This window comes from Scardinius erythrophthalmus, assembly GCF_964197995.2.
Source record: "Scardinius erythrophthalmus genome assembly, chromosome: 2".
Lineage (NCBI taxonomy): Eukaryota > Metazoa > Chordata > Actinopteri > Cypriniformes > Leuciscidae > Scardinius > Scardinius erythrophthalmus.
In genome coordinates, this window is record NC_138222.1 from 67,851,372 (window position 1) to 67,923,460 (window position 72,089).

Consider the following 72,089-nt stretch of genomic DNA (forward strand, 5'->3'; position numbering starts at 1 on the left):
TATGGAGATCGGAGCATAGGTGGCGCTATAACTGTTAAAAAGCTTTAAAACCATATATATCCCATGGCAAATTGCCTGTATTGGCTGTAAATGGTCTTTTCCATCTATTATGTCAGTGGTTACATGCTTGCTAAATAAATCTTAATAACTTTTGATGCTTTTGTGCTTAAATGCCTTAAAGGCCTTAACTGCTTGAACCCCGATAAATGCTGCTTGCAGCTTTAATTTTAAATTGCATTTATATTTGCATTTATGTCAAACCCAAACATCAAAATGACATTTATTAATATGTATTCGTGTCAAAATGTCATATAAACATCAGTGGCGGATTTAGCAAATCGGGGGCCCAAGGCAAAGGTAGGCTATGGGCCCCTCCACATCCAATCTTTAAAAGAGAACGAAAAAACATATGTACCGACTGAATGGTGGATAGGCAGGTAAAGCTAATCTACAGGGAAGTAAAGGTTAGAGAGGAGAAAAAAACGTCCCCTTTAAACCCTGCATACACTTCTTTACTCCTAAACAGAAACATGTTACAATGTTTATATGGTACAATTTCTGGTAAGCTATGTTTTTTTTGCTTGACAAATTTAACCATTTCGATTCAATTCTTGTGATTTGATTCAATATTGACTCATTTGGATGAATATTAGGTAACGTTTCACAAGATAGCCGTTACTTTTTCTCAAGAAAAAAAGCCCTATCAGCTGGTATAATTTACGGTTAACATTTAGTAATATAGTAGCCTACACATATTTAGCCAAACACTCTCTATAGCTCTTTTTTCTAGCCAATTAAATGGCTTTCCTGAGGTAAATGTTATGTGACGATTGTTCTCCAGCTGTTTTACCTCTTTCTGTGGTTGAAAAACACTTATTGATCGATATTATGAATGAGGAATATACATTTCGGTAGGCCTAAGTTATACTTTATCTTTCAACATTGTTAATTCGTGTTTATTTACTATTAGCTAGAGATGATCAGTTCACATGCAGCTAGGAATCTGTCACGTCACATTAAAACGGCAAAACAGGATTTATTGTTTGAATTTCGTAATAGAATTGACAGAATCTGAGAGCTGAGATTTTTTAAAATATCATGATTCATAAACTGCTCAGTTTTGTCTGTCGATCTCCGTGTCCTCTTTGCTTCACGATTTTTCTGTGCGTTGAACGTTGTTGTTCCTGATATCTATCCCAGCGTTCCCAAATACTTATCAGCGTCTTTTCACTTTTTTCTTTTATTTGAGACGCTTGGGTAACTTCGAAACTTAAAGTTTTCGCGTTTAGACTCGTCTTGCTCTGTTTGTGTATTTCCCAGTCCACCTGTTACTGCGTGTTGTTTATCTTTCGCGCCGCGCACCTTTACAGACTTTTTGGTTTCCTCCCGCTTCCTCCTTTTTTCAGCACCGCTTGGGTAGCTAGCTTCGCTTCATTTTTACTCTGTCTAGTGTCTACTGCTCTGTACACTCTGTCTGTCAATCTGTACACTCTGTCAATAACTTCTTTTCCTCCGTCAGTGTTTTGGCACAGCCTTGTCACTTTCGCAGATGCGTAGTAAGTGAGATAATGGAATAGTCCAATTTAGTGAGGCGGGGGCCCCCTCCTATCTGCGACACTAATGATTTGATGCCAATTTTCGCAAATGGAGTTGTAGAAATATATCATTTGAAAAAGAATAATAAAAAATAAAAAAACTTAAGCATAAGTTAATAGGGCATTTTGGGGGCCCCTAGGTAGCTCGGGGCCCAAGGCAATTGCCGACCTTTGCCTAATGGTAAAGTCCGCCCCTGATAAACATCTTTTCCTATTCAATTTTGCTTGGAAACGCTTCCAAGACGCTTGCGTGTCGCGTGAAAAATAGGCTCTAATATCGGTTCTATTTCTAACATGCACGCGTTTTCCGTGCGCCTCACGCAGGCAGTGTGCAAACTCTATCCTGTTAACATAAGAGCCGAAATAAAAACGGAAACGCCACGCAGCTGAGACGCTTATGCCACTCATCCAGTGTGTCACCGGCCTAAATGTCGAAAGGATAAACAAAAACACCTACGTTTGCTCCAAGGTAAGACATGTTAGCTAGCTAGCTAACTCAGCACAGCATTGCTTGGAAATAATGATGGTTCTTTGGTCATAAGGCATATATTTGAACGTAAAACAAGATGATTAAAGGCAAGACAGAGGCTCACTGACATACTTTAAAATATATTTCAGTATTTTGTAAATCGATGTCTACCCCTGAGTACCCCAGTCCGATCGCGGCTCTCCCAGTGTTTGTTCTAAGGAGGGAACATCACAGGGCTTGCCGGAGATCTCCAAGGAAAAGGTTGGTATGCAAACTTAATCAGTTCATTAACAGTAGTCACTTATGTGCTGTCATACCTGTTTACTATCGTGTAGACTTTATTTGGGTGAGATTTATTACAGAACACAGCATGCTCTCATGCTTTATACAAAGTGCATTTTATTTGTTTCTTGTAAGAAACATAGGATCAAAACCCCCAACAAAACGTCTCAGGTTACGACTGTAACCTATGTTCCCTGAGAACAGGGAACGAGACACTACGACACTCCCTACCGGTCATCACCCAAGCTAATGAACCAAGAAACCGCCAGAACATAGTTAATGGGGGGTATATCTGGGCCAGCTCAAAGGCTTAGGACCACAGCTTCCAAAAGAAGGGGTCCCTTCTAGGGAGTGTGGCTAGGGGGCCCAGGGGACTCCCAGCCAGTCACTATTCAGGGGAGCGTGCCACCTGAAATACCACCAGGCAGGCCTGACCTGGTGTCACTACATAAGACACTAGAGTCTGGCCACTTCCTGTCTGTCTGAAGACAGAGCCTCTGGACACTTGCCTTAAGAAGGCATCCAACCCGAGGGACTGCAGAACAGGCAGTGAACCACTCAGCCCGGATCTCAGAGACGGGACATCCTGGAGAGTATGACTCAGCATAGTGCTTTACAACCCTTGCCAGCGAGGGGAGTCTCTCTACTCGATCCATGGATCTACCCAGTGTTTGTGTTTCAAAACACTGAGGAGGCCTGTGAGGGCCTAAAGGGAGCTACCTCCAGGAAGGCCTGGTAGGACCTCTAACCTGGCGACCACAACATGGGGGAGCTTGTATTCAACCACAATATGTGGGAGCTTACCTTCAGGAAGGCCGGTGAGGCCTCTGACCTGGCAACCACAACATGTGGGAGCTCATATCAGGAAGGCCGGTGAGGCCTCTAACCTGGCGACCACATCATGTGGGAGCTCATATCAGGAAGGCCGGTGAGGCCTCTAACCTGGCGACCACAGGATGTGGGAGCTCACTTTCAGAAAGGGAATAAAGCGTACAGCGCACAACCCTTACCATAAAAAATGGAAATAGAAAGTACATGAAAGAAAGTGCATGTACTTAGCCATTCTGAACCCAAGAAGGCCTGATGAGGCCTCTAACCTGGCGACCACAACATGTGGGAGCTCATACTCGGGAAGGCCGGTGAGGCCTGTAACACGGTGACCACAGTGTGTGGGAGCTCATCAGAATGTGGAAGTTAGCTAGAGAAAAACATCTGTCGTAATAAAGTGACGACAGGACGTAAGACCAGGGTCTGAGCCACATAGGAAGGGACAGAAGCGATACGCGCATGACCCTTACCATAGAAAATGGATTTAGAAAATACACAAGACATAAGTCGTGTGACTTACCATAAGCATGGTTTAAAAAAGGTACGGAACGTATGTACCAAAAAGGAATGAAGTAAAGGTTTGCTCATACTTCATCACTCTAAAAACACAGTATGTGTGAGCCCACATTCGGGAAGGCCGGATGAGGCCTGTAACCTGACATGTAAAAGCTCAAACCCAGGAAGGCCTGGTGAGGCCTGTAACCAGGGAACCACCGTACGTGGGAACCTATAATCAGGAAAGCCAGAAGAAGCCTGCAACCTGATAGACACAATACGTGGGAGTTCTCATTCAGTAAGGCCTGGTGAGGCCTGCCACCTGACATGAAAGAACTCATAACCAGGAAGGCCGCAGAGGCCTAAAGCCTGGTGACCACTAATTGTGGAAGGTTAAAACTCAGGAAGGCCGGTGAGGCCTGTGACCTAACGACCACCGCACGTGGGAGCTCAAATTCAAGAAGGCCTGGTGAGGCCTATAACTTGATAATCACAGTAAGTGGAAGCTCACAGCATGTAGGAGCTCACATTCAGGAAGGCCGGCGAGGCCTGTAACCGGACATGTGAAGGCTCCTATCCAAGAAGGCCTGGTGAGGCCTATAACCTGGCGACTACAGTATGTGGGAGCTCATATACAACCACAGTATGTGGGAGCTCATACTCAGGAAGGCCTGGTGAGGCCTCTGACCTGATAACCACAGAATGTGGGAGCTCATAACCAGGAAGGCCAGATGAGGCCTGTAACCTGATGACCACAGTATGTAGGAGCTCACATTCAGGAAGGCCGATGAGGCCTGTAACCTGACATGTGGAGGCTCGTAACCAGGAAGGCCTGATGAGGCCTATAACCTGGCAACTACAGTATGTGGGAGCTCATATTCAACCACAGTATGTGGGAGCTCATACTCAGGAAGGCCTAGTGAGGCCTGTGACCTGACAACCACAGCATGTGGGAGCTCATATTCAACCAAAATATGTGGAAGCTCTCATTCAGGAAGGCCTGGTGAGGCCTCTGACCTGATAACCATAGAATGTGGAGGCTCATATTCAAGAAGGCCTGGTGAGGCCTAAAACTTGATAACCACAGAATGTGGGAGCTCATATTCAACCACAGTATGTGAGAGCTATACTCAGGAAGGCCTAGTGAGGCCTATGACCTGATAACCACAGTATGTGGGAGCTCATATTCAAGAAGGCCTGGTGAGGCCTATAACTTGATACCCACAGTAAGTGGGAGCTCATATTCAACCAAAATATGTGGAAGCTCTCATTCAGGAAGGCCTGGTGAGGCCTCTGACCTGATAACCATAGAATGTGGAGGCTCATATTCAAGAAGGCCTGGTGAGGCCTAAAACTTGATAACCACAGAATGTGGGAGCTCATATTCAACCACAGTATGTGAGAGCTATACTCAGGAAGGCCTAGTGAGGCCTATGACCTGATAACCACAGTATGTGGGAGCTCATATTCAAGAAGGCCTGGTGAGGCCTAAAACTTGATAACCACAGAATGTGGGAGCTCATATTCAACCACAGTATGTGGGAGCTCATAATCAAGAAGGCCTGGTAAGGCCTATAACTTGATAACCACAGTAAGTGGAAGCTCACAGTATGTAGGAGCTCACATTCAGGAAGGCCGGCGAGGCCCGAAACCTGAAATGTGAAAACTCCTAACCAAGAAGGCCTGTGAGGCCTATAACCTGGCGACTACAGTATGTGGGAGCTCATGTACAACCACAGTATGAGGGAGCTCACATTCAGGAAGGCCGGCGAGGCCCGAAACCTGACATGTGAAAAACTCCTAACCAAGAAGGCCTGGTGAGGCCTATAACCTGGCGACTACAGTATGTGGGAGCTCATAACCAGGAAGGCCGGATGAGGCCTGTAACCTGATGACCACAGTATGTGGGAGCTCATATTCAGGAAGGCCGGGTGAGGCCTGCAACCTGACATGTAGAAGCCCATCACCAGGAAGGCCGGTGAGGCCTGTAACCTGGCGCCACAGTATGTGGGAGCTCATAACCAGGAAGGCCTGGCGAGGCCTGTAACGTGGCGACCACCGTGTATGGGAGCTCATATTCAGGAAGGCCTAGTAAGGCCTGTAACCTGATATCCCAGTATGTGGGAGCTCATAACCAGGAAGGCCGGATGAGGCCTGTAACCTGGCGACCACAGTATGTGGGAGCTCATAACCAGGAAGGCCTGATGAGGCCTGTAACCTGATTACCACAGTATGTGGGAGCTCACATTCAGGAAGGCCGGTGAGGCCTGTAACCTGACATGTGGAAGCTCATAACCAGGAAGGCCTGGTGAGGCCTCTGACCTGATAACCACAGTATGTGGGAGCTCATATTCAACCACAGTATGTGGGAGCTCATATTCAACCACAGTATGTGGGAGCTCATATTCAACCACAGTATGTGGGAGCTCATACTCAGGAAGGCCTGGTGAGGCCTATGACCTGATAACCACAGTATGTGGGAGCTCATATTCAAGAAGGCTTGGTGAAGCCTATAACTTGATAACCACAGAATGTGGGAGCTCATATCACAGTATGTGGGAGCTCATATTCAAGAAGGCTTGGTGAAGCCTATAACTTGATAACCACAGAATGTGGGAGCTCATATTCAACCACAGTATGTGGGAGCTCATATTCAAGAAGGCCTGGTGAGGCCTATAACTTGATAACCACAGAATGTGGGAGCTCATATTCAACCACAGTATGTGGGAGCTCATTTTCAGGAAGGCCTAGTGAGGCCTATGACCTGATAACTACATTATATGGGAGCTATATTCAAGAAGGCCTGGTGAGGCCTATAACTTGATAACCACAGAATGTGGGAGCTCATATTCAACCACAGTATGTGGGAGCTCATTTTCAGGAAGGCCTAGTGAGGCCTATGACCTGATAACCACATTATATGGGAGCTATATTCAAGAATGCCTGGAGCGGCCTATAACTTGATAACCACAGTATGTGGGAGCTCATATTCAGGAAGGCCTAGTGAGGCCTATGACCTGATAACCATAATATGTGGGAGCTCATTTAACCATAGTATGTGGAAGCTCATATTCAGGAAGGCCTAGTGAGGCCTATAACCTGATAACCACATTACTCCTTGACAGTCAATTACTGGGAGCTCACCTCAGGGAGGCCCAAGCACTGTCCGGTTGCAAAATGGGGACTGTCTGGTCAAGGAGGCCTGTTAAGACCTACTACCTGACCATCAAAAAAAATCTTTAGATTTACTCCCCAGACTCTAAAACAGGAGATGTGGTCTGAAAAGAAACAGAAATATGTTAATTTCACATTTTACAAAAAGACCAGAATTACACCTGCTCTTTTTGTTCACTGCTCATTTTTCAATTAAAATGCAGCCAAAAACACTGGATAACGCGATCTGGATGATAGGCTGAATTACTAAATATCTAACTTCTTAAAAGTCAGATAATATTCCATCATTTTAATTCATAGAATTAAATGCAGCCATACTCACCAGACAATACTGTTTTAACATTTATACGTTCTCGTAATCTACACACTGCCTCGGCAAGCGCGAGAAAAGAGCCGTTAAAAAATATATGGCTTTCATCCCTCGAGAAGAAAGTCAACAGGTGCGAGGTTGAAACATCCGACAGCGCACAGATTTTTTCTTTCTCACGCGCGCCGAGATATTTCTTGATGAACACTGCCAGCACCCTTAGGAACTGACTGTGAACGCCTCGTACCCAAACAGTATTGTTTCACAGATCGCACGCACCACAGCTCAGATGCTGAACCCTCCTCCCTCGAGAAAAGGGTCCGCGAAAGCGGAGCATTTTTAAATGAAAAACGCTCACAGTTTGCACAAGAGGCTCTCTCGAGAGAGCCTCCCGCGCGCTTCAGCGATATTCTCAATACAGACAAACAGTCCCTGAAGACGAAAAGATGTTGTCATGTATGCAAGGCTTCCCTTTATACATCCAGGTTGCGCGTTAATCAATCAAGCTGATGATTCACGGGCTGTCGCCGGTCAACATAATTGACGTGAGTTGATATTTATTTCAGACACCTGTCACGCCTCAGGCGTTCCCCATAGCGTCATTCTGACGTAGTGTAGAGTTCCCTTTCGAAAGGGAACAACAGTGTGATAAAGTGTTATTCTATGGGGGTATCAAAAGTTAAGTTATTAGAAGGGTTTGTTAAACTTTAATGATTTCATGAAGACAACTAAACAATTGTTAAACTGATTGTTTACTGAATCATGTGTGACAGGAAGCCAGCACCTCAAACTCCACCAAGGACACATTTCACAGTACCTCACAACAGAGTGACTCTACCTATGGTAAGTTTAAACCACTATTTTTTTTTTTATCTGTTTTTAGTTACTGATCTAAGTTGATAGGGCTCCCTGAAGTGATCCCAATTACGTCGTCACGTCAACGTTATGTCGAATGTGAGCGACTGAAAGGGAATTGTCGCTCTGTGTAACTGGCCAGTACACTCGCAATCTTCGGAGCGTGTGTCCCCCTTCCTTTCACATAATGGTATGATCCTAGTCTGTCCTCCCATGTGATTGGCCGCATGGCCCATCCAAATAAAGTCCCGCCCCAAATATTCATATATCTGGTTCATAGTAGTAGTGTAGTTCCATGTGGCAATTGTAGTAGAAGCACAGTAAAAACAACACTTACCATGATTTTACCACAGTACCCTTAGTTTTACTGTGATGAGTGTAGTAAAAGGACAGTAGCCTCAAAATGTACCATGCTTTTCCCATAGTATTAGTAGTTTTCATGCAATATTTGTTGTAAATAATATAACCACAACACTTACCATGCTTTTAATGCCTTTAAATGTAAAATCCAAAAATTGGAAAGTAAATAGTACTTTTTTCCTATATGTAATCCTATATATTATATATTATGATATTTAATTTTCTCTTTGTTCAGCTGAAAAGACCAAAAGGGCCTTTCAGACTCAGTCAGCCCATTACTGTTTGAGGAGAAGTAAATGGAGGAGACTGACAGCTGCAAAGGCAAATATTTGCAGTGGTATGTGTGTGTTGGTTTTAACCCATTATCAAACATTAAGCATTTGTTGTTACTTAAACTTATTCTTACATAGCCCAATCAGTATTAACATGGTAACACTTTACAATAAGGTTCATCATTAGTTAACTACATTAATTAACATTAACTAATAATGAACTGGACTAATACAGCATTTGTTAATCTTTGTTAATGTAAATTTCAAAATTTACTAATACTTTATTAAAATCGTGCAAACATAAGTTAATGCACTGTGAACTAACATGTACAAACAATGAACAGCTGTATTTTTATTAAGTAACGTTAACAGAGATGAATAAATACTGTAACAAATGTATTGCTCATAGTTAGTTCATGTTAGTTTATACATTATCTAATGTTTAATAAATCAACCTTATTGTAAAGTATTACCAATAACATAGTCTCAAAGTTTGTAATCGTAAATCAGTGAAACATTTATTTGTAAATCAGTTGTGCCCTTTCTTGGAAAGTAGTCGGATGTACCACACACTGTCAGAAAGTTTATATTAATTACATTGTATTCTTTAAAATGATTACAAATTGGACCCTGTCTGTTCATGGTCCAGTGATACATGATGTCTCTCCACACCTCATAACCTACCTCTGTTTGCAAGAGTGGAAAATAGTCCAGTCATTTTAAGCCAAAATGGGGGTCAACCTTGAACAAATTGCAACAGAAGCAAACTCAACTGGTTTTGTATCCTCAATATGTCCTGAGTAAGGAAAAAAAAGCCTAGAAGAATCCCAGTAGGGGAAAGTTCCGAAAAAGACCCAAGTATAGCCTATTCATACGCCTATTCATTCTTTCTCTTACATGAATAGGGTAACATTTTTAACCATCATGAAATGTACTGAGTTGATTACTTACATCAAGACAAACAAAAAATGTATTACAAGTTTTTTTAAATTGTTTGTTAACATGGACAAACGGTGCATAATCTAATTATGTATGTGCTAATTTGCATAAATACCACAACAGATCTAAACATTGGGTATAGCCGGGTGAAAATGTCTTGTTGACACATAACAGTAAAATACTTAATGTTAAGGTCTGAGTGGAACCCATTTAGGCTACCCATGAGCATTAATACAGAGAATCAGGAAGATGTACTTTAGAAACCAGCCTTTATTCACTATTATTGCAGAGATGGGGTTTGGGGCTGGGTCTGTGGGACTGTTTCTGGGGATTCACTTTTTATTTTGCCTACCTTTTGTCTTCTGTATTCTCCTTACCATTGTCTCCTGTTCTTGCCTCAGTCTCGTCCCCCAGAAACAGTCCCACAGACCCAGCCCCAAACCCCATCTCTTAAAAATTAATATAGGATGGTTTCTAAAATCACTCTAAATCACTTCACAGCAGCGCTCAAAGGATCTGTGCTTATGTTGTTTTAGTTTGGTAATTTAAGAAATTAATAGTAAATAATAATAAAGCAAGATACCCTGTTGAAATATGTGAGATGTGTGGTTTATATAAACTGCAAAGGTAAAGTATAAATTAAAATGATTGTGACCAATGTGAAGGGGGAGGAGAATTTATTCGTGCGTCACGTTTAGTTGATAAAACTCTTCCACATAGGAGACACCTGTGTATCCTCGCTCATAACTCCTCTGGAAGCTCCTCACGGTGCAATTAAGAGAATTGAGATGTCCTAAGATGGCGGAGCTCGATCGGTTTCCGGGTCATAGGATGGATGGAGGACGTAGGAGAGAGGAGACGGGGAGGGATACTGAGAACCACCCAATGTCTTCTGAGCAGAAATGAGTTCAGAGGTCAGAGGTCTCATCTGCTCTTGAGCATCATCTGGTGGTCAGGGAATTGCGGAACAACGGTATTGATATTTTTAAAATGATATGCTATATTTATATAGCAAATTAAGTGTCCTGGAAAAAATACTTCATGCACTCTACTATAACATATCTTGTTATATTTTTATTGAAAATACAGCATTAGTTGCAAACTTGTAACTTTTTCTTCCACAAAGCAGAAGCGCTGTTTGGCTCACTGTGTATTTATTTGGCACGAATATAATGAAGATCTCAATTTGAACATGTACATAGCTCTAAATATTACAATATAAAGTAAATAATTACAAATACAACTAGTAAAACAGAAAACACTAGGGATAGACTGATCAATTAGCAGTGAATAATCCAACGAAATAATAGGTTAAGAATATGTCATACAAAGAACATGTCAATAATATCAGTCAGATACTGTATTTAAAGGTATATCAAACATGAACAAGGTTAAATCCATTTTTCAAATACTTTCTTTACTATTATTAACATTTAAACATATTGGATGCAATAGACTACAAGGACAGACAAAATAAAATAAACAAACTGACTGTTAACGCAAATGAAATAGCAATATAGAATAAACAAAAATGCAGACACTTCTGTCTCTCCTAACAGACCAATAAACTGGAAAAAAACTAAACATTTTAGTTTTGATTTTTAAAATAATAATAATTTTATTTTACTGAAAAAAAAAATAAAAAAAAATAATCCAATTAAAATTCCACACGGAAAAAAAATCAGAAACACAAGAAAAAAATGATCAAATAAATGTTCAAAAATTATCAATGTTTTCCATCTTCATTCACATTTTTTATCATCATCTCTGTGTCTTTGCCAGGCCTGAAAGGTTGTTTTGTCTACAGTACCGTACTGTCTACGGCATCTTTAATTTTTCCCACAGTCTTCTTAAACTGATCAGCTGCTGCTTTTGTCTGAAGAATAAATTTCAGTGTTTCTGATGAGATTTCTTCTTTTCTCTTGTCTGCTGGTTGATTCATTTCAGAGAGCTCTACTGAATCTTGAACAATACTGTAAACATCAAGAGCAAGAAACACAGCAGAGAGTGCGCCAGCGAACGCTGATGCCGTACGGAAAAATGTGGTCGTCTCTGCAGTCGCACGCACAGCTCTGGCAGCCGATGCAGGCCCACGCACAGCTTTGACAGCCTTCACATACACACGGATTTCTTTGGCAGCCTCTGCACATAGTTTTCCAAGTATAGCCAGATCAGCTACTCCTACAATCTTTATTACCTCCTCAGATCCATCTCTTGCTGATCTCTCTTTTTTCTTCTGCTTTTTTAATGTCTGCTCCACCAATTTAATGTCCTCTGTGATGTTATCAATTTTACGCAGAAGCTTTAACATTGGCTTGATTGTGTTCTGTAACTCACTGATGATATTCTCAATCTTCTCACGGAGGGTTTTCTGCCTGACCTTGTTAGTGAAGTTTGATGCTCCACTTGTTACTCCTCCAGCTACTCCAGCAACAGCACCAACACCAGTAAGAGCTAAAGAAGCACCTAATGTGAACGGGGCGAAGCACGCTCCTGCTATGGCTGCGATTCCTCCAGCGGCTCCAACTGATGATCCGACCAAACTGACCATTATAGAGTTCTTGTGCACGGACTCAAGTTCATCAACGGCGTCATCCAGCTCCTTTATTTTATCATCGAGAGTTTGATGATTTCTGTCCAATTCTGAGTTCAGTTCTTCAATGCTGCTTTTCAAATCATCATTCATAAGTTCCCTGAAATATCAAACGTTTTATCACGATTAGAGTATTTGAAATTAGTTTTGAGTGCTCTATGGTTTTATTGGCCTCAAAAAGAGAATTAATTATGTTAACTAATCGCTATATAAGAACTAGTACAAGTGTTTAACCACTAACTATGAAATATTGCAGTCCTTCTAATAACATCAATAAACAGATCAAATCAAATCTTAGAGCAAGACAAACTTACCATTTAAGAATGCCTTCTGTTTGATTCCCATCACCTGCATTACCAAACATTTATGAAAATAAATAATGGGCAATATAAGTAACTTTGAAATTTGTCAATATTTCCAATTGCAATTCATTGTTATCTTATACAGGGCTCCAGACCGTGCCTAGAATAGTCTTTTTGGCTCTCTAGAAACTTTTTTGCACTTTATTTTAATTAGGGTGTTTACTTTAATTTTACAGTTTTTGTTTGGCAGCCGTAGCTGGCGCTCACTGACCGCTTTTTATGATTTTGTACAGTGTAACAAGACATGACAAAGTTTATAGGATTCCTTGAGGAGGAGGCCGAACTACAGGTGTAAACATATGCCAGGATATCATGTTCCTTATAAAGAAACTGCATTTTAAATCTTATTTATCTCTTGGTGCGGTTTAAGTTTGACTGAAAGTGAAAGCATTTGGAGGTGTTTTCAAGCAGCACAATATTGTGTATGCTGGCGCTGGGAAACTTCCCGCTAAAAATGTTAAAAGAATGTTTTAGAATATAATGTTGTAACAATGTTATCACTATATCCATGGCTCTCGTCATAATAATTTATCTCTCAGAAACACAATTTGGAGATACGTCTTAAAAAATTATACCACATATATAACTTCATAGAGGCTATTATAAATAACATTAATTATGAATTTCAGTTATTACTACATTATTTGTGAAGTAAGATTGTGGTTTCTGGTGGTGATGTGATGATTTATGCTGCTGACACAAAACTGATGTTGCTCAAATTCATTATGAAATTTACTCACAACTGAATGAAGGAGGTATTCCAATGCTTTTATTGCTGTCATCGCTGCAGTCAGAGAGTGCGCTGCTAAGATGCATCGTTGGGAAACATTCCTAATAAACACATATTCACATATAAAATATTATAAAATACTCTCCAGGTTGCAGAGGTCACACTCGGTTCAACTCCACTCCGTTCGGCCATTTTTGTAGTTTGATAGCAGAGATACGATTATCTAGCGGCACAGAAACTTTTTATTCACACGTTATTAACAAAATGTCAACAATGGAAGACTTGTCCATCCAGCCTTACATGTTCGAGCCAGAGTCGGAGCCGAAGCGAGATGAAAATGAAGACGACGAACCTGCAGAACAACGTCTTCATATGGATGTATCGCAATGGTGTGTTACTGTATTTACACATGAAACTTTGGTCTTCCGACCTTTTACCACCGTGTCGATTTATTTTGATTAATATGTGCGAGGGAGAGAGAGCAAGACAGCGTCTAGTTTGGAGACGGTGAAGTCTTGTTTACACGTTCGCCTGGCTCTGAAGAGAGAGAGTGAGCGCGCGCGCGACCGGGTCTCTCTCTCTCTGCTCGTTCTTTCAGTTAAACATGCGTCCTGACACAAGCGCGGCAGTTCATCTACATTAGACGGTGTAATGAAGCGTGTGGGTTACTACATCCAACAACCGAACATTTTAACTTACCCTCTCGTAACTTCTGCATCTTTTAGCTTGGACTACAAAATTGCAGCGAGAAATAATAATGGCGGATCGCTCGAAGTGTTGGGCCGGGAGTCAATATCCTTATTTGGCAGTTCCACTGCAAATACTGTGACGTATTAGTTCACAAAACGTCATAGATAACAGAAAATCTGAACAGGTTGAAAAATATGACCAAAACAGAATATAAAGATATCAACGAAGCACCTGAAGAGAATAATTTCAACTTTTCTGTACTTCTAAACACTAACAACAAAATGCATTTAAAGGCTAAAAAAGTGCATTTAGCATGATATGTCCCCTTTAAGATAATCTTATGAATGAAGGATGATTTTGTCCTTAACATCTATATATGAAGAGTTCAGATGCAAAAACCTCTAAGTGCCATCTGAAATTTCCTCCTAGAATGATCATTTTTATGAAGCTTGTATATATAAGTTCAGTAATTTCACTTAAATGGCAACGGAAATTACCTATTAATTGCCATTTAAGTGAAATTACTGAACTTAAAAATACGAGCTTGATAAAAATGATCATTTTTAATTTTCAGATGGCATTTAGAGGTTTTTGCATCTGAACTCTTAAAATATAGGTGACATTAAGGCATAGGTTCTCAAAGTGCGGCCCGTAGAAACATTTCTGGCGGCCCGCGATAACATCTGATAACATGATGTTGAGATGTACTGATGTTATCCGTATGAAAGGTGCATTTCTCTCTAAAAGCGCATCTGCTTAACAGCGGAGATGGAGATATGTTTTTACCCGACATTTAGTAAACAATAGTTTATTAATAAATAATTAAAATGCCTCGCTGTTTTTTCAGACACATTTATTATCATTATTCTATAACTCACCTTTCTGTGGGCTGTAGTTCCAGAGACACAGGCTAGCCTATATTCAGCACTGTGGGAAAAATATCAATTCCAGGTTCTAATTTGGCCTTAGAAAACCAGTAAAATTGACATGTTTTCCATATTAATTTGTGAATATTTTAAAAACAAAAATCTAAAAATTCGTCGATATTTACTTTTTTTGCGCAGCAGTTGGTGTAGCCAGTTCAAATTAAAATTTTGGTGTTCAACTTTGCTTTTAAAAAGACAACAACCGTTCATTTTTCAATTACGGGTTAAAAAGATCGATAATAATAGCGCAAAACATTTGCGCAAATCTGTAATAATGTAAACGCGACTGACAGGCAATTACAGATATGAATGATGATGACTTGTTTGGTAAGCTTCTATTTTAAAAGTCTCTCTCTCTCTCTCTCTCTCTCTCTCTCTCTCTCTCTCTCTCTCTCTCTCTCTCTCTCTCTCTCTCTCTCTCTCTCTCTCTCTCTCTCTCTCTCTCTCTCTCTCTCTCTCTCTCTCTCTCTCTCTCTCTCTCTCTCTCTCTCTCTCTCTCTCTCTCTCTCTCTCTCCCCCTGTCCCTCCCTGTCCCTCCCTGTCCCTCCCTGTCCCTCCCTGTCCCTGTCCCTGTCAGGTTTTCCTGTGGTGCTTTGGTAGCTGGAATTGCCCCTGAATAAGGCCTATGCCTAGGCCTATGCCCCTCAATAAATGTAAACTGTAGAGATGCAACCTGGTCATTAAAATAATTTCAAAATGGGATTTTCTTTTCAGTATTTTCTTTTTCTTCCCCACCCCTTTGGCGGCCCTCAGTTCAATGTTGGGTTCCTAAATTGGCCCTCACCTATCAAAACTTTGAGAACCCCTGCATTAAGGGGTGCTGAAACACTGTCATATTAACCAATTAATGAGCTACAGGGGTGAGATGCTATTATTTCTAATTCCAAAAAAAATAAAAAAAATAAAATAAAATAAAGGTTGGGAAAAAAAACAGCCTTCCCAGACGATATGGGAGAGAAACAAGAACTACATCTGACTTCAGCCACAGCCTTAGATGAAATCAACTAAAGATAAAAGAAGACATTAAATCTGTGAAGATCTCAGCAGAGGAGGATTGAACAACTCCACTAACAGCATTACCAGCTTCACTTATTACTAACCAGACTGACTTTATTACTGTCAGACGTCTACAGAAGTTCTTATGATAATTAGCAGAGCGTTAGACTATTTTATAGACGTTTATAGCAGTAAAATAATCGTAATGACACCACACAATTGAGGATTCTTTGGGCAAAAAGTATGTGAAAAAAGTGTTTGTGATATTGGCCCACATTTATCATTCTTGCGTAGAAACGGGCGTACAGTATATGTTGGCGTAAGATTATGCTTACACTCCTCTCATCGCCTGATTTATGAAGCTGTGCGTACCTTTGAAATTCTGGTCTACGCAATACCTGCCCTTGATAAATGCCGCGGCTGAAATCGATCGTCAGTAGAATAACACGCCCCTATATATTCAAGTCTCCGCTCCCCCCACGCCCTCATTTTACGCACGGACACACGGAAGACGGCAAAGAAGAGAAACTTGGATGAGCAAATGACCTATCACAATGCATTATTTTACAGCACGTGTTTTGAAACAATTAGCATTTAATTTCGTATAACGTCACATGTATTGGGGTGTACAATAGTAATTATGTTGTGATGTGGAGTACCATTCATTCGCATTAATAATTGCATGACAATTTGTAATATTCTTCTTATTATTATGATTTTTATTATTAATGACGCTTATTGTTATTTAGAAGAAGAATGTCGTTATTATTATTATTATTATTATTATTATTATTTAAAATAAGAAGAATGTCATTTTTATTATTTTGTCAATCTGAATTATTTTTTGGTCATTGAAAGCCTTTAATTTCTGAACCCAGTCCGTGCGCACCTGCCGGGCCTAAACCTGGCCTAACCATCGTTTCAAAGAATAGTACAACGGCGAGCGCGTCGAGTATAGAGTATAATAAACAGAGTATAATATAAACGCCTCGTCCGTTTGGGGAGGTGCGCGCGCCTTCTGCGGAGACTCGCGCTGCGGAGCCAGGCGAAAGTATAAACAAGGCTTGAAACGTCAGGTAAAGCGCACAGGCTCGCAACTGAAGGAATACATATGCCTACAAATCAAATGCTTTGGTAAAGTCACACAAATTAAACATTGAAGCATGTTGCACAAAAATAAACACTGAAGTTTATAATTACTATGTTGTTGTTTTTTTACAGTGGGTCATAACATATCATATATCTTTTAGTTTGTCAGTGCGTTTTGTGGTGTTAGGAATTGTTTTTCTGCGCATTCCCGCACTCAAAACGTGCGTACATGTACACCACCTCCTGAGCTGGCGTAGGATTTTAGTGTGCCGTACGCCAACATCCATACTGATAAATCTCAAAGTCACCGTGGTTTTGGGTGTACGCTGGAAATTTGGTGTACGCACTTTTGATAAATGAGGGCCATTGTGAGCTAGCAGTCAGGGCCGTCGCTAGTGGGGTGAAAGGTGGTGACAATTATAGGGGCCCCCACTGCCCAGGGGGCCCCACAAAATCCAGCAGTTATACTATATAGGCCCCTGTTGTGTGAATAATTCTAATATTTATATTAGTTGTATGCCTGAGATTTAAATAAAAACCACGAAAACATGCAATTTGGTTAAATATTTTTTCAAAATATTCTCTTACCTCCCTATAAATGGTTTAGTCCGGTTTAGTATTTATTAATTATTCAGTCAGTGACAAACATCAGATCGACCCTATGGATCGACCCAATAAAATTGTAAGTCCCACCCCAGCTCGTGAACAGAACCAATCAGAGTTGAGGCGGCAGTGCCTGAAGTTAACGATGAACTTGGTGGAAGAGCAGGAGATTGACTGAAAATGTCGGGGAAAAGAAAACATAACTTAGGGCACCAGAAATGCTATGAAAAGAATGAGAGGGAGGCCAGGAGAGTTGTTGTATCCCAGTCGATCAAGACGTTCTTTGAAGACAGGTTGTATTGTTATTTCGCTGGAAATAAGAAAACTACCGTCTACAGCCTGTCGGGTAGGCTACCGGTACTCACTCTTCATTATCTATGCGCACCACATCGACCGAACGATTACGTGTTCAAAATCCCTGTCTTTTTACACTATTGTAAACAGAGTTAAAAATTGACACGAGTCACGACGCATTGCATTATGCACCTAACCTGCCGGCTCATGATGTATTTATTAGCCTACATCAATAAAACACGAATGCACTTGAATGAATAAATTTTAGCTTTATTTAATAATATTATCTTTATTAAAAAAATAAAAATAAATGAGGTTATTTTTTAAATTTGACTGCATTCTTGTCATTCTTGTATAAATGTTTACTTTTTGATTTATGAATTAGACTGTTTCCCTGATGGGGGAAAAAACATTATTTTGCTGTTACTTTTTTTATATTGGTTTTATTATTATTTAACAATTTCTTTTAATTAGTTGTAATTTTTATATAAATTTAACTTTTAAAATAAAGGTTTTACAACAACATCACCTTCTTCTGTTATACTGTATGTGGGCCTCCATGCTCATCTATTGTACAGTATATGATATTGGTGGAGGGTGGTGGGGGCCCACATCAATATTTTTTTCAGGGGGCCCCGAATCCTCTAGCTACGGCCCTGCTAGCAGTAACTGCAAGCGCTCTGAGTTCATTTAAAGTTTGTAATTTCAATGGTTTTGCTCAATATAGTGAAGTTTCAGCTATTAAGTATTTGAATGCAGTGTAAAGTTTAATTGTATATTAAAGAATACCCTTGTTCTCTTACGAGAGTCCTCTCGTACTGCGTTTTATCAAAACGCTACGGGAAAAGTCTCTTTTCACGAAACACTGAAGCAAAAAATTATCCTTTAATTTTCATATATGTAAAACGCGTTGCGGCAGCAGCAGACAGCTATGGCGAGACGGCTTGCTCGCTCATTGGCTGCTCTGCGGCAACTGCTTAAGCCTATCGAGCGAGGCCTGGGATGACATCAGGCCAATGAGGGCGCTTCGCGCCCTCCTCGCCACTTCCCGCCGAAACGGGCGTGGCTTACCTCTATAAAAGGAGCTCGAGAAGGCTGACTCACTTGATTTTAATCTCTTCAGCGAAGCGCACGCATCGCTGGATCACGGAAGCAGCGTCGTTGAAGCAAGCACATCAGCGGGACGAGCCCTCGAAGCCGCTGGCCAACGCCGCCTTCTACAGCCGTACCTGCTGCGCTTTCCGACGCCTATATCCTTTTCATATTATTGCTTTTCTGTGTGTGTGTGTGTGTGTTCTTCGCAACACTCACCCCTAAGAGAGCTGCGTCTTTTTCAAGATGCCTTCCTGCGGCTCGTGCCGAGCCCCACTCACCGAGGGAGACAAGCACGTCATCTGTGTTTCCTGCCTTGGTGAGGACCATGCAGCGCTCGCGCTCGCTGACGGCGGATGCCCTCACTGCGAGCTTTTGCCGATGGTGACTCTGAGGACTCGCCTGGCATCCTTTTCCAAGCCTGCATTCACCGCCGCGATGCCGCGCCGTAAAAAGCGCCGCTCGCAGCGGGTCCCGGAACCCGCTCCAGCCCGACCAAGCTCGCCGGTTCGCCCGCCAGCTTCACCGGCCTCTCTCGAATCACTTCCTGATGCTCAGCGCCCGCAGTCTGCCGCCGCTTCATCAGAGGAAGTCGGTTCAGAGGCCGCGTCGGGGGAGAAGGATTCCTGCTCTCTGCTAGCTTCAGGCAGCGAGGATTGGGCGAGCTTTGAGGATCTCGCGCCTCCTGCCCGCAAGCCCTCAACGAGAGCCAACATTGAGACGGAGCTCATGCGGGTACTCGCACTGGCCGCGGCGAGCCTCGGCCTCGAGTGGTCTGCACCGGAGCCCCCCTCTCGAACCCGGCTGGATGGTAGTTTCCTCCCTGGTGAGCACACTTCTCCGGAATCTAAGCCCGCTCCTTTTCTTCCTGAGTTACACGAAGAAGTTGCGAAGGCTTGGAACGCGCCCTACTCTGCACGGACGCGCTCATCTGTGTCACCCGCATTTTCCTCTCTGGATAATGCCAGTGACCGAGGCTACCTCTCTCTTCCGCCGGTGGAACAGGCGATAGCGACCCACCTTTGCCCGCCCTCTGCTGGACGGCGGACTAAACCGGTGTTGCCTTCCAGAGCCTGCCGCATGACGTCGACGCTGCTCGCGCGAATCTTCTCCGCCGCTGGGCAGGCCGCGTCATCGCTACACACCATGGCTACGCTGCAGATTTACCAGGGTGATCTCCTCCGTAAGCTGGACGAGATGGGACCTGACGCTATCTGCATCGCGGATTTAAGGAGCGCTTCAGATCTCACGCTCCGAGCTACTAAAGCCGCCGCACAAGCCATGGGACGGTGTATGGCTTCCGCCACTGTCGCTGAGAGGCACTTATGGCTGACGCTCACGGAGATGGCCGATTCCGAGCGCACTGCGTTTCTCGATGCCCCGCTGTCTTCCACCGGCCTTTTTGGTTCTTCTCTCTCCGAGTTCGTGGAGAGATTTACCGAGGCCCAGAAAGCGTCTCAAGCCTTCAAGCACTTCCTACCGAAGCGCTCCGGTTCTGCAGCGGTTCGTGACAAACGGACCCCGCGGAGCTCTCAGCCTCAGCCCCCGCCTTCGGCCGCCTCTTCGCAGCAGCCACAACAGCGCAGCTCGAGGCCCCGCTCTCGGTCCAGCGCCCGGCGCCCCTCTTCGCGCGGGCCGCGATCGAGGGTTGTGGTAAAACCGGAAGTGCCGAAGAAGTCCTAGCAAGCCTGGGAAAGCGCAGGTGTGTGAGTCCCGTTGCGGCCGGCCTCCCACCCAAGCGCCCGGCTGTTTCAGTCCCAAGGTTTGCGACTGTTCCAGTGTTTTCTGCAGAGAGCAAGCCTGCACTGCCGCCCGCTTGCCTGCACACAAAAGCCGTTCTCACGGCTACCCAGATAAATCTCGAAAAGAGTGTATTTTCTGGTGTCCCGGCCACGGCCGATGGTGCTATAAATGTAGTCTCGATGCCCACTCCTCAGTGCCCATCACTACACATAAGCACAGCCCCACACGTAGGGCCCGCGCACATAAAATCGACTCAGGTCGGTTGCGCTTCCAGCATAGTGAGAGTGCCCACTTCCCAGTGCCCACGAACACTATGTCTAACACATCACAGGCTCTCTGTAAAAACGAGAACTGTGAGCGCGCGCTCTGCTCAGGCAGACGCCGCGCCCAAAGCAGTAAATGTGCCCGCTCCCAGCCCACATCTACTCGCTCACATGGGTCCTATGAGACTTTCTCAGTCCTCCCTCACTCAGCTAAGCACTGTAGTAAGGTCGAGGACGAGCGTCTCGCCCGCTGTATTAAGCGCGCGCCCCGCCTCAAATGCCACAGGCATAACGCCTATGTTTGTATCCCCCGAAGCACCTCTGTCGCACGGCGATCAGAGTGCGCTCCGTATCCAGCCCCTAGCCAGCCATGCAGAAGCATGGGCAGCGCTCCCAGGGGTTTCGGACTGGGTGCTAGGCATTATAAAGAGAGGCTTCTCGCTACAGTTTTGTCGACGCCCTCCCCGCTTCATAGCGCGCGTCGAAACTACGGTCTCGTTGGAAGTAGCTCACCTACTTCGAGCCGAAATATCAAAACTGATAAGCAAAGGGGCGATAGAGCGCGTTCCCCCAGCTCTAAGCGAAGGGGGGCTATACAGCAGATACTTTCTAGTCCCCAAAAAGGACGGCGGTATGAGACCCATACTGGATCTAAGACGGTTGAACAGAGTATTGGTGAAACGCAGTTTCAAAATGCTCACAACCAGCAAAATTCTCGCGCATGTTCGCCGAGAAGACTGGTTCATGTCAATAGATCTGAAGGACGCGTATTTTCAAATACAAATAGCGTCACACCACAGGCGATACTTGAGATTCGCCTTCGAAGGTCAGACATACCAGTATACAGTCCTGCCATTCGGCTTGTCCCTAGCACCCCGTACATTTACGAAATGCATGGACGCAGCGCTCGCTCCTCTCAGACTCAGAGGCATGCGAGTGCTGAACTATTTGGACGACTGGTTGATCCTAGCTCAATCACGATCACAGCTCGTGGAGCACAGAACCATTTTACTCGATCACCTCGAGAATCTTGGTATCACAGTCAACTGGACAGAGAGTTCATTGAACCCCAGTCAAACGATTTTGTTTCTGGGCGTCGTTCTGGACTCACAGTCTATGACAGCGCGGCTGTCACCACAGCGCGTGTTGATCATTCAGCGCGCGGCGAGGTCTTTCCGCCGCGGCGCTGTCACCCCGCTCAGGAAGTTTCAAAAGATGCTGGGTCTCATGGCTTCAGCATCGTCAGTTCTCCGGCTGGGCTTGCTCCGCATGCGCCCGCTGCAGTTCTGGTTGAAAACGCGGGTACCGCGCAGAGCGTGGGCGACCGGTCGATTACGCCTCAAGGTCGATCAGAGCTGTGTTTCAGCCCTGGCGCCTTGGACGGCGGACGACTGGTACCAATCAGGTGTAAGCCTGGGGACTTCCTCGAGAGTGAGGATGGTGTCGACAGACGCATCCACCTCGGGATGGGGAGCTCTGCTCGAGGGCAGACCGTTCTTCGGCCTGTGGTCGGAACGAGAAAAGCTCCTACACATAAACTGCCTAGAAATGCTGGCAGTGCACAACGCGATGACACGTTTTTGTCCCCGCATCAAGGACGAACACGTCATAGTCCGTTCGGACAACATGGCTGTGGTGTCCTACATAAATCGCCAGGGCGGTCTGAAATCCATATCCCTGTACAGGCTGGCGAAACGCCTCCTACTATGGGCTCAGCACAACTTACGCTCGCTGAGAGCAGTGCATGTACCTGGGCTTCAGAATGTGGGCCCAGACAGACTGTCCAGGAACAATGTTCCCCCGGGCGAATGGTCTCTACACCCACAAACAGTCCGGCTGTTGTGGGAGAGATTCGGCAGAGCGGAGGTGGACCTTTTCGCGTCCCGCGAAAACGCGCACTGCCCCGCGTTCTTTTCAAAGACCGACAGCGCGCTGTCCCGGAGGTGGCCGCGCTGCCCGTTATACGCTTTTCCCCCCGTCTCCCTCCTGCCACAGGTGCTGGAACGGGTCAGGGAAACGAAATGCCCAGTCCTGCTTGTAGCTCCGTTCTGGGAGAACCAAACATGGTTCCCAGTTCTGATGCAGTTGGCAGATATCGCTCCATGGCCGCTGCCGTTGAGGAGAGATCTCCTCTCGCAGGCCGGGGGCTTGATTTGGCACCCACACCCGGAACTGTGGTCCCTTCATGTGTGGGTGCTCAACGGATACCCGTTGGTCTCACAGAGGGAGTCGTGAATACCATCACTCAGGCTAGAGCACCGTCGACACGGCGGCTTTATGCTTCGAAGTGGTCGGTTTTCTCCGGCTGGTGTGCAGCTCGGAGCATTTCACCCCTCGAATGTGAGGTAACGGAGGTTCTCTCCTTCCTACAAGAGCTGTTGGATAAGGGCAGATCCCCTTCCACGCTCAAAGTGTATGTGGCGGCTATTTCAGCGTTCTTTGGTTCAACGCTGGGTCAGTCGCTGGGAAGGAATGATTTAGTCATCCGCTTCCTCAGGGGAGCTAGGAGACTGAATCCACCCAGACCTCCTTCAGTTCCTTTGTGGGACCTTTCTACGGTCCTAGCGGCCATGAAAGGTGCCCCTTTCGAGCCTATCCAGTCTATTAGCCTCAAACATTTGTCTTTCAAAACAGTGTTTTTGATGGCTCTCGCTTCAGTGAAGCGCATAGGCGACCTGCACGCGCTCTCTGTGAGCCCGGCGTGCTTGGAGTTTGGTCCTAATGACTCTAAAGTCATACTCAGACCTAAGCATGGCTATGTGCCGAAATCCCTCAACACGCCTTTTCGGGCTCAGGTTATATCCCTGGCTGCCCTGCCGGCATCGAGTGAGGAAGGGGACTCGAGTTTTCTTTGCCCTGTTAGGGCTTTAAGAGCTTATATGTCCCGCTCTGCTGTCTTCAGACAGACAGAGCAGCTCTTTGTCTCGTTCAGCGGACGTTCCAAAGGAATGGCTGTTTCGAAACAAAGTCTATCCAGATGGATAGTTGACGCCATAGCGCTGGCTTATACTGCCAAGGGCATTCCATGCCCTTTGGGAGTCAGAGCGCACTCTACGAGAAGCGTTGCTTCTTCGTGGGCTTGGTCCAGCGGGATTTCCCTACAGGATATATGTACGGCGGCAGGTTGGGCCTCGCCGTCTACATTTATCAGGTTTTATAACCTGGAGGTTCCCGCCTTGCAGGCTAAGCTTTTGTCGGTGTAATCTGTTCAGCCGTCTAATCAGACCGCTGAAACTCATGCGCTATGCGCTACCGACTATCTTGGGCAGAACTGTGTAAGACCTACATTTTCCACATTAGTTCAGGTTCCCTACCCTGTCTATGTGATGATTATACTTGCGTCTGTGGACATGTTTTTCTACGACGCTAAAATTTAGGGATTTAAGGCTCTCACCCTTATTCCCTGACTCTGTGTGAGTCAATCTGGTGATTATGCACTGTATGCCTGAAAAAGCTTCCGGTGATCAGTGTTTTTATCCCAGCACGCACGGCGTTTTGCAAGGGGTTCCCGTAGCGTTTTGATAAAACGCAGTACGAGAGGACTCTCGTAAGAGAACGTACTCGGTTACTAACGTAACCTCGGTTCTCTCTAGAAGAGGGAACGAGTACTGCGTTCTCTGCCGTGCGTACGGTTCACTCTGGTTCGCTTCGGCGATCAAAATCAAGTGAGTCAGCCTTCTCGAGCTCCTTTTATAGAGGTAAGCCACGCCCGTTTCGGCGGGAAGTGGCGAGGAGGGCGCGAAGCGCCCTCATTGGCCTGATGTCATCCCAGGCCTCGCTCGATAGGCTTAAGCAGTTGCCGCAGAGCAGCCAATGAGCGAGCAAGCCGTCTCGCCATAGCTGTCTGCTGCTGCCGCAACGCGTTTTACATATATGAAAATTAAAGGATAATTTTTTGCTTCAGTGTTTCGTGAAAAGAGACTTTTCCCGTAGCGTTTTGATAAAACGCAGTACTCGTTCCCTCTTCTAGAGAGAACCGAGGTTACGTTAGTAACCGAGTACGTTTTAGTGGACTCAATTAAATAAAATAATTTTAGAGTACTCATAACTATTGTTTTTAGGGATGCTCCGATACCAGTTTTTTCAGAACCGATCCGATCCGATACCAAAAATTCTGAGTATCGACCGATACCAGTGCAGTTTTTTTTTTAAAATCAAGTAGAATTTCTGTAACTCTGCGTGTTGAACTGATAATCACTATTTTGTGTTAAAAACAATCTACTTAATACAGACTAGACAACTTAGTTATAAAGAAAAACAAATAAAAAAATGTATGATCATAATCTATGACAAAAATGCTATTATAAACTAGATTAGTGGATAATTCATCAGTAAAATTTATTCTAGAAAAATCACAAGTGTAGTAATAAATCTGGTAAAACTTTAGACATTGCAATTTGTATTGTTGTAAAATACATTCATGAAAAACAAGTTTAAAAAGATTTAAAAAATGAAGGCTAGCCTACTATAAAATTAAGATTTTTTTTTTTATAGCGCAGCTGAAGCAGCAACATATGAAAGATAGGGCAGAACAAGAAAGTCTATTAATAATCTTTCATTGCGCAAAAGTATTATAATACGAAAGGCTCCAATACAGTGCGGCACAAAGCGCTTATGCACAACCCGTGTGCAGAATGATGCGCTCGAAGCAACACGAGTCAAAGCGCGCAGCTCAAAGCACTTGAACTTGAATTTAACAACTTAAATATTAATTTCTACCTCATATTAGACTATTAAATGTCTTCTGAACACTTATAATATAGTGCACGAAAACTTTATAGTGCTTTATAATACATTTGTGCCTTTTGTGGGGCTTAACAATGACAGAATAGTAATACGCATAATATCGGATTTGGATCGGCTTCGTCTGATCGATACCTGATCCGGCCAAAATGGCAGTATCGGAGCCGATACCGATACTGAATATCGGATCGGCGCATCCCTAATTGTTTTTTCTAAACTTAATTGAATTGAGATAATCGGTGTCCTCAAAATAAATGAGTTCGCTTAACTTGGGTTTTACAGTGTATATTTGCCCAGCCCATTGACTATAAACAACCCAACTGGGTTATTTTTAACGCATTTTTTTTAGAGTGCTGTGACAATGCGTTTGAAAAATGGCAGATTATCACAGAGCTGCTCCTGTGGAAAAAGTGCACAATCCAAGCTGATTAAAGTTGCGATTATATTCTTCCATACTTATCCATGTATTTGTTACTTGTTACAGAACTAACAATTTCCTATACATTTTAAAAAAAGAAAACTAATCAATAAAACTGATTATATAAATAGATTTTTTTTATTCAATTAAATGAGAATGAAACCAGAGAAATAATTTTACTCTCCAAAATAAAGCGCATTAATATAAAGTTGAACTCACCTGTAATTTATCCATGTTTCCACCTCGCAGAAGACACTGACAACTCATTTCCTGCTAAACACAAAATAATATTTATTAATTAGGTCTATATGTTTTTTAGGGCCCAAGCCCTGAAAGGGCGGAGGCCCTATTGTTTTCGTAAGGATTATTATTATTATTATTATTTTTTTATTTTTTTTTGCCTTTTTGCCACTTTTGGGGCCCTTAACATGCTCAAAAACTCTGAAGAGGTCAGAACCCGTGGCCATCAGGGCCGGGCTGAAGCTGGTACCCGGGCGTGGCAGGGGGGCTCGACAGCGCCCCCTGGAACGGGGTCCGAAATCTTGGTCCATAAATCAAACAAGCTTGCATGTAATAATATGAAACTCAGTACACATATAGATCTCATCGGGCCGCACAACTTTCGTGCTCTAAATTTTACAAAAGCCCAACAGGAAGTCGGTTATTATACGTTGTTTGGAAAACGCATACAATGGAATGTGAAATACTCCTCCTAGGGAATTCATCCGATCGCCACCAAACTCGGTGTGAATGAAGTCAAGACATTGAGGATGAATTCTTGCGAACAGATTTTTGATATCTCGAACGGTTTGGCCGTGGCGAGGAAACGAATTTATGGCGAATAATGGGACACAGGAAGTGTGTTATAACTTCTGCATACATTAACTGATCTTGATGAAACTTCTGCAGTGTATTCGTTGTACGAGGCCGATCACATGGATGTGACCTTTGTGAGTCAAAGTTATAGCGCCACCAACTGGCAACAGGAAGTGTGTCACTTTCAAAATGCTTTGAAATCACACTCTTATTTTTACCCGATTTGCTTCAAACTTTATGTGTATAATGTAGACACACGGCAGATGTAGACCTGTGAAAGGATTATTGATATCTTAAGCCCTATTCGGACGGGACTAGTTTCACAGGGGGACGTTAGAGAAATATCTGTTTCACAGACGTACTTTGAGATTTTAATCCTGTCCGAATCTGCCATGTCTGTCTTTTTCTCACACGACCTCTGTAAAAATTCCAGAGCAAATTACCTACTGTTTTTCGTCAAACTCGGCGGTCCTCAGAGAAATCTAATCCCGTCCGAATGCGAATGTCTGTGATTACCGGACATTTTTTTTCCAAAACGCTTTTTCTTATGTGTTTTGGTCAACGTGAACTGCCATACAATCTCTCGCTATCGCGCCAGTATTCAAGTTTCTGCTTTTTGCGCACCGATAATGGATGTAAATGTGTTTGGTAGCCTACACTGCGAAGAAAAAATAAAATAAAAAATGAAATCAACAAGAAGAGCCAAATCACGTAAACAGTTAAGACTGGCTACTGCAATATCAGTTTCAGGTAAGATTACTTTCATTTCTGCACTTAATTACATAACGTGTAAATTATATAGGTTAAAACTTTTTATTCCGGTGGGTTTATTATAAGAACCCAGTTCTATAAAATCATGATGATAAATCTATGTTTAGTTTTTTTTTTTATACTACAATTTTTATAAAAGGTTTACAAAACACTAAATACGTTAGGACGTTTTACTTTATATTTCAAAGTGCTTAATTTTAAAAGTACTTAATTTCAAATGACCATACGCAATCAACGCATTCTGAACACGTGATCTTCTGCAATGCCCACATGTAAAACAGACACTCCTACCTCGGTAATAAACACGGAGATGTTAGTCCCGTCCGAATCCGTACATGAAATCACAGACGTAGGTTGATAAGAATTGTAACTCAAACGTCGTTTGGAAAACTAGTCCCGTCCGAATAGGGCTTTAGATACTGTTGCCGTGGCAATGCATCAAACTTTAATATTCTTTTCGGATGCTTTTGAGACTCTTCACATGCTTGAAAATGCATGAAACTCGACAGACACATCACATTTATTATAAAGTATGTGCAAAGTTTCAGAAACGGGCGTGGTGGAATGGCTCAGTAGCGCCACCTTAAGTCAAAAATGGGGGCTTAGTTTTTCCTAGAATCACAAAACTTGGTGGGTGTATTGTTCTCATCAAGCAGGACACCTTTCTAATTTACAGTCATAACCTCAGACCCACAGGAAGTCAGATATTTTGGTTTGAATGTGGATTTTCTGGAGAATTTTCTCTCTCTCTCTCTCTGTGTGTGTGTGTGGGGGGGGGGGGATTTGTCTGTTAGGAGAAAGTTGCTTTTATAATTGTTTTCCAAGGTTTCAGGGTCTTTTGGGGCCCTTAACGTGCTTGAAAACTCTTGAAACTTTGCACACAGGTCAGATCCTGCAGCCATCAGGGCCGGGCTGAAGCTGGTACCTGGGCGTGGCAGGGGGGCTCGACAGCGCCCCCTTGAACGGGGTCTGAAAACTTGGTCCATATATCAAACACGCTTGCATGAATTAATATGAATCTCGGTACACATATAGATCTCATCGGGTCGAAAAACTTCCGCACTCTAAGTTATTACCTCCGCCCAACAGGAAGTTGGCTATTATGGGTTGTTTGAAAAACGCATGCTGTGGAATTTGATGTACTTCTCCTAGAGAATTCATCCAATCACCTCCAAACTTGGTCAGCATGAAGGAAAGACATTGAGGATGCTAAATTGCGGACGGATTTTTGATATCTCAAACGGTTTGGCCGTGGCGAGGACACGAATTTATGGCGAGAAAAGAGAAACATGAAGTGGTATAACTTCTGCACACATTAACTGATCTTGATGAAACTTCAGCAGTGTGTTCATGGTAAGAGGCTGATCAGATGGATCTAACTATTGTGAGTCAAAGTTATAGCGCCACCAACTGGCAGCAGGAAGTGTGTCACTTTCAAAATGCTTTTGACAAAAGTGGGGGGGGTTACTTTTACCCACAGTTACAAAAATCAGTACGCATATTTGTCTCATCGAGCCGGACAACTTTCTAATTTACAGTCAATAGCTCCGAGCAACAGGAAGTCAGACATTTTGGTTTGAATGTGGATTTTTTGGGTATGTCAGACTCTGAGTTTTTAGCTACTTCTCCTAAGTGGATTATTTTATTCACACCAAACTTTTTCAACATGATAAAAATACATTGAAGATGTAACTAAAGGTAACTAAAGGCACCGGGGTTGCGGTGCCACCGGCTTGGGCCCGTAATCGCTGCTCGCAGCTATATATATATACATATTTTTTTTAAATACTCTTTTGCTCTTTGATTCTCGTTCACACGGATCCGCAGAAACAATTAAAAATGCTGTATTATGCAGGCCAGACAAGTAATTTGGCGATGTCACTTTGTAAGGGACCGTTCGGTATTTATGGAAGGGGCCACCGGAGGAAAATAGGGGAGGGTCATGTCTTTTTATTCTTTATTAAGGGGAGGGTCATCCAACTTTTTTTAGTCTAGGGGGAGGGTCACCCAACTTTTATATTCATGAAAACAGCAACATTTCAAAGTGGCTTGTTTGGTGCTATTTTTTTTCCATTTAGCTCCATGTTGATCTCGCGTTATCAGCCCCCCTTCGATATCAGATGGGTCTGAACCAACAAAAATCCAGTTTGGCGCTGTTTGACAGTCCGCGCGCACTTCAGTTCGCTCTTAGAAAAAGTGCATCATGTCAGAACAGAATGCCAAATAAATGTTTACCCGGCAAAGCTTTAAAGCACGAGCAAATAATGAACTTTTGTTAAGTGCACAGTGTCCTGTGAGTGTAACTCTACCGCTGCATTAACATGTGATGTGAACGTAGGCTACGTCGAGTTTTACAGTATTGGGACTGAGGCGCCAGAACTGCAGCTGATAGAATGTGCGCTGTAGGGCGATACATATTTTAGTTTCCATTCTTATTTTGTTTCCACGATGTGTAAGATGTAGGGCTACCCCATCTTTAAATTACTATTAGTATTATTTAAGTTAACATAAAATACATAGACCTACACCACAACTAGTTGAGGATAAATTCGTTAAAATTGGGCGATTCCAGTGAATGGACGTGACATTTGCAGTCAAAACTTAAAATAAAAAATTCTCAGAAAATGCATTTAATACCAATATTTTGAAACGTCTGAGTCAAGACATTAGAAAAATATCAGTCTACACATGCGTTTTATATTTAATATGAGGGAAATACACATGTGACGTGACACAAAAAAATCTTTAACTTTTAGGTGGCAAAATATTTTTTAGTAATTATAAATTACACTGTGCAAACCAAAAGATATATACCCACCGGATGAATAAAGATCGGCCTCCACAGAACATAAAATATTATATTATTTTTATTTTATTTTTCGCGTTCGCATGTGAAGAAAAAAAAAAAAAAAAAGTTACGGGCGTGACAGTTCTCCATTACGGACATGACTGCTCTGAAAGCGACTTAAAAAAATCACAGAGACCTCAAACAGAAAGCACAAAGCCTGAATTTCGTTTTTTATTAATTTTATCTTAATTTTAATCAATGTTTCATCTGGATTTAATAAATAAGCAGTAGTCTAAATATAGTAGAAAATAGATAATCATGACACGGAGGCGCGGGCGAGTGAACTGGACTCGTCTCATAAATGAACCGAAACTCAGCGTAAGGTATGCTACTTGCCTCACACAGACCTGAGAAATATATAGAAAGCTTGAAATGTCTACTTTTAAACAGAACAATTCATAATGAAAGAAAACAGACTGCTTTCTCCTTATGAAATGTGCATTTCTCTCTGGCGCGTTCTGAGAAGATCGCGACGCATCGTCAACTTCATCTTTGCAGTAGACACAGAAAACACTTGTTTATTAATAAACCTAGCTATATTTGACATATTAATAATCATTACTTTTGCCGGTTCTTTGTGACAGCTTTTAGATGCTTTATTCGCAACGCCACCCACGTTGAACGCGTCACACCGCATCAGCACCGAAAACATGTTTTTTTTTTCTAATCTAAAATCAAAAATCGTGATACGAACCGAATCGTAGGTTTGGTCTATCGTTACAGCCCTAGTAAGATGAGAAAGCAAGAGTTTATGGTTTAAAAAACAAACAAACAATGGCTATCTGAACATCTTTGCCAAGCATCTTTGCCAAGCACAAACCAGTACAGAAGTAGGCTAATCAATCAATTATCGGGGAGGGTCATGCCTTTTTTCACAATCATTTTGGAGGGTCATAGAAAAATTTATTGCTGGCGAAGGGAGGGTCATGTCTTTTTTGACAACAGATCTCAAAACTCCTCCGGTGGCCCCTTAAATAAATAACGAACAGTCCCTAAAGAAAGACTATGTGCCTGTCGCATAGTACACATTAAAATGTGCATCCCTATAGTCCAAACGCACGAGATACACAGAGATGATTGTTGTTTTCAAACTTTTTTTTTTTTTTTTTTTTTGTAAAACTAATTACACTTTGGAACCTAGTTAAAATTTTGTGTTCTGGGCCACCAGGCACCGTTGTCGTGTGGATGAACGGCCAGAACGCATGACATTTTTTTTTTCAGTTTTCAGTTGAAAACGACCTCATGTAAGTGATGCCCAAGTTAATAAATAAAGATTTTACAACAAAAATGTATCATTTTTGATACATTCCATTCATTCCACTCTGTTCCATTCATTTCCTATTATCTCTGTGAAGCTGCTTTGAAACAATCTGTATTGTAAAAAGCGCTAAATAAATTAAGGTGACTTGACTTGACTGCATATTTCATATTTGCATTTATAAACAACTAAATATATTTAATTTTCAGGGCCTATTTACACTTGTCCTCTTCATGCATTTTCACTGATCAAAAAGCTATCCAATCATTCAAATTGGTGTAAATGCCCTCTAAAGGACTTTCGGGGCAGAATAAGGGGCATTCCTGACTAAATTGGACAAGTTTAAATGTGTTTGGTTATTGAAGCCACATAAATGAAACCTTATGTTAAAATGATACTAGTGTCTTTTTAAATGGGAAGTACGTTTTCCATGTTTAATTTAATGTTTATTTTGCATTTTAAAATAAAAAGTATATTTGGCATCAAATATCCATACTCTGCGTCTTTAAGTATTTGTTACAAAATTAACATGAAGTGAGCTATCTTATTCCTTTGGAATTAAAATAGACCCACATAATCGCATACACTTCACCAAGATTGGGATGGAGTACTTTCCATAAGATCATCTCTCAATGCAAATCAAACTAGCTATTAGGCTAACTGAAATAAAACCATGCCAATCTCTAGGTATGGTGAAGGCTATGTGATGATGTGCGGCTATTTTAATTCCAAAGGCCAAGGGAACTTTATCAGGATGCATAGTATCCTGGATCCATGAAGTAACTGGCCTTTAAAAATAAAAATCTGCCTGCCTCTATGGGAATTTAACATAGGGGTGTCCAAACTTATGCACCCTGTATTTAGGGAAGAACATTTATTTATTTACGATACATTATTCATTCACAAAGAAAATTGGTGTCCTTAAAGGTTGGATTTTTCCTAATTTCCTAAAAGGCATTAAATTCAGTTTCCAAAAGATCCTCTTATTCCTCTTTTTAGTCAACTTTAGCATGGGTGTCTAAACTTATGCATAGCACTGTACATAATTTACATAAATATAGACAGTCTTAATTTAACCAATATAATAATTTTAACTAGTTTTTATTATTGTTATTTTTCACTTTTTGCAATAATCTTTCATTTTTAAAACAGATACAGAAGATTTTCATAAATATTTTAGATTTATATCTTTGGAAATATATATATAATAATATATATCCATTTTATACATATATAAATTTATATTTTAAACTGTTGTGACCTGTAAAATATTTGCAGATAATACATTTTATGAACTTAAGACCTATTTATGCATCTTTGTTGTTTGTGTTTGTTTGTTTGTTTGTAAGTAATGTTCTGTAATGTTGAGAATAAGAGTTTTTGTGTTGGAGTTTTGGGGGTCACCAGTGGATAGTACATACACTAAGAAATTATTCTGTGGTCATGTAGATCTGAATGAATGTTTTTTGGTTAAAATGTATTCAATATAATTGTTTTTGATATGGAGGCAAATATTTAATTAAATTTCAAATACAAATGTTTGGAATAAAATCTACCCATTGTAGTTAAATAAAACTTAAGCATTATATTTATCTAATCCCAAATGGAGAGAATATTGAGTAAATTCAAATGAATGTAATTAGGCAAATTTTAATTGAAAAGCACTTCCTGTCAAAGTGCGCCTTTAAAAAAAAAATGCAACAGGCTCATACTTGTCTATGAGCAGGCTACCTAGTGTGGTCCTAGGTAGGTCCTTCGCGTGTTAATATCATATCCTCAGTATGTTTTTATGAAACTGCGTAAATAAGTACATTGGGTTTAATTTTAAGGTTCCATAAAGAGAAATCTTTGGGGTTAGAAGATGAAGAGCATCTTATATTTCAGACGGCACTCGACGCACTTCCGTTGGCTTTATTTACCGTGTGTGGAGCTCGTCTTCCCGAGGCAGGTAACGTAACTTCTCTCTGTTGTTTCACTGTTTTGTTGCCACTTGCAAATGTGAAGGTAACTTAGCTAAATCCACGTGAAGTCAGTCTATTAAAGGAGAACTCCGGTCACTTTTAACATTGAGCTAATTTTTTTGTAAATTTGGAGTTTTTGTAAATTTTTCAGTTGAAGTCCAAAGTAGTCGATTGCCGAGATCACGCGCGTGATCATAGGTACTAAACATATGCGCGTGAACTCGGCAATCGACTACTGTGGACTTCAACCGAAAACAGGATGTAAACACAGGTATTTGCGCTGGCTTAAATAACATCATTTTTATACATATCTTTCACATCTACTGCAGTCAGATTCACTCGTGTTCACTCACATTTTCTGTGCACTTGTAATGACACATCAAGGATGTTAAGAGGCTAAAAGCAGGTTTAGTACTTGCCCCATTGAAGTCAACAGGGTGCAAATTTTAAAAAGAGGATAACACGGTGTAGGCAACACCGATTTTTGTCGTTGTTCTCTGTACTGACAGCACTCCAAATGTACAAAAACTGGACTGGAGTTCTACTTTAACAGTGTTATGTTTTAGAGCCGCAATTTTATTTCTTTTAATGCATAAATCTGTTAATTTTAGTGTGGTAATATCCGTCCATAGCGGCTAGCACTTAAGTTAGTTAGCTTACGTAACTTTAGAAGGAGGGGAGGACTCTTAACATGGCACAAACTCTCTCATTTTACAGCTAAACCGTACACTAAAAGTTTCTGAAAACATTTTAGTAACAGAATACTGTTTCATATCTGATTAGCGGTGTTTAGTTTGATATTTGGAGTTTCGTGAGCCCGGCCGCCAAACTCCCAAAAATGTAACAATTTAACATAATTTAACATAAAGATGACTGGTGATGAATGTCTTTTAACTAGCTAGCTAAACCAAAATTTACTATTAATAATAAAAGATAAGCTAATGTGCATTGTAAATGTCAGTAATTTATCTTTTTTGACTTATTCTTTTTATAAAAAAAAAAAAAATATATATATATATATAAATATATAAATATATATATATATATATATATATATATATATATATATATATATATATATATATATATATATAAAGGCTAAAGTGTGAGGCTTATCTTTTTAAGATCTTTTTTGTCAAAACTTTATTTGAACTTGTATATTTTTTAGTGACATTATATAACATGTTGCAAGACACTCTTAAAATCTGGCCATCATTTTTTATGTTTTTACTTTGTTTATGTAAACAAAAAGTACATTTTGATGCTAATTGTATTTGTTATTTGGTGATTTGATTTCATTGAAATGTGTGAGCAAACTTCTGGCTTGAAAATGAGACTGTAGTTGCAGTGTACATGTTTTGCTACACAATGTTTAGCTTCTACAGAGCTTGGGAATTGCACATCTGAAAGTGTTATGTTTGTAAGTTAGCACTGATTTGGACTCTTATCCCACTAATGTCAGTGAGATTTCTACTTCAAAGTACAAAATGGTTTTCACTCTGTACAAATTACACTTTTCTGCTTTTGTTTTGGTACATGCACCTCTGGAGGATTTTTCTTTAAGATCATTATTGACCCAATTTAGTGGCTAAGTGAGGTGAGAAAGCATGTAAACAGGTTTATGGACACATCACCATTCTGTAATATGGCATTTATTTTTGTTTTTACAAAATAGTTTGAAGTCAGAATTCTGTCCTTTTCAAATGTCTGGATTGAAATGCAAGATCCAACTTCTGGCTTGAAATGAGACTGTGGTTGCAGTGTACAATGATGTGCTACAGTGTGTTGAAAGCACAAAAGTAAATTGTTAATAAAATTATTATTTGAGTATTTAAGTTCTGTACTTTCTGGGCCATATTATTCATAAGAAAGGAATATTTAGATTTAATTCATTGCATTGATTAAATTCAAATCAATGTCCAGATTAATGTAGATGATGATTACTCAATTATGATATGTAGAATTAAATAATTTTTTATTAGTACTATTTACACATAAGGGAGTTTATCTTTTTCAAATCAACTCAATATTTTTGTTTAGGTTATAATTAATTCTGTACTGTTTTCTATTTAAATCTACTCATATTAAATGGATATCTATTAAGGGTCTTATTTAATTAATATTTACTCAATACCAAACCTTGTGAAATTTAATTAATAATATTGCTTGTAATATGTTGCCTCATTTTTATTGAGTAGATATGGTGTATCTTTTCTTACAGTGATGGTGCACTTTTCTGTTTTGAATTTTAAAATTCACAATAATACACAAATGAACTGGTAGGGCTATTACCATATAGCATAACTGAGTCAGAAGACTTAAATAATAATCCACATCTTAAAAGTAAGTCATTTTGTCCAAAAACTACTAGAGAATTCACAAGCCTCTCCATAGAAAGCTATACAGGCATCTAGTGGTTACACCATGAAATGACATGCTTTATTATATTTTCTCTCAACCGATGGAGCTTATCTGAATTAAAAAATTGGATTTAAAAGGCCTAGTCTCTATATTAATCTGAAATACTGCATTAATTGAAAAAATATTTTAAAAAAATTTGAAAAACTTTTTTTATGGAAAAAATTAACCATAATTATTGCATAAATGTTAATACGTACCATCAAATCCTCTCAAAATACAAACGAAAAAAATATATATAAATATATTTATAAAAAATATTGTAAACTACAGCAATTAAAAAAAAAAGTTGTCTGCCAAAAATATCAATATTGTGAGCTGTCATTACAAGTACGGTTAAAGACACTTCAAGAAAATATTTATTTATTAGTTTGTTCAATATTAAAATAGTTTAACATAAACCTATTTTAGTTAATAGCTACTTTGATGATTGACATTACAGTGGAGTAGTCTTTACAGTGGACCTTACATTTAAGATAAAGACTTTCAATATGTTCTCAACCGCTAGAATCTGAGTTTTCATAGTCAGTGCTGAGAAGAAAAAAAAGACGTTGAGTGAGACGTTCGTGAGTGCATGTTGCAAAGTCATATTGAAAAGCCGATGGGAACGCCATACAGATTCACATGGAGGTCTGTTGAAACGATACGTCACTGCCTCAGCAGACCAATCAAATCTCTGAGGAATCAGAGCACAAATCCACAGTGCGCAAATAAAACAGCCAAAGTTCCAAAATCAAACCTTCAAAGTCTCGGCTTTCAAATTATGTATTATGATTCTACACCAAACAGTTGTTGAGCACGATATGTTATAATATAGCCACTACACTCTTCATTCATGTTTTCTCTTCTTGCTAAAATAACGTAGAAGTGGAGGTCTGATTGCAGTGGAGAGAGCTGAATTTAGCCATGAACAGGCGATCTTCAATGTGCCTGTTGTGCCATATACATTTTCTTCTTTTTTGTCTCATTCCAACTCAACATAATCCAGCGCGTCATATAAAAACTAATCACGAGCTCACACATGGCGACTTTTATATACAATTTCAAGATAATCAAGAGAATCCAGCACGCGCTGTCTCACCATAAAGTTTACAAAAAGTAAACAAATTCAGTAATTGCATGCAGTTAAGGATATCCACGTTTGCGAGACAATTCAATTTAGGCTATTGCTACAACACTGTTAATTTAGATTCTGGAAATACACATGAAAAATAAATAAGCATATGCCTGATATAAAAATGTCGCCCCAGTCTAGTTTCAGTTCCGTTAGGTTCTTATTGAAAGTGCGTCACTACTTATATTCTCAAATAATCAATACAACTTATTGCAAATTGTACATTACTGTCCCCAAACACACTCAAACACCTTCACACTATTACACTGGACTAACCTTGTTGCAGTCCTGATTGAAGCTCTCGAGTGTTTTGCGTCTTAATGCACGATGGTGAGAAGCGAGTTCCACACGAGAGAAACTCTGAGCTTTAGGCGACAGCGCGACGAAAAAGACAATAATATTACACTTAACATACAGTGGACCAAACGATCCAATTTAGTTTTACATAATTTGAGTAACACAAATAAAACATGAACAAGGCTTAGGCCTATATCGTTTAAAGTTACGTAAAATGAAGTTAACTTTCAGCGTTTTGCTTCACCCTTCTTTTTTCTTTGCGTTTTGCTCCTCCCTGGGGTCTCTTCCAGTAGGGGTTTGCACTTTGCGATATCCAATCACTAGCATCTATTCTAAAGAGTGACTGACAGCAACCAATAATGCCAAACAGCAACCAGATAAAGGAGGCTGAGATTATATAAGAATATAGCCTACTTACACACACACACACACACACACACACACATACACATTTATTCATTGTCTGATGACATCCTGCAGTTATCTAATGTGTTTACTGTTGAAATATGATCCACAGAACATGTGATTACTTTATTATTTTACCTAACGGCATGCTTCCAGCTCGGAGCCCTGTAAGTGCATCTGTAATCAGCAGGATACACGGACCCGAATGCTGCTGTTTTTGTCTCCTTTATAAATTTGCTGTGTTTTGTCTATTTATTTTTATGGGATCTGTAATTTAAGTGGGTTCTGTGGGTTCTCCCTGGGACATCTGAAGGGGGGTATTTGGCCCATTTGGGGTGTAGCCTAGTGTTGTGTTAAACACACTTGAGTGTGGATTTGTTTCATTGCCTTTGGGACACTAGCGTGTGTGGGTGTAGTGAGTGATTACTTACAAGGTGGGTCAGAGATTCTTTATCATGTTAGTGTCTTCGACTAACCCCCAGTCTTTATTTATTTATTATTTTTCTTTCTTTCTTTTAAATACCTTCATGTTTGGAAGGTATTTATTACTGAATGTGGTGTTTTTCAGTGTGAGACGATTTTATGTAATCTTTTTTTTTTTTTTTTTTATGGTCAGAACCGTCTCAGTCCTCTTTGTGAAGAATGAACCTGTGTTGTCTAAGTATATTGGGTGAAAGTCCAGAGGTGGCTTAGTTGGCTACATTGAAAATCTTATTAGAGTTTATTTAATGTGAACTTCCTTGCTGTTTAGCTTTGCTCTTGTCCCCCACTCTGCCACACCAGGGTATGATTTCAAATTCAAAGTCAAACTTTTATTAGTTTGTACTTGGTTGCGTTTTTTTTTTTTTTTTCTCTCTTCAAATTCTGATATGCTGAAGTGGCACATTTCTTTCTGGTTATAATTATTCCAAGACCACATCTGAATTTAAAGGGATACTTCACCTCTGGGAAGGTGAATGTGTATTTAAAATAGGTAATTTAAGTAGAAGAAATGTAAAGAATTTTTTTTAATTTGGAGCTTTCTAGACTGAGAAAAGCCAGAAAATGTATTTTTGACTTATGTGGATAAAAGACAACAACTCCCAGAATGCACTTGCATTTCACTGATAGACGGGCGATTCGCTGGATTGATCTGAAGTGTGTTGATTACCAGCTGACGAAGGTCCTCAGAGAAGGTCTCAGGAAGACATTCATAGGAGGAGGTGAGTATCTTTGTAATAATCTCAACTGTGCTTCTTGCGGTAAACTAAATGGAATTAAAATATTAACCAGTTAACCAGTTGCAATCGTGAAAATTACAACATACAACTTTTATGCCAATTGAGACAAAACAACCTATACTTTTGAACCAACACAATTTCAAATCAATAATCCCTGCTAAACCACAATCTAACCCGAACCCCAATGCTCATGTTTGAAATATGCTTTATAGCATTGAAACGGCAATATGAACACAACATGTGCAGAACAAAATTTAGAACAAAAAACTTTTCCATATACTGTAGGCCTACATATAAAGTGACTAAACACAAAAGTTCTCCATTGGATTTGTGTGCTATTGTATTAGTTTCTATAAATCATGTGAAGCCATTCAATAGCTTTCAAATTAATATCTGGCGTATATTAGATACACACTAGAAGAGACAAGTACTGTGTACTAAAATTTTTAAACGTATCATAAATTGGATTATTATATATCTTATTATATTGTATAAATTATTGATACATTATACAGAATATATAATCTTAGGGTAATTGTTTATTTTTATAAACAATATTTTGGTTAATAAACCAGCTAAAATACTTGCATTTATTGTATTGGTTTGAAAATGTGATGAAAGGCTGATTGATTTGTCTCAATAAGAGTAAAGACCCATTCACACCAAGGACGATAACTTTAAAGATATAGTTTTAAATATAAAGTAATAACATATAACAACACAGAGAAACAATATCAGCCTGTCATCTTCGAGTATTCAAAAAATGAGCCAATGGACATGTTTTGGAAAAAACGTAATTTTTCAGAGGCTCCTGCTGCCAAACCCTCAGCCCGTGTAAAGACCCTTCGTATCTCCGGGCCGGAGTGCCCCTAGAACAAGTGTCCAGGTATGCTGTGGTCTCCACAGATGCCTCCAACACCGGCTGGGGGGCCATGTACAACGGGCATGCAGTAGTGGGGGTCTGGGCGGGCCCCCGACTGCATTGGCGTATCAACTGCCTTGAGTTGCTAGCAGTACATCTTGCTCTGAGACGCCTTAAAAACGCTGCTGCTCAACAAGCATGTACTGGTCCGTATGGACAACAATGCGACTGTTGCGTACATCATCAAGGTGGTCTACGCTCCCGTCAGAAACTGTGCAAAGTCAGGGAGGAAGGGGAGCAGGTCTTGCTAGTTTTCCCTTAACCGGACCTGGTTCCCCGAACTGATGCTCCTCTTGACAGCTCCTCCCTGGCCCATTCCTCTGAGGGAGGACCTTCTCTCACCTTATGACACCCGCGTCCAGACCTCTAATGAAACTCCATGTCTGCTCCCTGGACGGGACGCGGAGGTTCTAGGTGATTTACCACAAGCTGTCATAGACACCATCCCTTCGGCGAGAGCACCCTCTATGAGGCATGCTTACGCCCTGAACCTGTTCATTGAGTGGTGTTCTTCTCTCCGAGAACACCCCCGAAGATCAGTACTGTGCTTTCCTTGCTGCAAGAAGTGCTGGAGCGAGGACTGTCTCCCTCCACCCTCAAAGTGTGTGTTGCCTCTATTGCCGCACATCCCGATGCAGTTGATGGGAGATCCTTGGGGAAACACAACCTAATCGTCAGGTTCCTGAGGGGCGCGAGGAGACTGAATCTGCCTCGCCCACAATACCCTCATACCCTCACCCTCTTGGGACTTATCTCTGGTGCTGATGGCACTGCAGAGACCTCCTTTTGAGCCATTGCACGCAGCGGAGTTAAAAGTCCTGTCTTTAAAAACAGTTATCCTGCTTGCTTTGGCCTCTATCAAGAGGGTAGGGGACCTGCACGCATTTTCTGTACGCAAGGCTGTCTCGAAAGAGAAGGTTGACCCACTGGATAGTGGATGCCACCTCTTCTTGGCGTATCAATCCCAAGACGCACCATGCCCCCCCGGGTTGCGAGCCCACTCCACTCGGAGTGAAGCTCCTTCCTGGGCACTGGCACATGGTGCCTCGCTGACAGATATTTGTAGAGCTGCGGGCTGGGCGACACCAAACATGTTCACTATATTCTATACCCTATGTGTCGAGCTAGTAGCTTTCTGTGTGCTCTCATCACATAGAAGCCAGTCTACACCGTAGCCCCGCTCGAAGAGTCGGCTTGCTGCGCCATTCCCCTCCTATGGACTGGATACGTGCGCTATTCTTGCTCCTGTAGAGTTCCTCTTTAGCCGAACCCTGTTGAGTTTCTCCAAACTTCCTTTCCACCGAAAGGGCACGCTTTCTCAGTGTTATCCAAGTCTGTCTGAGTGGGTCCTTGTTCCCTGAAGGAGGGAACGGAGACGTAGTCCCGTCCCCACTATTGCTGGATCACGCTGATTCTGGGCTCCACTCGGCTCCTCAGTGAAAAACAAGTGGTGCGTGCATCCGCTTCCGTATTTATACTGCGTATTTATACTGCGTATTTATACTGCGTATTTATACACGCTCTGCCCCGCAGAAATGCAAATCTCACACGCCAATGTGCATTGGCTCGTTTTTTCAAAACTCGAAGATGACAGGCTCCCTAAGCGTGATCCCAATCAGTACAGTATGTCCGACTACGTCTCCGTTCCCTCCTTCAGGGAACGAGGGTTATATACGTAACCGAGACGTTATCATTCTTAGCATGGATGGACCTTAAAATAAATGTTTTGAGTCCGAATATTGTTTAATATCTTAAAAATGTTTCCAACTGGATAACTTGTATGAATTATCACCAAGATAACAGTGTTGGAATTTATAAATTCTTTCAATTAAATCTCTGCAATATCTTACAAACTCAGTGTGTATTTAGTTATACAAAGCGTTAAACTAAGCCAAAGATCTTACAGCACACTTCAGCATGCAGAGCTCGTAGATGACACATCCCAACCTCCAGATTTCACTGTAAAATAGCGAATATTACAAAGGCTTTAGTTTTTGGGGTTCGGATATGGAAATATAAATAGTCAACATTGCTAATCTAGGATGCTTATTACGATTTCTCATCATAAGGTTTGCCACTCAAATTCTCCGGTGCAACATATGAGAGATCTTCAGTTTCTGCTGTTTGTGCATCACTGGACCTGATAAAAACAGAAATATATGGTAAAGAACATTATGTTTGCACATATGGACTATTTTGCATTTGGTTTTGAAGAGTTACCAATCATTAATCTCCCCAAACTCTCCAAGACGAACGGTTCCACATGCAGTGAAAAATATGCTCTTTCATGAGAAAACACACATATTTGACAAGTTGATAAGGATGGTGGGAATGAGTGGCTTGCAATAATATCCGTCAGATTCAAATCGATAGAGCCTCTAGATATGTTGTGACCATGTTTGAAATAAAATCTAATAATTGCAGAGAAACTCCAAATATTTTATCTAAGATTAAATGTCAATAGAGCTCCATAATGAACATCTGTGTTTGAAACATGGAAACATGAAAACATGCTTTCAGACCATATATTATCTGATTTGCATTCGTACCTTGGGCTGCAGGTTTTTATGTTGAATCTGTTGATCATGCAGGTACTTTAATGCCATGCTTATCTTCACAGTCCAGTCCAGAATCTGTAAATTGATAAAATGTCAAATCAGAAGTGTTTGCAAAAGTTTTGTATTTTTTGTTATACAAGCATGGTGACACAGTGGCATTTATTTTTCTTAATTCACATAAACAGAACATTATACATCACTATTTAGAGCATTGCAAATTGTATGGATTATTTGGATACGTTTCTTTATTAGGTTATATTAATAGATTTTAAGTATGTATACTAGGGGTGTAACGATATTCGAACCGAACCGAAAAACCGCGATACACCACCCACGAATCACGATACGAATCGCGATACTCTCATGGCGTACCGAACACGCCCACCCCGCCCCGCCCCGCCCCGCCCCGCCCCGCCCCTGCTGTCCCGGCTCATTGGACCTCATGTCTTATGTGTACACAACGAATACAGCGTTGTTGCCTAACCACCATTAACCACATTTAATCGCAATAAGCTCAGTGTTTTGTTACTTTCGATAATAAGCAAGGTGTAATCTTTCAAATTCTGTCTATTTGATAACGAAATTCAAACATTAAATGTCGTTTTGGCGCTCTTTGATGTGGCGTGACAGATCACCGTACTAGGCTCCTCATTTAAAGCGGCAGCGCGGAGTGCGAGTAAACGCGAGCATCTCTTCCTCAGTTACAGAATAAACATGAATGGACACCTGAAGGTACGTTGAAAGATACAGTATACTTACTGAAAGGCATCATAACTCGTGTAATCGCAAAGTCAGTGTTTCAACAGCGGAAATACGTCAATAAAACACTTAGCTTTATTTACCTCAGGCAAGTCAGTGTCCACAGCTTGTTGGTTTGCTAAGGAAATGAACTTTCACTAAATAAATGCACTATATTAGCCTATATATTATATTTTACTTAACCTGTTAATGACATCTTGATTATTTAATGTATGTTTAAAATATCTGTCATGAAAATGACAGCAACTGTGTAAATGATTATATTTCAATAATAAATTAGAGTAAAAACATATGTTAATGTAAAAACTGCCTTATGTGCAGTTTACATGTTTTCATACAATTTGTTACTTGAGTGTTGATTATTATTATATCTAAAAATAAATAGCAACTGAATTTAGGCTAAAAGTCTAGATTCTGTTGTTAAGCTTTATTAATGTTATAGTAATGTGCAAGTAAGGGCTCCTATATAGTTTACAGCATTAGCAGATAAATTTTTTTTTTAATCCTTGCGAAACATTTACTTGTTACTTAAAATTAATTTAAAGACAAGGACACAATTTGTTAATTAAAGCACTGTTTAAAAAAAAAAAGAAGCAATTTTAGCTTTCTAAACCCTCCACCCCACCTAAATGAACCGAACCGAACCGAGACGTCAAAACCGTGGGACGTACCGAACTGTCAGTTTTGTGTATCGTTACACCCCTAATGTATACACACTTTCATATTATTGTTATTATTATTTTTTTATATTAGATTGCTACTACCGAGTTTACAAACAGGATGATCTACCCACCTGTTGTAGGAATAGTATTGTGGGTTATATATTTACAAGATTATTGACATCCTATTACATTTTATATGCATGAAAAGATTGCCTACCATTGTTTGTTGACTCAGATGCTTTGAGTCATGAAGACATCAGTTAATTATACAGTTTGGTATCATTAGAATATTACACAATTTAAATTTGACCTCACAATCATACCTCATTCTCAGATGATTCTGTGGCCTCTATTTTGTGTTTGATTTTCTGAGCGAGATCTTCTCCCTCACTGTGCTCCAGTACAAGATACAAACAGTCACCATCTGAAAGAAGATTCATTCAACACTTTAATGATTTACAAATATTAAGTGAGAATAAATATACTCCTATAGCTAACTTTAGATAACAGAATATGAAGAATATTAAGTTTCTTTTAACCTCCGAGGACTTCCTTGTGATGGACGATGTGTGGATGACTGAGTTGTAGGAAAGAGTTTAATACATTTTCCTAAAAACAGACAGACACATATGAATCAGAATCTCTCTTTCCATTTAACTTTTTTTTTTTATTATAATGATAACCTTTATGTCCATCTTACTTGGCCAACACTGAACTTTTTAATGACAAACTGATCTCCACCTTCATTTTTCACCAGGATCATCTGCTCGTCTTCACTCACTAATGTGTAGCCAGGATATTTGGTTTCTGACTGATTGTTACCGATCTCTGAAACTTCTGCAAAGCGAAAAGTTTGAGTAGAGAAGGATTTTATGTCTGTGTATATATAAGGACATCACACATGCTTTCTGTCACGTCTGTGTTTGGTTTTGGTTCATGTTTTCTTCTTTTCTTCTTTAAAATTTGCTTGTTTCCTGTCATGTCATGTCATTCCCTTGTTCCTCATGTGATCATATCATGTGCTTCTTTTGCTCTATAGCTGAAATCACCCACTAATATACCCTCATTCACTATTCCCTACATTACTCCACTAATATAGTCCACTGAGTGAATGAAAACGAGTGAGTGAATTCGGACACTGACTGCGCCGGAAAATTGCCATATAACCCACATCATCGTTCAGGGAGAAAACTGGACAATATAATGCATTTTTTTGCCTTTTCTATGTGTAAAAACACTAGGGAAGCAGACTGAGGGGGAGACGAGAAGATGCCAGATAGCAGATCTATTAATAATGTCACTGATTAAATCCACTGCCTATCACTCAATAAAATAATCACACTGGGAAATGACAACAATAAAACTCCAGTTACATTGGGCCTACCTGCGAACAGTCCCAAACACTCCTGTTTCTTATTATGGCTTTATTTACAAAGCACAAAGAAAACAAAAATATCAGTGTGAATGCAAATAATAGTTGAATGTAGAACTTTCGTCCTGCTTGTTTCATGATTCAGGCTGATTTATACTCTTCTATTTAAATTTTGCTGCTGTGATAGTGTAGCGAATACGACTTTGGGTAAATTTGAATTAGCTCAAGAATATAGGGAATTTTGGAAATATTAATAATTATGACTCATGGTCATAATTCATAAGTCGCATGTACATTTATTTTATCAATTATAGAGATTAACTGGTTCTGTAACTGATCTAATCGTTATTCGTCCAGCGAGTAAAGGTGAGATTATCACAGTTAAGAAGGGTTATCTCTTTACAAACTCCAAGAAAGTTTAGGTTCTGGCCACGAACAGTAAACTTTATGAGTTTATTAATTAAAACTACTGAATGTAGTCTAATATCGAGCTTGTAGCTGGATCTTTTGTTTCATTGACTTTAGAATGGTGGGTTTTCAAACACAGAGACAGTGAAAAGAATAAATGGATTTTAATAAATGTGACTAAAGCGTCGCGCCGGTAGAAGAGGAGGAAGGATGAGAGCGAGGTGAGAGAGGTGAGAGAGCCCGCTGTGTTTTGAAGGAGCTCAAGTCACGCCCCCTTGCGTGCGTGACCCAATCGCCTGGGAGGACGTATTGTGGTCATGTCCTTTCATTTGGAAAGGTACACGCCTCTTCTAACTAATGCTGGCGGAATAAACTTCGTTCATAAACATTTATAAAACTGGTATTAATCAAATAATGCATCCTCTAATATTCTGTGCTAAATATTCAACACCGTTGTGTTCTTCTGAACAAAACAATACCGCGAATGACAATTCTGTTAGTCAACAACACAAAGAAACAGGATTTCTCGTGATTACATGCATATTAAACTGATTACATATCAATAAAGCTTATAGATATCGTATTTCGGGTATAAGGATCATAAGCACAGCAAGAAATACATTTTAAACATTTTAAAAAGGTACTTTTGACCACAAGTGGTCGGGCATGATAAGGAGTCTGTGTTTTGTGTGTGTGTATGCAGAGTCGTGCACACGTGGAACCGCGTGGCGAACTTTGTCCTTCCTTTTCAGTGTGAATATCTTCTTGAGTTGATGAGATTAACTCAGGGGACCTGACCGAGCATCTGCTAACACTGTTGTTTTGTTTTGAGGGGTTAATCAGTACCTTTTGTTTGTTGATTAGATTTGATTAATCAACAAAAAGGCAGACCTGATCATCTGCTTTCCGTTACAATAGTTAAGAAATCCATCTCGTCTTTTTTTGTTCTGTATTTAGGTCGCCATTTAATCATTGTTTACAATAGCTAGTTAACTCCTCCTATTAAGCAAATGAAACAAAATTTCCACCCGAGTCTGTGATCAAAGTAAATATAAATTCTCTCATTTATGATACAGGTGTATTGTGCTTAGAAAAAGTATTTGTCCCCTCCAGACCAAGAAAAAGGCATTCAATTAATGATTATGACGAAACAAAATTGAGTAATAATAATACAGCATGCACCTCTTAGGTCTGAAGTAATGTAGTACTTTTTTCCACAGAGAAAAGAAGCAGTCTTACCTTATTTTCTATAATATCTGTGTGTCTCAAAACTCTCAAAAGTCACTGAACTCATTTCATTTGTGCAAGAGTGCTGATGGTTAATCATTTATAACAATCACACAAGACAGCAGAGATCCAGTTAGAAACGTTTAGCCACACACTGGTCAACTGCAGGTACATTTACTGTACAGGCCCTTAATAATGTCATACATTGCATTATTATGATTTTGTTCCTCTTTGCAAATCATCTATATTGCACAAAGTTGTCAGAAAAGAAAAACAAAACATATAGGCATTGCCAACTTCTGATGGCAAATTTTCCACGAGGGAATGATTTCCTAGGAGTCGTTTGAGGTGAAGTTTTCTTTAGTAAATGGTTTTACTTGAATCTCATCATTCCATCAATATCTGTCGTTCTTGCAGCTCCATGTAAACATGTATCATGTTGCAGTTTCTTGTGCAGAATAAATGCGCCATAATTTGGCTCTTGGTGAGGTTTGACTTTAAACCCTGAATGAAAGTGAAAGCATTCGGAGGCGTCTGGAAGCAATATAATATTTCAGTATGAACCTTAGAACTTGTATCATTTTTATTCTGTTTATGATTATATAAGTGAATGAGCTTTAATATTTAACTTATCTGACTTTTAATATTTTAATTATATCAATCATAATTATATACATTTATTCACAATGACTTTACATAAATTAATTAGTACAACATTAGTTACTTCGTTTTTTTTAAGGGCAATCGGTTTGCATGCTTTCGTCTACAAGTAAGGTTAACTAATTCGATTTTACTGTGTATGTGCAGGTGACTAAACACCTTTATGTGCAAGATGCAATATTACAGAAGAGGTATTTATGGGTAATGTGCTGAGGGTGCATTTACATATTGCGTTGATGAAGTATTGATGCACATATTAATGAAGTGCATAGACTTCATCAAGGTGAGGTGAGCCTCTGAAGTTGCTGCCAATGGGTAAAGTTAGTCTGGTTAGTCGTCCAATCAGAAGTCATTACTACACCATCTGGCCACAGTGATGTCTCTCTACTGACCATTCAGAAGTTGTGTTACACGCACCGGCTGGCACCACATAAACAGCTTATATGTTCTCTCTGGAAACAGGAGAAATGAGTGAGACAGGGCAAACTCTGCGTCCGTTTTTCATCTCGCTCAGCAGAAAGAGGAGAGAGGATTTATTAAACATTCACAATTTAAATCCTCCTCTGTTACAAACACTCAATGTTCTCTATGAAATAAACTCGACTTCAAAATAAAATACGTCTTTTTTTTTTTTTAGCATTACTGAGTTATAAGTTTTGTGTGTGATTAAATAAATCAAAATGACAATAACCACTGTTACCCTGTAAGTTGTCTGTTTTCAACTTAAAATAATACATAGCTTATGTTACCACTTACATATGGTTCCTAAATGCATTTTCCATTTCCAACTAAAATTTACTCTTCCAAAATGCATGAGCTGACTGATTTTTAAATTGTTTTTATATAAAATATATAACATTTGTTTTTAATATTAGCTTTTAACCATTACATAAACTTAGTTTTTAACATTAGCTTTTCACATTTTACACAATATCATACATTTCAAAACTATTAGACTTTACAAAAATGTTCAAGGAGCTAAAAATAAAACTCTGACCGACGTGGCTTTCCTATGTACATATATGTCCACATATTCATAAAACAGCCTTATTAGCGGACATTAAAACATTAAGCAACATATCAACATGTTACACTTCAGGTACTCTTTGAGGTGGTGACCATAGACCTGCATTAGGACTGACAGACAAGAACGGTTTGACCTAAAAATATCAAAATTGAAACTACTGCGGAAACAAAGACTCCTACATCTTGGATGCCCTTGAGGTAAGCTAAAACATACCAAATTTAATTTCAAAGTTAACTATCCCTTTAATTTACTATTCCACCAACCTGGAAACAGGACAAATAAGTGAGACAGGGCAAACTCTGCGCCCGTTTTTCATCTCGCTCAGCAGAAAGAGGAAAGCTGCAAAGCGAACCGAACTGACGTAAAGCACAATCAGCGACACACCGCCCCCTGCTGGCGACCTCACAATTACTCCTGACATAATATAAAATATTTTAGTGCAAGGATGGTGGAAACAGGTTCATTACCCCTGAACAAAATATTCAAAACATTAATTATAAAATTCCAGAAACTACCACAAATGTGGTAACACTTTAGTGGGCATCACAGTTGTCATGTATCTATAATGAAACATTGTGTGTTTAAATTGCACATACTTTGTTATATAATTAACACAAATCTTGTTTATATATTTTAATTTAATATGTAAAAAAAAAAAAATAATAATAATAATAATCTGAAAATAAGATTTGCTTTGCATTGCATTTTCACAGCACTGAAAGTATTTTACAAGTTTCAGAAATAAACTGGATCAACGCGGTTATCAGAACCAGAAAGATTGTAAAACTCTCTGTAGTTGTAAGATCATTCTCAAACACCACGCGCACCCTGTAACGAGTACAAAGGTTGTTTTCATCAAATGAAATCAAGAATGACTGTGATTTACTGTTGGTTGAGCACCTTCTAATGCTCTTTTGCCTTATTCCTTTCTGAAAAACTTTTTCCGAAGATTCAAAAAGTCTACAGATAAAACTTGTGCATCTGTAGGCCCATAATAGTCGTCGTTGGATCTCTGACTGAAAATATCTCTGCTTTTCTGGATTATTCTCTATCCTGACCCAGGAGTGTTTTGACCTAGGAGGAGGTAAGGGAGATCGTTCACTCTTATTCCTCTGTATGTTATGGCCAGTGAATAATCTGTGTATTTACCCTTCATATGTGTGGCATTTGAAGGCATTCAGTAGCTTGGATTTGATACGTGAAAAATAAGAACATTACAGGAAAACATCCTAAAAATGTGTTAAAAAAGCCCTCTAAAAGTGCAAACATTTGAACAATGACTATATTAATTTTAAGTATGTTAAAAAATATTGTTTTGGTAATGGGGAAGCATACAGTTTTTTTTTGTTGTTTTTTTTTTTTTTTTTTTTTTTTTGCATACAAAGGGCAGTTTGTAATTTGGGTTGTTTGGCAACCACTGATGGGTCAAATAAACCCAACCGTGAGTTATTTACACTTAGCATGATGAGATGTTCATTTAACTTGACATAATCGGTTTGCATCTTAACTTACTGTATCTTGAAAAAAATTGCAATATACAGTACACAACCACTGTTTACACAATACATCCTTTATTTCAGAAAAATACACCAAATATAGCACATTTGTAGAGTTTGCATTAATGTATACCATCTACATTTACTCGTTTAACAAACATTTTTAGGAGTAAATATTAAACATTTAAAAGTAATTTTTTAAATCACATGTGAACATCAGACTACCTCTGAGCATTTCTCATAGGCAAAAGATATTGTGACAGGCTCCTTATAACCTGCACATAAACAAACAGTACATCTTTTAATATCCAGAGCAGTTAGATTCAGTATTATAAAGAATAAAATCAGTTTATTTATGCAAAACAAAAGTGATTCCATCATGGGAAACGGCAGATGCTGACTAACATCTTGTCTGTATTGCGTTGCACAAAATATAAAATGAATTAGGCTACAACACTGTACACTGAAAAAAAATTATTCATTGAATTTGATAAAAAAAAGTTATGGTAAGTAGTTGCACACAATTGATTTTAGCTACATTTAAACAAATGCATTAAGTTAAACGTTCAACTTAATGCATTTGTTTAAATGTATCTAAAATCAATTGAGTGCAACCACTTACCATAAAAAAAATTGATTAAATTCAACTAATCATTTTTTTCAGTGTAACGACTTTATAGATTAAATAAAATGTAAACCTTTATTTCACAGAATAAATGCACCAATTCTGCGGCGTTGAGAAGCTCTCTCCTGATGAGGATACAAAAATCCCATGCTCTGTAACTCAATAGCTGGGTGGGTTGTTGTTATGTCGGATGGTCAACTGGCAAAAACTGGCAAAAAAAATGACCCAAAAGGCTCAGTACTACACAGTGCTTTGGTAAAGAAAAAAACGTTTTTTAGAACGTATAGATTATTTAATGGAAAAGGTTTTTATATATATATAACATACAAAATACACAATTTTAACAATTAAAACAGTCATATTCTGAAGAGACTAATGTTTTTTTGTTGTTGTTGTTGTTGCTGTAAGCAGACTGGAGATTGTCAGTGAATGTCTTCTGATCACGATGGACTCCAGGTGAGTTGAAATAGGCGGGTAAATTATTTACTTTTTTTTATTAAATTGAAGGCAATCAAGTGATATACGTTCATCTGTTGTGATAGTCTGTGAACTGACTAACAGTCATAGCCTATATTTCTGTCAGGACCACTATCGTCGATAATGATTGGCAATTAGCATACAGTTTGGATTGGCGATACAGTTCTGTTCTGGGTAAGAACTCCCTAGCATGGATAGCAGGGAGAGCAGCAATAACCCCCCTTAGGGTAAACAGAACAGAACCAATGTATATCTGATAATACTGAATTGACGTATATATATATATATATATATATATATATATATATATATATATATATATATATATGTATGCTGTGATAGGTGTCGTACCACAATGACTGTGTCAAAATCAAAGAAACAGAAAGATCAACAGAATAAGCATCAGTAGCTATATCTGGGTTTTATGTTAATAATAACAGGGGTTCCCTTTCGTTGTCACTCCGAATTACGTCGGATGACGACGAATGGGGTTTCGCTTAGAAAGCCTATCATCTTCGAATATATAAAACGAGCCAATGGCAATGAAATGCCATGGGTCTGCGGAATTTGCATAGCGTATCTTCGCCCCACGCAGGGGGTATATAAGGAAGTGCGCGAGCAACATGCAGATATGTTTTCGCTTCGGAGCCAAGTTCAATACTTCACTCCACAAGCCTTTTGACTGTCATCTCAAATCTCTTCGAGACGAGTGGCTCTTCAGAGTGTTGGTGTGACGCCGTTTTCCAGCGAGATCGCATTTCCTGCTGCTGGTCTGTGCAGTGATCTGCCGACAGCGAGTGTGTTTTCTCCCTGGGCGTTTCGGCACTCTGTTGAGCTTTTCCAATCTCTAAAAGAGCTGCACGCGGCACGTCTTTTTAAAGACGGTTCGCCCGTGTATTTCTGTTTCCTGGATGTGTGTGCGCATCTGCCTAACGGTCGCGAGTGCTGTTTCGCGTGTTGGGCTTAATCACGCTTGGCAGCGCTCGTGGATGAGTCATGTTTTCATTGCGGGAACATGACCATCGCAATGTTTATAGATCGAGACTCAATGATCTCTCTGTGAGTAGAGTCCCCTCTGCCACACCCCAATTTATCTCTTCTTCAAGAGGGGATACTTTGGCTGGTGGCCAGGGTGGTCTGAGGGTTACGGTGTGGCACAACAACCGACGAGTCATTCCTTGGGCCACACCCCCCTCCACATTGCAAACCGTGGAGCTTCTGTATATGCCTGGTTTTCTTAGGGGACCCAGTGTTTTATTCAGGGCTCCGGCAGATGATCTCATGTCACTCACAGCATCACAAGGCGGGCTTGATTTCTCTGGAAATGAAGTTCGGCTGCGTTGCCTCCCACGGGAGTGCCATCGTTGCCGGGACTGATTCAGAGCTGTCAGCCATGCTTCCCCAGACAGCTGAAAGTATCGGTTGGAGTGGCGCTGCCCTCCCCCCGAGCGCTGTAGGCTTCGTCCGGATGTGCATTAGGACGCCTCCGCTCCGCGAGAGTCCACGTGACTTTTCGCGGCCCGCGGGCGTTCTCCGCCTTCGCTGCTTTGATCGCGCAGCGATCATGGTCTGTATGTTCTCTGTCACTATCGTGACACAGTCGTGCAGTGCTGTGTGTCGCCTGCGCCTTCGATGCAGTGCTGTCCCGGGAGTTCTGTCTGAACCGGCCGCAGTGGAACGCTAGTCCTTCCCTGGCCAACCCTGACAGAACGCGGAAACTCTAACCACGCCCCCATCCTGGGACGCTATGCCTCCCATGCCGGGCCTGGTTGTTCCGCCACGCACACTACTGACCTCGCTCAGGCGACATCGGTACCTGCGTGATCCTGGGTCAGGTGATGCCCACTAGTGTGGTCCAGACATGGGCTTAGCCAGGTTGATGTAGGGCGGTCTGAGAATTAATTTTCTCAACTTCCCCATGTCCCGGGCTGGGCTCTTTGGCGGTGTGGCTTCGACCACCTGAAGCAGACTCGGGTCCGGCACCGATGGTCATCCATCCGTGCGGCCTCCTCTGTTTGCTTCCCGCCAAGCCCCCCTCCATGCGGCTCCTCCCCTCGGGCCTGCACCGGACCTGAGCAGGAGGAAGCCGCAGGAGGGCGGCGCTGCCCGTCTCCGCCCCTTAGACTGCCACGCCAACCTAAGCAGCACCTTGAGGTGGGCAGCCTGGTCGGCGGGGTGGTTGAGGACTGCGCCCAACAGTCTTCGATCAATCCACAAGCAGACTGAGGCTTCTGCACTGACGGTCATCCGTCGGTGTGGTCTGCTTAGTCTGCTTCCCGCCGACGCCGCCTCCTTGCGGCTCCTCCCCTCGAGCCTTCACTGGCCTGAGCACAAGGGGGTCGCTGGAGGCTGGCATCGCCTGTCTCTGCCCCTTAGCCGGCTAACACCTGGCTGAGCAGCACAAACCTGAGACAGGCAGCTTGGAGTTAGAGCTCAGTTCTTCAGGAGCTGGTAGCAGGACCACTCCTTCCCCCGCTGGAGGGCTGGGGGAAGATCTCTACAAAAGAACTAATGCTCTTTCTCTGAGCCCCAATAGGCTGTGGATGACAGCACGCGCCGCCCACAGTCCACGCTCCTCTCATCCCCCTCTGTCGCCAGACCCCTGCCAGAGCACGCCCCCGTGGGACGCTGGTCCTCCCCTGGCTCCTCTGGCAGGACGCGGTTAATGGCCATGCCCCCACACCGGGCCGCTATGCCACCCACGCCTGGGCCGGTCATTCCGCCTCGCTGCACCCCCGACGGTACGTCTGTGGTTCGAATAACCTCGCTGGCGCAGTTTCTGGAGGCCTGGCTAGAGCTTTCCGGACTGTCCCGCCGGGTCGGAGAACCATCAGGCTCGGCTACGTGATTCAGTTCGCGTGGTCTCCTCCCCGCCTCAGGGGTGTAAGAACTGATTTTCCTGCTAAAACAAAACTCACCCTGCAATAATGCCATAAAATGCCCCCTGGACAGCAGATAGCAAAGACAGAGCACAGAACCTTGTCCTGCCCAAACTTATCTCCTTGTCCCTTTGTTTGACTTCAACTCATCCCCCCTCTCCCTCCTCTTCTCCCTCCTCAAGTCACTGAAAGTTAAATTAAGAATGTCTATATATCGCATATCTTGTGAATGTGTTGTTTTTTCCTTTTCATGTTTGGTATCATTTTTAGGGTCTCAGTGCGATTGGTAAAATGGTCTTAATTTCATTGCAGTCATTGGTTTAATGAAAAAGATTGAGAACTTAGGAGAATCCTGTATCTCCTCTCTGGCTGATATCTCTTTTCAATATCTCAAGAAACCAGGTGCTACCCCCCTGGGGTACATGGATTGGCCCAAACAACTCTAAACAACATTTGTATAACCCCTGTTGTTCTGGTCTGGTATTTAAGGCAAGGGGACAGAGCATACTTTGGGAATCTTTTACCAGGATCATTCCCCCACAGTAATGTTTCAGTATTTTCCTGTTGGAAAATCCTGACACATTACTGTGTGTCTCTGTCAGGAAAACATTACTTACTTTTAGAGTCATCTTTGAGTAAATGATGTCATGTATTTTTGAATTGGCTTTTAATAATTTACTTCTGTAATTGGCATGATAAATTTTTACCTGACAAATAAATGTTAACCTTGATTTATTCTGCATTCTTCTGAAATCATTATTTCCAGTAGATTAATGTGTAGTCTGGTGTTTCCGCAAATCATTGTCCAGAATAGATCAAACTGAAGGCACTTTGAATGGACCATGGGGCACATCTTAGGAGACCTTCTGATTTCTGACTATTCCCTGACTTAGCATGTTGTATGCTACAAATATTATATAAATTACACCTATGGGTCTGTAGTGTGCGACCGCATAGGGTAAAATATTTGTACTACACCCTCTGACTATTTCAGGACTGGCTAGTTTGTGATCGTGAGCGCGCAGTCGCGACGTGACGTCTCAAAGCGACACTAGGTCCGTAATGAACGAATATTGAAAGTATGGGATAATCAGAATAATCAAATATCTAAATTAATTCATAATCAATATTTATGATTATTTTCTAATCAGAAATACGATCTAAATTTGATTATCATTTGAAATTGGAGTCAGATTGAGCGTAGAGCTGAAATAATACTAAAACTAAATTCCAAATAAATTAAGTGAACTTCACTGGATCGCTGAAAAGACATACACGCTTTAAACCTTCGCCAGGCCGTTGGATTCCGTCATTGGGTCAATGGGTGGTCCTTACAGGGGAATCCGCTCACTATGGCCGGTGGCAATGCCCCTGTCATGAGAGCGGAGGTCGCTACCCTACTGGCGAAGGGTGCGATCAAGACTGTCCCTCCAGCCGAAATGAAGTCTGGGTTTTACAGCCCCTACTTTATTGTACCGAAAAATCCAGTGGGTTACGACCAATCCTGGACCTGCGCGTCTTGAACAGCTCCCTTCAAAAAAGAGGATGCCGTTCAAGATGCTCCCGGCCAAACGCATTTTCGAATGCGTGCGGCCGCAGGATTGGTTTGCAGCGATCGACCTGAAGGACGCCTACTCCCATGTCTCCATTTTTCCTCGACATAGACCGTTTCTACGGTTTGCTTTCGAGGGACAGGCATACAGTACGCGGTTCTCCCTTTCGGGCTAGCCCTGTCTCCTCGCGTCTTCACGAAGGTTGTCGAGGCAGCCCTTGTTCTCCTACGCGAACACGGGGTTCGCATCCTGAACTATCTTGACGACTGGCTGATCCTAGCTCACTCTCGAGACCAGGTTTGCGAACACAGGGACCTTGTGCTTCGGCACCTAGCCCGTCTGGGCCTTCGGGTCAACTGGGAGAAGAGCAAACTCTGCCCAGTGCAGAGGATCTCTTTTCTTGGTATGGAAATCGACTCGGTCGCCATGTGCGCGCAGCTTACGAGCGAGCGCGCGCAGTCACTGCTGACTTGTCTTCGTCAGTTCGAGGGCAAGAATGCGGTCCCACTGAAACTTTTTCAGAGGCTCCTGGGGCATATGGCATCCGCAACCGCAGTAACGCCGCTCGGTTTGCTTCATATGAGACCACTTCAGCTTTGGCTTCGCGATCGAGTCCCGAGGTGGGCATGGCAACACGGCAGGCTCCGAGTCCCAGTGACTCCGACCTGCCGTCAGACCTTCTCCCCGTGGTCGAACCTCAATTTTCTACGGGCCGGAGTTCCCTTAGAACGAGCTTCCAGGCATGTTGTTGTATCAACAGATGCCTCCGCCACGGGTTGGGGTGCCATGTGCAATGGACATGCTGCCGCGGGCTCCTGGACAGGACCCCAGCGCCTTTGGCATGTCAATTGCCTCGAGTTGCTGGCTGTACGCCTTGCTCTGCACCGCTTTCGGGCGTTGCTCAGGGGTCAACACGTACTAGTCCGATCAGACAATACCGCCACAGTAGCGTACATCAACCATCAAGGTGGTCTACGCTCCCGCCGTATGTCGCAACTCGCCCGCCACCTCCTCATATGGAGTCAGAAGCATCTGAGGTCGCTTCGAGCCATTTATATCCCGGGAGACCTGAACCAGTCTCAGCTTCGGCCTCTCGCTGGAAAATGGCGACTCCTTCCCCAGACGGTTCAGCTGATTTGGGATAAGTTCGGGGACGCACAGGTAGACCTGTTTGCCTCCCACGACTCGTCCCACTGCGACCTGTTTTATTCCCTGACCGAGGGCACGCTCGGCACGGATGCATTGGTGCACAGCTGGCCGCGGGGACTCCGCAAGTATGCGTTTCCCCCAGTGAGCCTTCTTGCGCAGACCTTGCGCAAGATCAGGGAGGACGAGGAGCAGGTAATTTTGGTTGCCCCATACTGGCACAACCGCACCTGGTTGCCAGAACTAGTACTCCTCGCGACAGCACCTCCCTGGCCTATTCCCCTGAGGAAGGACCTGCTTTCTCAGGGACGGGGCACCTTATGGCACCCTCGTCCCGATCTGTGGAACCTCCACGTGTGGCTCCTGGACGGGACGAGGTAGGTTTGAGTACCCTACCACCAGCGGTGGTGGCTACCATCACTTCCGCTAGAGCATTGCGAGACATGTCTATGCGTTGAAGTGGAACCTCTTCGTCAACTGGTGTTCTTCTAAAAATCTTGAACCCACGAAATGCCCCATCAGTGTCGTGCTTTCCTTCCTGCAAGAAAGGTTGAAGCGAAGGCTGTCTCCCTCCACCCTGAAAGTGTATGTTGCCACCATTGCCGCACATCACGACGCAGTTGATGGTAAGTCCTTGGGGAAGCACGACCTGGTCGTCAGGTTTCTGAGGGGAGAGAGGAGACTGAATCCTCCACGTCCTCCCCTCGTACCCTCTTGGGACCTCTCAGTGGTTTTAACTGCCCTGCAGAGTACTCCCTTTGAGCCTCTGTAATCAGTGGAGCTTAAGTTCCTGTCAATGAAGACAGCGCTCCTGGTTGCATTGGCCTCCATCAAGAGGGTAGGGGACCTGCAGGCATTTTCAGTTGACGAAGCGTGCCCGGAATTCGGGCCGGCTAACTCTCACGTGATCCTGAGACCCCGGCCTGGATATGTGCCCAAGGTTCCCACCACACCTTTTCGAGATCAGGTGGTGAACCTCAAAGCGCTGCCTTTGGAGGAGGCAGACCCAGCCATGGCACTGCTCTGTCCAGTATGCGCCCTCCGTGCTTACGTAGACAGAACGCAGTGTTTCAGGACCTCAGACCAGCTCTTTGTCTGTTATGGTGGGAAGCTGAAGGGAAAGGATCTCTCCAAGCAAAGGTTGTCTCACTGGATAGTGGACGCCATTGCTTGGCTTACCAGCAGCAAGGTCGACCATGCCCCCTTGGTGTGACGGCCCACTCCACCCGGAGTGTGGCATCCTCTTGGGCTCTAGCGCATGGCGCCTCGCTAACAGACATCTGCAGAGCTGCAGGCTGGGCGACACCTAACACATTCGCGAGATTCTACAATCTCCGAGTGGAGCCAGTTTCTTCTCATGTACTCGCCTCAACTAGGCGGTACTAGATTCTGCTCAGGTGTCTTCGCTTGCTCGCCATTCCTCTCCACGAACGGGATACGTGCGATATCTCCTCAGGTGAGCCTAATAAGCCCCGAGTCTCCTCCAGCACTGACGACATCAACGCCAGAGTTATGCCACCGGCAGCTTTCGCGTTGGCTAGGTGCCTCCATGTGCATGGTTCCCCTCCAGGCGACCCCCACATGTGTATTTCCACTGTAAGCCTCCTTGAGCATGTGTCTTTCCCTTGGCAAGCCACCTTGCCACCCCTGGGGTTGAAATATTCCACCTGCGGCTGGACACCCCAGTGATTCTCCATATGCAGTTCCTTCGGGTCATATGTGTATTCTTAAGTCCCCCCCTTCGGGCTGGGCATGATTGCATATTTCCACTGGATATGCTTCCCAGTGTACCTTGGTATTCCTGTGTTAAGTAGGACTCCTTCGTCCGTGCTAGTCTCACGACAGGGAGCTCAGACTTTCGCAGGGCACTGGAAGACAGTCGAGAGGTGGCGTGATTACACTGGGAACCCCATTCGTCGTCATCCGTCGTAACTCGGAGTGACAACGAAAGGGAACGTCTCGGTTACGTATGTAACCCTCGTTCCCTGAGTAGGGAACGGAGACGTTACGTCTCCCTGCCACTTCCGCTGTACCGCTGGAACACCTGAGTTCAGTCTCGGCTCCTCAGCGAAGACATATCTGCATGTTGCTCGCGCACTTCCTTATATACCCCCTGCGTGGGGCGGAGATACGCTATGCAAATTCCGCAGACCCATGGCATTTCATTGCCATTGGCTCGTTTTATATACTCGAAGATGATTGGCTTTCTAAGCGAAACCCCATTCGTCGTCATCCGACGTAACGTCTCCGTTCCCTACTCAGGGAACGAGGGTTACATACGTAACCGAGACGTTTTCGATCCTCGTTCTGGGGACTGCTGTGCACATTTTGTATTTCTCTCTTATATGGCACATTACACGACACCGTTTTTAACCAAAAACTGATTTTTATTTTTTAAATGTTTGGGCCATTCATTTACATGACAATGGCATTTTGGGGGCCTGAAAATGCACACTTTTGAAAACAATACTGTTACCGTCTCGTCTCTAAAAACTACAAAAACTTACATTTGTGAAAACGGTGACGGCATGCGCATACTTATTACTGTACATGTTCAGTCTATAGGTGTGCAAAAGGCCACTTGATGAGTAAAAGAATGCCAGAGCGCTGTCTCTCTAAACATAGCGGGGACTCTTATTATAAAAGCACATAGCGTGAGTAGCCGGATAAGACACTGTTCAGTCAGCATGGAGCGAACAGCAGGTTGCATCAGCTGTTACTGTGGCCTAGTGAGACATTGATTAGCTAGTTGAGGTGTGTTTAATTAGGGTTGGAGCTAAACTCTGCAGGACAGTGGCCCTCCAGGACAGAGTTTGGAGACCCCTAACCTAAACACTCCAGAGTCCACTGCAGTCCTCAAACTTAAACTTCTACTACTTGTTAATTTGCATGTAAAGGCTGACTCTCTCTGATGTTGATATCTGCATACCAGTGAAAATAAATCAGTTAAAATTGATTCTTCACTCTGTAGTTCTGACCAACACATGGTTCACTGCGATCTGAAACTAGCCCTAACAGCTTATGGTAGCACTTTGCTACATTTTGTGGCTCTTCCAAAGATACGTGGCCCATTGCATGCAAGCCCAGCACCACACGTCAAAAGGAGAAGATTGGAGCTCACAGCCTCATGTAAAGTGGAGTAGGCCCCACAACGCACAGGACGATTATTCTGAGGAGAGATTTAACAACACAAGCTTAGGATGCCCACACACCCCGCCGTACACTGGATGGAGCAGAGCCTCATCTCATGACACTAGAAGGGAACTGTGCGTGTCACCAGTCAACAGAGAGCAAGCAGCAGTGCAGCAGGATCAGTCCTCGGAGCGATGCCAGTGCCAGAAGAAAGAGGAGGATGACGAGGGATTGCCTCCTCTGCCATGATCTTTGTCTGACTACCCTCCAATGTTTGAGGCTGCCTAGGAACAGCGAGTGGTCATCGTCATAGACTGAATGATCAGCGAGCTACAGCTCATGAGGGACAGTGTAACATCCAGAAACACAGCCCACACTCATCCACATTCTATCACTTGTAGCTTGAACCTCCCGAGTCTAGATGAGGTCATGAAGTGTATTGTATTTGGTCCCACACCCTGAGGCCAGAACCCTATTCGCCCATCTCCCGTCCGCAGCGTAGTATGTATCACACGGATGCGGGATCCTCAACTCAATACCCAGACAGGCCTGATACAAACCAACCATGCCCCGCCCGAGGAAGACAGTTCTCATCGGTGTCGGCAACTCCTGGCTGGAGGAGAGTAAAGGGGTCCAGCGCCGAAAATTCCTCTCTTCGTCCATAAGGACACAATGGAGTTCTCTCGGCTGAAACTAGCCCTAGCAAACCTGCTACCCGCTGACACTACAGAGCTTTTCAAGTATCAGATTCTTGTGGATCATGTGAAACTTGAAGAGGCCTGTCTCATCGCCAACTCCTTTATCAACTCACCCAGGCCGTACAGGGACACCATGGCAGCCTTGACCGAGAAGTTCGGCCACCCGCACCATGTAGCCTTGGAGAGGAATGCTGCAGTTATGGATTATGAGATCAGAAGAGGAGATACAGCTGCCTTTGAGAGGTTCTCCCTGCATGTACAGTAACTCGTGGACATGCTACAGACACTGGGCCCAGATGGAGAAGTCGAGCTGAGATGTGGCTTACATGTGGCCCTAATCCTCACCAAGCTTCGGATAGAGATGAGCTCATGCTCTGCTTGACCTGGAGAAATGGCTTTGATACAAGTCGTGGTGCCAAGGTTACAAAAACTTCAGACATCCGTGCCCAAGGGCCATCAGGCTAAATGAGAGCTAAATGCCAAACCAAGAGGGTCAGAGCGCATCCACGGCATGATGGAAGGGCAAATCAAAACCCTACTGTCCATATTGTGAGGGCATGGAGCACTTCTTAAATAAATATCCCACTATTCAGAAACTCACCAGAGAAGAGGTCATGGAATAGATTAGAGTTAACAATAGATGCTGGAGATACGGGAGAGCATATCAAGCAGTGCAATGTGACCTCAAGAGGCTTAGCGATTTGTGTCAAGGGAAACATTTGAGAGTACTGCATGATGCCAACGCACGCCCCAAGGTTGAGCAGCTGAAGGCTAAAAGTTGTCTGGTGAGGACCAGTATGGAATTTCTCTACCTGGACAGACCATCAACCCACTCTCATGTACAATGCTCCTCCCTGAGCCGGTTGACAAACTGGGCCTGCATAAGAAGCCCGGGGACCTTGCTCTCTGCACAATTCGTCAGGAAGTCCAAACCCAGAAGGGATCTGCCATCTCATTCAAAATCTCATCCCCTACCAATCCCAAGAGAACCTTCCAGATAGTTGCAGCCTTCACAATGCTTGGTTCTACCAGACCACTCCTACCCCATTGTCAGCTTGAAGAGAAAGTACAAGCACCTGGCGGACCTCCCACTTAAACCATTTGATCACGTAAAGCTGCATGAGGTAATTGGTGCTCTTACCCACCTCTATCGAGCCGGTGAAAATGGAGGACCGGTGGACATTTGCACGAGACTTTGATGGATGCTTTAAGGAACCGCACACCTTGCCCAGTGGGCACCCAGCAGTGTCTCTTCATACTTCATACTGCCATACCAGAGCAGCAAACTGGTTATGAGATCAAAGCAGGATAAGGAATGGGTGGAGCTCCTGGAGGCCAAGACGAGGCGATGTACAGGTAGCAGGTGTTCTCAGACACGGAAGTGAAACATTCCCCCACTCCAAGCTCCCAAGGAAGCCGTCCTTCCCAGCCTCAGAAGTCTGGAGGGACGTTTGGCCTGGGACCCCCTACGAGCAGATGAGAACTGTGCAGCGAATCACAAGTTGGTGGAGACAGGAGCTGTCAAGAAGAGTGACCCAGGGGAAGCCTCAACCACAGATAAGTCGTGGTACATACCCCACCACTTAGTGATCCATAATGGGAAGAGTCGTTTAATCTTCAACTGCTCCTTTCAATTCCAGGGTCGAAGACTCAAAGACACCCTCCTTCTTGGACCAACATTGGGAGCCTCTCTTCTGGGAGTTTTACTGCGCTTCAGGGAACATGTAAAAATCTGCAGAAATCATGGAAGGTGTGGGAATCGGAATTACAATAGGTGCGTGGTGTTTCTTTAAAAAGTGACTTTGCCAACTACTGGCCTGGCATGAGAGTAGGGGTGCAACGGTACAGATAGCCCACGGTACGGTCCGTACCTCGGTTTTTGGGCCACGGTCTCGGTTCGGTTTCGGTACATGTTTTGTGCAGAAAGAGACTATTTCATCCCAAAAATATGTTTTATTTTTCTTATGAGCATAAACAGAATGTCACAGTAGGCAGAACATCAATGTATGGAATAAATTAACACTCTAGTCTGTACTGAACAACACTAAGTAATACAAGCTCTTCAATTATCACTTATATGAAATACAAAATGTAAACAAACACACTTCAAAATATTCAAGTGGATCCCAATTCCAAACCTTGATAACTGGTATATGAAGTGATCAATGTGAAAGAAAAAGTGCACTTTTACCTTTAACAAACATAAATTAGCTTGTGCTTTGAATAAAAAAAAAAAACAGAGCAAAATAATATAATAAAAAAATACTGCATTCAGGATACAAAGTGCAATGTTATTTACTCATCCACTATTGAGAGATTCTTGTGCAAAAAGATGAGTCTATCAACACTGTCTGGTGCAAGGCGAGACCGGTTGGCACTAACGATGTCCCCAGCAGTGGAGAAAATTCTCAACTTTTCCGAATGCCGCAAGCCGTAGGTCACGTGACAAGAACCAACCAGAGCGCAGCTGATGGTTGCTTGAGAAACGACAGACGCCTCCGGAGCGCAACCACCCTAGCGCTTTGGAAAAAGGAGAACGCGGCGCGCCTAGCGTTTTCTACGCGTTTTTAGGCGCGATATGTGAACGGCGCTTAAAGCAAAAACTAAAAGGATCAGCGCGAACTCAATGGCAAAACCGAAGTACCGCGGGACACGAGGGTAGATTGTCCCGTGCAGGGCTGACCGAACGGTCCGGTATTTTACCGTGTACCGTTGCATCCCTACATGAGAGTTTTAATTGTTCTCGTGGATCCGTGTGAACAGGGATCGTTTGGACTACGTTGGTGTCTATACAAACTTCTGTTTTTAGTACATCATTGTCGTGTAAACGTACCCTTAGTTCAGTTCACGGTGATCTTTCTGAACGAGCTGATGAACTGAATCAGGTGTGTTAAATAAGTGAGACATACAAAATGTGCAGAGGGTGGTTTAATCAGGATTGAAAACCACTGAATAATAATATAAGTTAATAATATATGTTTATGATTTTACATCAATCTCCTAGAGTCCATGTCATGATGATATGCAATGGATGCTAGATTATACAGCATCAGTTCACAGAATGTGTTTTTGCAGTCCACTGTGTGTTTTTCATTGTTTTTCTATGTGAACATGAGCTTGCACCCGCGTCTTTATAAGTGTCTGCATTCCAACCATCTATATCTAAACGTAACATGGAAATATGCCATTAGAAGGCTGCTGACCTCAAGATAAATATAAATGTTTTAAATTATTGTTAAATATTACAGTTAAATATTGTTTCTTTACATTTTTATTCATGTTGAAAATTTAGATAATTCAAAATGTCTGCATTTTGATAGGTGTTTATACTCTTCAAATCTTTCTACAAAAAAAAAATCTGATATTTGTTTAGTGTTTATTAATTTACATGTTTATTTTACAGAGAGCTGAGTCTTCCACTAAACAGATCAACTCTGATTGATCAAGGTCCTCCAAAACGATATCGTCTACATACAGAGAGAAAAGTGCTTGATGATAATGGAAAAGTCAGAAAATGGACTTGTGGGAAAAAAGACACCAGTAAAAGAAACAATATTGTTCTGCTGGTGGGAGAAACCGGAGCTGGCAAGACGACTCTCATCAACACCATGGTCAACTACTTACTGGGAGTGAAGTTTGAGGATGAAATATGGTATGAAATCACAGAAGAAGAAGCCAGAGACCAATCAGAATCACAAACCTCTGAAATCACCATGTATGAGGTCTGTCCTGAAGAGAGTCCCATATCTCTCACCATCATTGATACTCCAGGATACGGAGACACTAGAGGACTGGAAAAAGATCTGGAAGTTGCTGCGAATTTATCCATGTTGTTTCAGAATAATGATGGGGTTCGTCACATTGACGCCGTGTGTTTTGTGACTCAAGCGTCTAAGAATCGTCTCTCGGACAGACAGCATTACATTATCAGTTCAGTTCTGTCTTTGTTTGGAAAAGACATTGTGAACAACATTGTGTTTCTAATCACACACTCTGATGGTCTACCACCCAAAAATGTCCTCGGTGCCATTAATAAAGCTAGAATCCCCTGCAGACGAGACCACAGCGGCCAACCTGTTTATTTCTTATTCAACAACCGGCAGGCTGAAGCCCAGCACAATGAGAGACGTTACCTTCGTGCTCAAAGAGACGCCTGGGAGGACAGCATGGAAGAGATTAAGCATTTCCTTCAGTCTCTAGATGAAAAGAACAGAATAAGTTTAGAGTTGACTTCAGATGTCCTGATAGAGCGCATTATATTAGAAGCGTCCATGTGCAACTTACAGCTGCGAATTCACGAGAAAGAGCTGAAAAGGGCTGAAAAACTTCAGATCCAGCAGGCAATGACCGAAAACAAGGAAAAGATTGAGGAACGTAAAAACTTCACCATTAAATTCAAAAGGTCTGTCAAAGAGAAGGTTCCCATTGAAAGCGCTTCATGGAAGAGCAGGAAGGCGACGACCTGCACCGTCTGTGAGGAAAACTGCCATGAGTTTGACTGCTGGTGGGTTTCTGATCCCAGTAAATGTAAAGTCATGAAAAACGGCTACTGTACCGTGTGCACAGGGAAGTGTCACCACAGCAAACACGTCAAAGAAGACAAGAAATACATCATCAAAAACTCGAGCATGATGATAGATTTTGACGATTTTAGAAAGGAATATGAAAAAGCTCAAGAAGAGTTAAAGAGATTTTTGGTTATAATGAATGATCTTGACAAAGATCTGCAGGAGATTGAGGACCAAAAATTCATTCTTCTGTTCAATGCTTACAAGACCATCAAGCATCTGTCTCAGATCGCATTAAAGCCAGACTCGGCCTTCACTCTTCAGCATCTCGACTTCTTCATCCCCAAACTGAGAGAGGCTGGGAAAAAAGACTGGGTCCGAGAGCTGGAGGACTTGAGGAAAACTGCTGAAGCTGAAGAAGCAAATAAAGATGCTCTGAGTTATCTTCAAGCAGGCCTGTCAAACTGGAACATTTCTTTGGTGGGCAAGTGAAGAAAAGCGATGAATTAATGAAAATGAAGAAGACTGATTAAAATGAGAAATCAATGCAGTTGACTTTCAGTAGATCTGAAAGTAATGAGATATTTTGTTTAATCAGAGGATCAAGCTAATTTTCATCTGTTTTTAGTATTAAAAGGCAAGCCATTCCAATCCAATTAATTTTGGGGTAATGGATGGTAGTTTTAACAAAAGATGTCACATCTCTGAAAGTTGATGTGTTTACTCTTGTGTTAATCCTTTGTGGTGAACTCTTCTACGTTGTATCTTCATCTTTCCTTTTTATCTTGTTTGCTTTTATTATGTTATTTCCCTCATATTGTCTTTCTTTACATAATTACTGTTAAATAAAATAAATACACAAATATTTTATGACATTATAAGTGTTTATACTACTATATTTAAAATGCATTTAATGATCTAACACAGTTTTGATCAGTGATGAACCTTGGGGTGAGATATGTGACCCAGAATATTCAATGCTGATTATTAATAGACTATCCACAGCATTTCTTTTAACATTGTTGCCATAATGTCTGTATCTTACAAAAAGTCACAGCAGCCAGAAAATAAAAAAGCTAAAAAAATACAAAAAATCAAGGGCCCAAATAAAGTAAACACTGATCACCATAATGGTGACCAAACTTTATTATTTTCAAACATTCATCAACATCTAAACCTCTGTTGATTCTCAATGAGAATTTCTGTAGATGTATGCAGAAATAAATTCAATCTGGTTAGTAATAAGTGAAGCTGGTAATGCTGTTAGTGGAGTTGTTTAATCCTCCTCTGCTGAGATCTTGAAAGATCTGTCAGTGTTTAATGTTCTGTTGGGATTTAAAGTGTTTCTGTTGTCTGAGTTTTTGCACAAAGTATTTGCAGTTTAATAAATACAAATAAATGCACAGTCTATAATAGTCCCAACACTCTTTTGCATGTCTTTGTATTAACAACTTACAACTTTGAGTAAAACATTCTTAATATTTTATACATTAATACATTTAAATTAAAATTAATACATTTAAGGCAATTGTTTTCCTCATGTTTTCTAATGAATTTATTAAATATATTTTTCAATATATGAAAAGCGGCTATTACTTATGTATTATTCAATATATTGTAAAATATTAACACAATATATTAACGCAATATATTATTTAATATGTTTTTCAGTATATTTAAACCATTTCATATATTGATCATAAATATATGGAAATATATTTTCGTTCCATAAGGGCTAATAGACAAATCCACAATCAGTTGTTTTGCATAATGTCTTCACATAAATGAATTAGTACACCATTCTGTGTAACATGTATGACTGATTGGCTGATGTCACCATGCGGAAACATACCATTCCCACTAAATTCCAATCCTGCAGGTCAGTCACTTTGTGCTTTGCATGCATGAAGACAGTGCTGACGAATCGCCATCGGCTTGATCAAAATCAGGAAGAGCTTTTTCCAAGTGTGCTCTCACAAATGAGATACTGGGACAATAAAACAATGACTTCATCAAGGTGAGGTGAGCCTCTGAAGTTGCTGCCAATGGGTAAAGTTAGAGGTAGTTACTACACCGTCTGGCCTCAGTGATGTCTCTCTACTGGCCATTCAGAAGTTGCCATGTATCTAATTAAACATTTTGTGTTTAAATTGCAAATATTATGTTATAAAATTAAGGGGGGAAACAGTCTTGTTTAGATATTTTAACTGAAAAATAAAAGAATACTTGGGGGAAATAAGATTTGTTTTGCAGTGCACCAAAAATAAAACACACATTTGCACAGCACTGAAAGCATTATACGAGATTCTTAAGTAAACTGGATCAAAACGGTTATCAGAACCAGGAAGATTGTAAAACTCTCTGTAATCTTATCTGTAGGATAATTCTCAAAGATCATGTGCACCCTATAACGAGTACAAAGGTTGCTTTCAACCAATCGCCTATTATAACATGAAATCACTAAGGATGAATATAGTTTTATGTTGGTTGACCACCTTCTAACGCCATTATGCCTAACATTTTTCCGAAGATTCAAAAAGTCTACAGATAAAACTTGTACATCTGTAGGCCCATAATTTTCTCTGACTGAAAATATCTCTGCTTTTCTGGATTATTCTCTATCCTGACCCAGGAGTGTTTTCTCTGAGGAGGTAAGGGAGATCGTTCACTCTTATTCCTCTGTATGTTATGGCCAGTGAATAATCTGTGTATTTACCCTTGATATGTGGGGCATTTGAAGCCATTCCATAGTTTGTATTTGATGAGACCGTTTTTGAGTGAAAAAATAATGTCCCGGACGATCCTTCCCCCTCAGTCAAGATGAATGTGGAAATGGATTTTAATGATGAAATGGACTATTTAAAACATATATGAATTCCCAAGTGCATAGGCTTTCTAGCATTAATATTAGGGCACTATAGCAACATCACATTTTTATTGGCACATTTGACACATTAAGCTACGAACTTCCCGCTCTACTGAGTAGGCTAAAGGTATGATCTTTTTTCATGTTTAGAGGGCAATATAATTGGTCGTAGTTAGTTGATAATTTCACTGTATTTGTTGTTACCGGTTGCAGTTTAGGCTGTTCTAACTTACCATAAAGTTATGCATCTGTTAAACGCGTCGCAATGAGTGTGTGTTACGTGTCAAAATGAGTGTGACACAATTTATTACTTTTGGTGGTGCAAGTATCATGATGACTTGTCTGTATTCATGATTAAACCACTGAAATGATGAATCTAAGACATACTTATATCTGGTGGTTTAAATGTGTTTATTTCAAGGATAATTTTCAAATATGTTGGCCAAGGCAATTTTCCTTTTTGTTTTATACACTATTATTCAATGCTCTGCATTTGCTCTGTGAGTTTAAGTTTGATGTTACTCAGCTGTTGGTTAACTGATATCCACCTAGAAATAAACATTCACAGTTGCACTTTTAAACAGTTTAAACCAGTATCAGAAGCGTAATGCAATTTTTTTTTAATTGTCCTCGTTACTCCGTTTCCCACTTTAACACAGTTTTTGGGTATATGGAAGTATCATGTGGGCAGTGTAGCTTGTGATATACAACTTTATGTCAAGTCAAGTCACCTTTATTTATATTGCTTCATACAATACAGATAATTTCAAAGCAGCTTTACAGTGATAACAGGAAAATAATGCATTCGGCTGTTGTTCAGCTGAAGTCAGTTCAGTGTTGATTCAGTTCCATTGTAAAGATTGTCAATTATTAAATCAGTTCATTACTGTTAAGCAGTTCTGCAAAAAAATGTTTTAAAGATAGACAAAGACATTAAAGAAACAGGCTACTTGTGAAGTAAACACTGTAGATCTGAAGGCAACTATTGTCCCATGGTGTTAAATGAACTCCTCGAAGATTGAGTCTACGCTCAAGAGTGTTAAAATTAATTAGATAATTAAAGCTGCAGTAGGGAGTTTTTAGAAAACGTTGAATTAGCCTGAAAATTTGAACAAGCACAACTTACAGGTCACCCCCCCCCCCCCTGCTCTCCGCTGTGCTACAGCCCTCCCTCCACAGCTCCTCCCTCCACAGCTCCTCCCCCACAGCGGAGCCTGACGTGAACGTGCAGGCTAGTAAACAGGGCCACCGATGATGGCGGATAAACAGTTATGGCACATTCACTGGTAGGGACGAAATGCTTTACATTGACTGGCCTGCCCATACTTCGACTACAAACGTGGTCCTCAAATCATTACGTATTTTGCAATACATGTAATGTAACTTTATGAAATTGCACTCTTTCTATAAGTTATAAATAGCTAGTAAGATAATATAACGGTAACTAACGTTACAGTAAGTCAGTGGTCTCAAACTCAATTCCTGGAGGGCCACAGCTCTGCACAGTTTAGCTCCAACCAGCTCCAACTCACACCTGCAAGGAAGTTTCTAGTAATCCTGAAGACCTTGATTAGCTGGATCATGTGTGTTTGATTAGGGTTGAAGCAAAACTGTGCAGAGCTGTGGCCCTCCAGGAATTGAGTTTGAGATCACTGATGTAAGTAATTATTCTAGCGATATGTAATGCTAAATAAGGTTTGCTAGTACATTATTTCAGCAACATCACAAGCCAGTGAATTAGTAGGTTTCAATTGTTGCTTTGCACATTGCATGACATTTTATCTGTATGTAATGCGGCTAGAGTTTTAACACTGAGTCAATGGGCTCCGACGGGCTTGTTTATCGTCATCGGTCTTTTTCCGTTTACCTGTCTTTGTTGTATGATCAGGTGCCACTCGAGAAATTGGCAGTTTTGGTTGTTTGTCCGCCATTAGCACAGCTGCTCGGCACACCGGCAATTTTGAACGACGGTACGCGCTGTGCAAGAGAGGGGTGTGATCAGCGCGTACATGAGCTTGATTGACACTGCTAAGACATTCCTCCTGGCTCTGATTGGTTGTTTCTGATCGGGAGCGGTGTATTTCTGCAAATGGCAATAGGACCATCAATAAAATAAATCTAACTTAGAGATTCAGGTCATAAGATGATGATTATGTCAAAAATCATCATCTTGTGACCTGAATCTCTAAGTTAGATTTATTTTATTGATTACAGCAGTCCTTTGATTCTACTGCATAAGATCTGCCATTTTCAATATCATAAGAGGAATTTTTAAAAGTTGTTCTGATCAAAAAACTATGAACTCTATCTTTTAGACATACAGATATCAAGCATCAGTGTATGATTCTCAATGATTTTGTGATGTTCAAGAGTTGATCTGTTTATCTGAATATGCTGTTTGTCATAGTTGATTCAAATGCTGATTCTTGATGTGTGTGTGTGTGTGTGTGTGTGTGAGTATTAAAAAAACAAAACAATTTGTTTGCAGAATCTCATTCCGTAACTTCACAGAGCTGCTGTAATCAATAATGTAAAGTTAACACATCACCCACAGTGTGTGTGTGTGTGTGTGTGTGTGTGTGTGTGTGTGTGTGTGTGTGTGTGTTAAAGACCATCACCATCATATTCTGAGGAAACTAATGAATTATTTTGTTGTTAACAGACTGGAGAGTGACGGTGAAGGGGTTAGTTCAAGCGATCACCATGAATTCCAGGTGAGTTGAACATCAGGTTTGTAAATTATTTACCTTAAAAATCAATTTGAAGGCCAATAACTCTTTCCCTGCCGTTGACCAAATTTTCTATCATTTATAAAACAACGCTTCCATGGCATTGCAATGTTGACTCAGGACAAGCTATATGACAGTGAAGCTTTGGGAGTGTTGGTGGACTCGATATACTCCACCTGGGTTTTGATAATCGTTCTAAATATGATCTAGACATAGTCTTTGACAAAAACACGTTTTTCACTGCTTTTTGTTCAAAATGTTCCTTTTTTTAACCTGTTAAGCTGCAACCCCACTTTTGAAAAATCCCCAGAAATGACATACCCAAACTGAAACAGATACAGTTCATGAACCCTTTGTACTAAAAGCACAAGTATGGTCTCATTTGAAAGCTGACACCTGGCAGTTTATTGAAAATGTAGAATTAATTATTGTCATAATAAAAAAATATATATATATATATTTTTTTTTATTATTTAAATTATAAATAGCTTCAAAGTTTAGTAGCTAAGTTTGGCAGTAGGTGGGGTTGTCGTTTGGCAGGTATTTTTCTCCTCCAACAATTTTCGTGAGAAACAGTTTTTGATAATGTTAATGATAAATGGTCCCATCTGTTTAAGTCAAATTAAAGCTGCCGTCGGCAACATTTTTTTGATCAAATTCCGTGAAATTGACACTATAATCCGACAGAACAACATAAATAAGGTGGTTTTAGAAAAAACCCGAGCTTCTAACTCCACCTGGAGCATGTTATTTGTTTTGCAAAAATCCACCGCTCCCGTCTCATCGGGTCCAATCAGCGCAGGGGGGTGTGAATTCTGACTGTCAATCACAGTTCGTGCACACGCCACAGATCCCCTCTCCCTCGCGCAGACGCGCACATTACAATATCACATGCACACGACACGCCTGAAGTTCGCCTGAAGATTGTACGAAGCGTGATGGCGGAGAGAAAATCTACTAACAAGCTTCCAATTCCTCGGTTATTGCTATCTATGGATAGATTAGCCAGGGCAGCCTACCTCCGAGTCCATGGTGTTGATCGATACTGAAGAGATGGACGCGTTCACAGAAAATCAGGTACACACGCACTGACGATGGGCGGGTGCTCGTTGGTAGTGGGGGAGGGGCATGAGAGTTGTAAACATTCAAAATTTTGGCT

The 72,089-nt window shown here is 41.6% G+C and overlaps 4 protein-coding genes across 5 annotated transcripts in view; 2 read left to right on the forward strand and 2 right to left on the reverse strand.

Moving 5' to 3' along the window:
- Positions 1-10,631: 10,631 nt before the first annotated feature.
- Positions 10,632-37,713, reverse strand: LOC308687356 (uncharacterized protein). The gene is made up of 5 exons (XM_081359860.1): positions 37,581-37,713; positions 26,338-26,391; positions 13,272-13,362; positions 12,484-12,517; positions 10,632-12,269 (listed from the first exon to the last, which is right to left on the reverse strand). Exons 2-5 carry the CDS (start codon positions 26,383-26,385, stop codon positions 11,378-11,380), a joined length of 1,065 nt encoding a protein of 354 aa, XP_081215986.1. The 5' UTR covers positions 26,386-26,391; positions 37,581-37,713; the 3' UTR covers positions 10,632-11,377.
- Positions 37,714-42,077: 4,364 nt separating this feature from the next.
- LOC308683845 (uncharacterized protein) lies at positions 42,078-48,308 on the reverse strand. 2 transcript variants are annotated; one of them, XM_081354650.1, is made up of 5 exons: positions 48,187-48,285; positions 44,667-44,736; positions 44,451-44,551; positions 42,698-42,781; positions 42,078-42,288 (listed from the first exon to the last, which is right to left on the reverse strand). In XM_081354650.1, the coding sequence occupies exons 1-5, from the start codon at positions 48,187-48,189 to the stop codon at positions 42,280-42,282; spliced, it is 267 nt and encodes an 88-aa protein (XP_081210776.1). In that variant the 5' UTR covers positions 48,190-48,285; the 3' UTR covers positions 42,078-42,279. The 2 variants fall into 2 exon arrangements, with proteins under 2 accessions (XP_081210776.1, XP_081210777.1); XM_081354651.1 differs by lacking the exon at positions 44,667-44,736 and having other exon boundaries at positions 48,187-48,308.
- Positions 48,309-60,801: 12,493 nt separating this feature from the next.
- On the forward strand, positions 60,802-65,827 carry LOC308705969 (uncharacterized protein; the record flags this gene model as incomplete). The annotated part of the gene is made up of 5 exons (XM_081391305.1): positions 60,802-61,083; positions 61,648-61,893; positions 62,105-62,183; positions 62,232-62,577; positions 64,231-65,827. 5 exons carry the CDS (start codon positions 60,802-60,804, stop codon positions 65,825-65,827), a joined length of 2,550 nt encoding a protein of 849 aa, XP_081247431.1.
- A 5,077-nt stretch (positions 65,828-70,904) lies between these two features.
- LOC308705974 (uncharacterized protein) overlaps positions 70,905-72,089 on the forward strand; it is a gene marked incomplete at both ends in the record, with an annotated part of 3,948 nt that continues 2,763 nt past the window's right edge. The window contains one exon of the mRNA XM_081391315.1: positions 70,905-70,915. Within this exon, the coding sequence (XP_081247441.1) occupies positions 70,905-70,915 (11 nt within the window). The remainder of the gene's footprint in view (positions 70,916-72,089) is intronic.

Coding starts and splice junctions, on each gene's coding strand:
- LOC308687356 (XM_081359860.1), bottom strand. CDS start 26,385: ATGAGTTGTCAGTGTCTTCTGCGAGGTGGAAACATGGATAAATTACAG. Junction 12,518..13,271: donor AATACCTCCTTCATTCAGTT/GTGAGTAAATTT, acceptor TTGGTAATGCAG/GTGATGGGAATCAAACAGAA. Junction 12,270..12,483: donor ACAGAAGGCATTCTTAAATG/GTAAGTTTGTCT, acceptor TTGATATTTCAG/GGAACTTATGAATGATGATT.
- LOC308683845 (XM_081354650.1), bottom strand. Junction 44,552..44,666: donor TCACAAGGAAGTCCTCGGAG/GTTAAAAGAAAC, acceptor ATCTTCTTTCAG/ATGGTGACTGTTTGTATCTT. Junction 42,782..44,450: donor CAGAATCATCTGAGAATGAG/GTATGATTGTGA, acceptor ATCAATTTACAG/ATTCTGGACTGGACTGTGAA.